The sequence below is a fragment of the Cetorhinus maximus genome, chromosome 4, assembly GCF_964194155.1.
Source record: "Cetorhinus maximus chromosome 4, sCetMax3.hap1.1, whole genome shotgun sequence".
Taxonomy (NCBI): domain Eukaryota; kingdom Metazoa; phylum Chordata; class Chondrichthyes; order Lamniformes; family Cetorhinidae; genus Cetorhinus; species Cetorhinus maximus.
This window is the reverse complement of record NC_135882.1, coordinates 134656991-134729079: the sequence shown is the minus strand read 5'-3', so window position 1 is coordinate 134729079 and position 72089 is coordinate 134656991. Positions and strand designations below refer to the sequence as shown.

Sequence of the window (72089 nt, the reverse complement as noted above, 5' to 3'; positions counted from 1 at the left end):
TTGCAATCATTATGCCCTTGTAAAGATCTGCCCTGCAATACAGACCAGTCAGTTTAACTTCATTGGTGGGGAAACTTTAAAAAGAGCGGGATCTAAGAGTCAGAGCGGAGATTTAAAAAGAGCGGGAGCTGGACTCGAGGCTGAAAGCAGCGCGAGGACAGAGCGAGAGTTCCAGGGAATTTCAGCTGAAAGCGGCGCGAGGACAGAGCGAGAGTTCCAGGGAATTTCAGCTGAAAGCGGTGCGAGGACAGAGCGAGAGTTCCAGGGAATTTCAGCTGAAAGCAGCGCGAGGACAGAGCGAGAGTTCCAGGGAATTTCAGCTGAAAGCAGCACGAGGACGTTGCGATTCAAAAAGTGACGCGACGCAGGGGAGGCAGCTGATTGGTAAGTAGAGTCAAGTGAATACTTCTACTTCTACTTTTTCTTCTAAACTGCTGCAGTCCATTAGCTTAAATAAAATAAGGTGAGGACTTTGGACTATAGTGGGAGTGTTTGGAGTGGAATAAGGCCGCTAGCATAATTAGTATTCTTTAAAGGGAGTAACTAATGAGCTTATTCTAAAGGGAAGCCATGGCAGCAGAGCTCACACCCGTGATATGCTCCTCTTGCTCTATGTGGGAAGTCGTGGACACTTCCAGTGTCCCTGGCGACCATGCGTGCAAGAAATGTGTCCAGCTGCAGATACTGGCTAACCACATTTTGGAGCTGGAGCTGTGGGTGAATTCACTGTGGAGCATCCGCAATGCTGAGATTATCATGGACAGCACGTTCAGTAAGGTGGTCACACTGCAGGTAAACAGGCAGAAAGGAGATGGGTGTCCACCAGACAGAGCAGAAGAAGGCAGGTCATACAGGTTCCCCAATCCATCATTGCCAACTTGCACCTCATACACTCGTATTTCCCTTTATTTCGATTCAGGTCCTTAGTTTCGGATTCAAATCATTCTCTCTCCATCCTAATGAACAGACAGCCAAAATATGCGTTCAATTCTTATGCATTTCGTTGTTCCCCATTATAATTTCCCCCGTTTCTGACTGTAAGGGACCTACATTTGTCATCGCTAATCTTTTTCTCTTCACATATTTATAGAGGCTTTTACAGTCAGTTTTTATGTTCCTTGAAGTTTACTCTCATACTCCATTTTCCTCTTCTTCACCAATCTTTTCAGATTCCTGGGACATTGGGACCAGTACTGGGGAAGGCGGGACCAGAACAAACTGGTTGCATCTGGTCAGGTCCGGGAGCAATGCCCTCTGGGTTGTGGGGGGAGGGGTGTTTGCTAGTGCAATCGGGGAGGGTTTAAACTAGAATGACAGGGGTATGGGAATCTGAGCAGGGAGACAGAGGAGGGGGAAACAAGGATAAAAACAAAAGACAGAAAAAGAAAGCAAAAGTGGAAGGCAAAAAAAACAAGGGTGGAAAGCAAATGGGGTCATAGTGCAAAATAAAGCTAAGGTGACTAACAAGGTTAAAAAGACAAGTCTAAAGGCATTGTATCTTAATGCGAGGAGCATTCTCAACAAGGTAAATATATTAGCAGCGCAAATAGATATAAATGGTTATGATATTGTTGCAATTACGGAGACATGGCTGCAGGGTGACCAAAATGAGAACTGGACATCCAGGGGTATTCAATATTTAGGAAGGACAGACAAATAGGGAAAGGAGGTGGGGTAGCATTGTTAGTAAAGGAGGAAATCAATGCAATAGTGAGGAAGGATATTGGCTTGGAAAATCATGATGTGGAATCTGTTTGGGTGGAGATAAGAAACACCAAGGGGCAGAAGACGTTGGTGGGGGTTATCTATAGGCCCACAATAACAGTAATGGAGATGTAAGGGAATGCATTAAGCAGGACATTAGAGATGCAAACAATAAGGGTACACCTGTAACCATGGGTGACTTTAATCTACATATAGATTGAACAAACCAAACTAGCAATAATACTGTGGAGGAGGATTTCCTGGAGTGTACGTGATGGTTTTTTAGACCAATACGTTGAGGAACCAACTAGAGAGCAGGCTATCCTAGACTGGGTATTGTGCAATGAGAAAGGATTCATTAACAATCATGTTGTGCGGTGCCCCTTGGGAAGAGCGACCATAAAATGAAGGAATGAATAGAGAGTGAAGAAGTTGAATCCAAAACTAGGGTCCTGAATCTAAATAAAGGGAAATACGAGGGTATGAGGTGCAAGTTAGCAATGATGGATTGGGGAACCTTACTAAAAGTGTTGATAGCGGATAGGTAATGGCTAATATTTAAGGAACATATGCATGAATTACAACAATTATTCATTCCTGTCTGGTGCAGAAATAAAACAGGAAAGGTGGCTCAACCATGGCTTACAAAAGAAATTAGGGATAGTATTAGATCCAAAGGGAAGACATATAAAATTGCCAAAAAAAAAGCAGCAAGCCTGAGGACACAAATAATTTCCCAGAAATGTTAGGAAACCAAGGGTCTAGTGGGAGGGAGGAATTGAAGAAAATCAGTATTACTAAAAAAATGGTGCTAAAGAAATTAATGGGGTTAAAGGCTGAAAAATCCCCAGGGCTTGATAATCTACATCCCAGAGTCCTAAAGGAAGTGGCCCTGGAAATATTGGATGCATTGGTGGTCATCTTCCAAAATTCTACAGACTCTGGAGCAGTTCCTATAGATTGGAGGGTGGCAAATGTAACTCCACTATTTAAAAAAGGAGGGAAAGAAAAAACAGAGAATGACAGACCAGTTAGCCTAACATCAGTGGTGGGGAAAATGCTAGAGTCTATTACAAAAGACGTGGTAACAGAACACTTGGAAAGCATTAACGAGATTAGGCAAAGTCAGCATGGGTTTATGAAAGGGAAAGCATGCTTAACTAATCTACTGGAGTTTTTTGAGGATGTAACTAGTAGAGTAGATAAGGGAGAACCAGTGGATGTGGTGTATTTGGATTTCAAGAAGGCTTTTGATAAAGTCCCACATAAGAGGCTAGTGGGCAAAATTAAAGCACATGGGACTGGGGGTAATATACTGGCATGGACTGAGAATTGGTTGACAAACCGGAAACAGAGAGTGGGAATAAATGGATCTTTTTCCGGGTGGCAGGCGATGACTAGTGGTGTACTATAGGGATCAGTGCTTGGGTCCCAGCTATTCACGATATATATAAATGACTTGGATGAGGGAACCAAATGCAATATTTCCAGTTTGCTGATGACATAAAACTGAGCGGGGTTGTGAAGAGGATGCAAGGAGGCTTCAGGGCAATTTAGACAAGCTGTGTGTTTGGGCAAACACATGGCAGATGCAGTATAACATGGATAAATGTGAAGTTATATGCTTCGGTGTGAAAAACAGAAAGGAAGAGTATATTTAAATGGTGAAATATTGGCAAATGTGGATGTACAAAGGGATCTGGGTGTCCTTGTACACCGGTGAATGAAAGTAAATAGGCAGGCGCAGCAAGCAATTAGGAAGGCAAATGGTATGTTGGCCTTCATTGCAAGAGGATTTGAGTTCAGAGGTAGGGATGTCTTACTGAAGTTATACAGGGCCTTGGTGGTACAGTTTTGGTCTCCCTACCTAAGAAAGGATATACTTGCCATAGAGGGAGTGCAGTGAAGGTTCACTAGGCTGATACCGGGGATGGCAGGATTGTTGTATGAGGAGGGATTTTTTTGACTTGGTCTGTATTCACTAGTGCTTAGAAGAATGAGAGGGCATCTGATTGAAACATATAAAATTCTAACAGGGCTAGACAGACTGGATGCAGGGAGGATGTTTCCCCTGGTTGGGGAGTTTAGAACCGGGGGCTAATGTCTCAGGATATGGGGCAGGTCATTTAGGACTGAGTGGAGGAAAAATTTCTTCACTCAGAGGGTGGTCAACCTGTGGAATTCTCTACCACAGAAGGCTGTGGAGGCTGGGTCACTGAGTATATTCAAGAAAGAAATTGATAATAATTTTTTGGATATTGGGGCATCAAGAGTATGGAGAGAAAGCAGGAATATGACATTGAGATAGAGGATCAGCCATGATCATATTGAATGGCAGAGCAGGCTCAAAGGGCTGAATGGTCTACTCTTGCTCCTAGATTCTATGTTTCTAAAAATAATTATTCGGGATAGAATTAATTGTCACATGGAAAAATGTGGATTGATTCGGAAGAGTCAGCATGGATTTGTTAAAGAAAAATTCTGCCTAACTAACTTGCTGGAGTTTTTTGAAGAGGTAACAGAGACGGTTGATGAAATGGTTAATGTGGTGTATATGGACTTCGAAAAGGCATTCAATACAGTGTCACACAACAGAATTGTGAGGAAAGTTATTTCATGGAATAAAAGTGACAGTGGCAACATGGATACAAAATTGGCTGAGGGATAGGAAACAGAGAGTAATGATTAATGGGTATTTTTCAAGCTGGAAGAAGGTTTATGGTGGAGATCCCCAGGGGTCGGTATTGGGACCCTTGCTTTTCCTGATATACATAAATGATCTAGATCTTGGTGTGCAGGGGACCATTTCAGTTTGCAGATGACACAAAACTTGGGAGAATTGTAAATTGTGAGGAGGACAGTGTGGAACTTCAAAAGGACATTGACACATTGGTGGAGTGGGCAGATAGGTAGCAGATGAAGTTCAATGCAGAGAAGTGTGAGGTGACACACTTTGGCACAAAGAACACGGAGAGACAGTATAAAATAAAGGATACTATTGTAAAGGATGTGCAGGAGTAGGGACACTTGGGTGCATATGTACATAAGTCATTATTGGTGGCAGGACAGGTAGAGAGAGCTGTTTCTGAAGCATACAGTATTTTAGGTTTCATCAAAAGAGGCAGAGAGTACAAGAGCAGGGAGGTTATGATGAACTTATATAGGACAGCGGTTAGACCTCAGCTGGGGTATTGTGCAAGCTCTGGGCACCACACTATAGGAAGGATGTGAATGCATTGGAGACAGTGCAGGAGAGGTTTACAAGAATGGTTCCAGGGATGAGACGCTTCAGTAATGAGGAAAGATTGGAGAAGTTGGGACTGCTTTCCTTGGAGAGGAGAAGGCCAAGAGGAGACTTGATAGAAGTTCTCAAATCATGAGGGGTCTGGACAGAGTACATAGGGAGAAACTGCTCCTGCTTGTAAATGGATCGAGAACCAGAGGGCACAGTTTTAAAGTGTTTTGCAAAAGAAGCAAATGCGAGGTGAGAAAAAACTTTTGCACACAGCGAATAGCTATTGTTTGGAATGCATTGCCTAGAAGTGTGGTGGAGGCAGGTTCAATGGAGGCATTCAAGAGGGCATTGGATGCTTATTTAAATAGAAGCAATGTGCAGGGATATGAAGAAAAAGCAGGAGATTGACAATAAGTTAAAATGCTCAAAGAGCCAACGCAGGCACGATGGGTCGAATTGAAGTGGTCATCAACGGAGCTATCAAGAGGCACTTGCTTAGCAATAGCCTGTTCACTGACACCCAGTTTGGGTTCGCCAGGGCCAGTCAACTCCTGACCTCATTACAACTTTGTTTCAAACATGGACACAAGAGCTGAACTCCCGAGGTGAGGTGAGAGTGACAGCCCATGACATCAAGGGAGAATTTGACTGAGAGTAGCACCTTAGTTAAGATGCTACATAATACATGAATGAATAAGATTAGAGACTACAGAGCCAGGGGACAAGTGGCAGAATGGGGAACAGAGAGCGGTAGTTATGGTATAGCATAGAGTGGCACAGTTATGGTACTAAATGGTAGTTATTAAGAATGCCAGAAGGTGGGAACACAGACCAGTGTTGGGACCACAACATGCACACTTTATATTAACGATTTAGACTTTGGAATCAAAAATAAAATTGCTAAGTTTGCAGATGGCACAAATTTTTTTATTTGGTTGAGGGGGGAGAGAGGTGAAGAGGGGTAGTCAATCCAGCAAGGAATGCAACAAATTGCAAGGCATCAATAAATTTGTCGAGTGGGTACAGTATTTAACTGGGAAATGAATTTCAACATAGCTAAATGTGAGGTATTACATTTTGGCAAGAAAAATAAGTAGGTGCATATGAGGTGAGGTGAGACCAAGTGTGACATTAAGGAGCCTCAGCAAAACTAGAGCCAATGGGAATCAGGGGGAAAACTTTCCACTGGTTGGAATCATACCTAGCATAAAGGAAGATGGTTGTGGTAGTTGGAGGTCAGTCATCTCAGTTCCAGGAAATCATTGCAGGAATTCCTCAGGTTAGTGTTCTCAGCCCAACCATCTTCAGCTGCTTCGCCAATGACCTTTCTTCTATCATAAGGTCAGAAGTGGGGATATTCGCTGATGACTGCACAATGTTCAGCACCATTCGCGACTCCTCAGATACTGAAGCAGTCCATGTTCAAATGCAGCAAGACCTGGATAATAACCAGGCTTGGGCTGACAAGTGGCAAGTAACATTCGCACCGCACAAGTGCCAGACAATGACCATCTCCAACAAGAGAGAATCCAACCATTGCCCTTTGATGTTCAATGGCATTACCATTTACCTCTATCAACATCCTGGGGGTTACCATTGACCAGAAATTGAACTGGACTAGCCATATAAATACTGTGGCTACGAGAGCAGGTCAGAGGCTAAGAATCGTATGATGAGTAACCCACCCCCTGACTCCCCAAAGCCTGTCCACCTTCTACAAGGCGCAAGTCAGGAGTGTGATGGAATACTCCCCACATGCCTGGATGAGTACAGCTCCCACAACACTCAAGAAGCTTAACACTGTCCAGGGAGAAGCAGCCCACTTGATTGGCACCACATCCACAAACGTTCACTCCCTCCACCACCATCACACAGTAGCATCTACAAGATAGTGTGTACCATCTACAAGATGCACTGCAGGAATTCACCTAAGCTCCTTAGACAGCACTTTCCAAACCCAGGACCACTACCATCTGGAAGGATAATGGCAGCAGATAGATGGGAACATCGCCACCTGGAAGTTCTCCTCCAAGCCACTCGCCATCCTGACTTGGAAATATATCACTGTTTCTTCATTGTCACTGGGTCAAAATCCTGGAACTCCCTCTCTAACAGCACTGTGGGCGTACTAACACCACATGGACTGCAGCGGTTCAAGAAGGCAACTCACCACCACTTTCTCAAGGGCAATTAGGGAATGGGCAATAAATGCTGGTCCAGCCAGCGAAGCGCACATCCTGTGAATGAATTAAAAAATGAGTTTCAATGGCTGAGGTGCCCAGACAGATGTCAGTACCAACTAATGTCCCTCAATGTTTCGGTGTTGTCTCTGTAAAAAGATAAAGTGGACTCCTCCCCTAATGTCTGTAATATTCCAACATTATAATGACTGTATTCCAACATTATTTCATTGATTGTAAAGCATTTGGGACTTCCTCAAACAATGAAAGGCACAGGTGTCATCGGATCTGAAACCCTTCTTGTTTTACAATGTGACATTGATGTCGGGATTCCATCTGGAATATAAACCCTCTAAAAAGACAACTAAGCACAACTAATAATCCCAACTTGGCGGTTTGGAATGAAAATTTGGTTTCAGTAAAAGTACTAGGAAGCTGTTGGATTGTTGTAAAAGCCCGACAGGTTCACAAATCTTCCTTTAGGAGTCTAATTGTCCTTAAGTAGCCTCCATGTGACTCTGGTCCCACACAAATGGTTGACTATTATCAGTCCTCTGAAATGAACAACACCATTTTGAATTTTAATAATATAAAAATATCCCACAGCAATTCACAGGAGCATTATCAAACAGAATTTAATGCTAAGTCACATAAAGAGATATTGGCCGGAGTTTTCCATCCCTGTTGGCGTCGGGTGTCATATCGGGCGTAATCGGACAATCTGGCAAGAAGGCCAAAAATCGGCTTTACGTTGTCGTGAAACCAGTTTGCGATCGTCCGCTCTACCCTTCAATGGTGGGCCGCCTTTCTCGCTGTCCAACTTCGGGACCTAATTTCAATGCATTTGGCTCGGCCATCTTGCCTGCCTGTCGGAATCACCCCCGCTAGATCATCTGGGCACGTAGGCATGATTGCACGTCGATGTGTTTCACAACTGAACATAAGCAACGTGCACCTGGCGAGCTGCACTTCACTCACACAGGGCTGACAGGCAGGCCTCTAACTACCAGACCAACCGTAAGGTGTGGGTGGCTTTTCAATGGCTGCAGGGCTAGGGCTTGCTTGGGGAAGGGAGAGAAGTAGCCTCAGGCAAGGGAAGAGGTTGCAGGGTTAGGGCAGTACTGGGGAATGGGGGTATCCCAGGGTGTGTGTGGGGACACATGTTGATTTGTGCAAGTGGCCTCAAAAGGTTGAGGGCTGAGGAGGCAGTCTCCAGAGGAGATGAGGCAAGATGGATATTTGAGGGTGTGCGTGAGGGAGTGAGTGGTGATGTCCCTTGAGCTGGCAGTGAATGAGATGCCAACGAATGTGTGATGGACTTGTCAGTGTGTGAGCTTGGAGTGATGAGATGGTTGCCTTACCCTGGCAGCACAGATGAGATCATTCATCCTCTTTCTGCACTGGATGGCGAACCTCTTCTGTGCAGCATTGGCACTGACCACCACCACTGCCAGCGCCTCCCAAGCCGGAGTGGTAACACTGATAGGCCTCCTGTGGCCAGAGCGAGGGTAGAGGACTTTGTGGCGGCGCTCCACAGCATCCATAAAGTGTTCCAAGGACACGTCAGAAAAATGGGGGGGCTGCAGTATTCTTGCCTTTCGGGGCCATGTCTTCTGTGCGGCAGTTCTGCGCTGCAAGCAATGAGAGCTGTACACATGGTTACAGCTGAAATAAGGCGCCCAGCGTGAGGAAGCGGTGAGGTGATGCCGTGCCAGGTGAATTGGTGGAACCCGCCAGTGATACGGCGTGTTTCCTGTGACTGCATAAATAATGAGATGGGAATGGGACGATAAGGCGTGAAAACCCCCATTGCAGCCAGCAGGTAAAACGTTATTTTACATGCCCGCTGCCACACCGAACACAATTCTGGGACAATTCCACCCATTGCAGCAGATATCCAAAAGATGATTCAAAGGAGTAAGTTTTAAGGAGCATCTTCAAAGAGAAAAGAGAAGTAAAGAGGCAGAGAGGTGTAGGGAGAATATTCCAGAGCTTAAACCCTTGGCAGTAGAAGGCATGGCCACTAATAGTGGAGCAATTAAAATCAGGGATGCTCAGGAGGCCAGAATGGGATAAATCAGAGGGTTGTAGATAACTGAGAGGCTGGAAGAGATTACAGATATAGGGAATGGCCAGGCCATGAGGGATTTGAAAACAAGGATGAGAATTTCAATATTGAGGCATAGCTTAACCAGAAGCTAATGTAGGTCAGCAAGCATAGTGGTGATGGGTAAACAGAGCTTGGTGCAGGTTAGAACACGAGCAGCTGAGTTTTGGATTACCCCCAAGTTAATGGAGGGTGGATGAAGGGAAGCCAGCCAGGAGGCTGTTGGAATAGTCAAATCTAGAGGTAACAAAGGTATGGATGAGAATTTCAACAACAGATGGGCTGAGGCAGCGATGGAGTCTGATATTTTACAGAGCTGCAAATGGGTGGTCTTAGTGATGCCAAGGATATGTGTTCTGAAACTATGTGTTCAAGGCCAAACACGACATCAGGAACAGACCAGTTGAGACTCAATTAGTTTCTAGGGAGAGGGCTGGAGTTGGTGTTAGGGAATGGAGTTTGCGGCAGGACTCAACGACAATGGTTTCAATCTTCCCAATATTTAGTTTGAGGCAATTTCTGCTCATCCAGTAATGTATGTCGGACATGTGGAGTGCTGAGGGAGAAGGTGGTGAGGTAAATCTGGGTTTCATCAGTGTGCAAGTGGAAACTGATGCTGTGTTTTCAGGTGATGTTGCTGAGGGACTGGCTGTAAATGAGAAGTAGGAGGGAGTTAAAAACTCAGTTGTGTTAATTGTCAATACCTTTAAAATTCAGAGAATTATTATACAGTGTTAGCTACTTACCAGAACTGCAATTAAACCAACAGTTGATACTTTTTTTTATTCATTCACCGGATGTGGGCTTCACTGGCTGGGCCAGAATTTATTGCCCATCCCTAGTTGCCCTTGAGAAGGTGGTGGTGATCTGCCTTCTTGAACTGCTGCAGTCCATGTGGTGTGGGTACACCCACAGTGCTGGTATGAAGGGAGTTCCAGGATTTTGACCCAGCGACAGTGAATGAACGGCAATATATTTCCAAGTCAGGATGGTGAGTGACTTGAAGGGGAACTCCTAGAAGGTGGTGTTCCCATCTATCTGCTGCCCTTGTCCTTCTAGATGGTGGTGGTCATGGATTTCGAAGGTGCTGTTGAAGGAGTCTTGGTGAATTTCTGCAGTGCATCTTGTAGATGCATAGAGACCAATGTGAACAAGGCAAAGTGTATCACTAACAGATTTTACTAGAACTTAAGACAGCAGAGATTGCAAAGTAAGAGCTTTTGAGCTTTAATCTCATCTAATTTTCTTTGCCTCAAGATTTGCTTCATTAAAAGCTATAAATCCTTCGCTCCTCCATTACAAAGCAAGTATTGACAAAAGTGCCCGGCAGATGACCAACAACTGACATTGGCAGTGCTGTTAGTGAGTTTAATGTGTAGTAAGGAGAGTGATGAAAATGAGTTACTGTCATGCTTGTTGGGACCCAGTTGCTTAACAAGCTCTTAATCAGCAGCCAATCCATTTTTGTTATTGTGAAAGGCCAAAGTTCAGAATTCAAGATAACACCAAAGCTGCAAATATCATTAGAGATAAAGTAGGAAGTATTGGTTAGACAAAGAAAAGCCCTGGAGATTTAAAAGGAAATCAAGTTTGAGAGGGGTAATGTTTTTGTTGGGTTGTGAAGAAATGAGTTAGCGTAGGTATGGTGTGATGAGTCTTTACACAATGAGGATGAAGTGGGAAGGACGAGTGTGTGCAATGGTACATTTAGAGTTAAAAGAAATAAGAGAAAAGAGTTAAGAGGATACATGGAGAAAGATAACAGCAATCTTAACAGGGTGCTTTTATCTTGAAGAACCTCCCAACTGAAATGAAAAAATCATACCAAGCTTTAATAAGGGAAGTGGAAGAGAAGACAGAAAGCAAGGTTAGAAAGATGAAATAAAATCAGGAAATGCTGGAAATATAGCAAGTCATGCAGCATCTGTGGAGATAGAGAAACAGAGTTAACCTTTCAGGTCAATGACCTTTCTTCACAACTGGAAAAAATTAGAGATATAACAGATTTTAAGCAAGAACAGGGACAGAGGAAGGGTTGGAGAGGGATATAAAGAACTTGATTGGAAGATCCTTTATAGGGTGGAGTCCAGTCAATAAATGACAAAAGGGATGATGGTGCAAGGCAAAAGGAGATGGTAATGGGACAAGTAACAAAACAAAAGATGGGTCTAGAGGAGGTGTAAATGGAAAAGCATAATCATCATTAACAGATGCCATCCAAAAAAATGGGGATAGCATTTATGATCTGAAATTATTGAACACAATATTGAACCTGGGAGGCTGTAAAGTGCCTAAGCTTACATTAAACTTCACTGGAACAGTATAGGAGGCTGGAGACAGAGAGGTAAGAGTGGGAGCTGGTTGGAGAATTTGCTCGTCATTTTAATTCTCCATTCCTGCCTCTTCTGGCACCCACAATGAAAGTAAAAACAGGCCCTGACTTTTCTTTCCACTATCTTTGTTTGATGAGGAAACCACAACAGCTTCTCCACTCAGGCCACTGGTTAAAACAAAGGTTGGGGGCCGATGATGTCATGGAGCCTGATCTGTATATTTAAAGCACTTCCAAATCCTGTTTGCTCTGAAGAGAAAGAAAGAACTTGCATTTATATAGCACCTTTCACTTTAGGACATCCCAAAGCACTTGACAACCAACTAAATATTTATCAAGTAGTCACCGTTATAATGAGGTAAACGTGGCAGCCAATTTTCACTTAGCAAGCTCCCATAAATAACAATGAAATAAATGACCAAATCATCTGTTTAGTGATGTTGGTTGAGGGATGGATATTGGTCAAGATACTGGGGAGAATACCACTGCTCTGTTTGAAAATAGTGCCATGAGATTTTCTTTATCCAGCTAAGAGGGCAAGACAGGGCTTTAACATCTCATTCCTCTGACAGCACAGCATTTCCTCTGCACTGCATTGGTGTCAGTCTGGATTTTGTGCTCAATTCTCTGTTGTGGGGCTTTGAGCTCATGATCTCCTACCTCAAGGTTGAGAGTGCTACCAATGAGCCAGACTACGCTCTATTCTATACCATTCACTGTGCTATATTTGTATTTTCTCATCTCGCTTCTCCTCAAGTGAATTGAGGAACTGGTTAAATTAAAATATCTAACCTTATGACGTTGGAGCTACATGATTAGTGCAGTGATAAACATTACAATTCCCAACAAGCTTAAGTCTTGTTATTATGAATGGAATATTTCCTGTTGGAAAGCATTAATAAGATTTCCTTCTCTGAGCCAACTTATCAGTTTAATTAAAATCTATGTGTCGATAAGAGAAGGGAATGAAAGAAATCATACCATGATCACCAAATTGAAGCACATTTATTCATAGCAGCTGTTATATTAAACATTTACCTCACCGTATTCTGTCCACAAAGAAAAATAAACTCTACAACCTAGAAATTTACCAATGCCATTCCCGCTTTATAGATATAAAATGATGGCGGGTGGTATGAGGTACACATTATGTACGCAAATTGTGCCGGCAGCCATATTGGCAAAGTCTGAAATCAGGGGCGGAATTTTACGCCAGCGGGATTTTACAATCCCACTGAAGTCAATGGACTTTGATTGGCTTGCTGCATTTTATGCCCCCACCACTGCCGCGACGGGGCCGTAAAATTCCGCCCTAGGTGTCCAGGGTCTAAATTTGAAACAAACAAATATGTGCTAATAAGGGGGCTTAAATCTTGTTTCCAGACCCTTTTCAAAAATTGAGCTTCTCTGTTCACAGCCAGGGTGGGGTTGGCTGTGATTGGTATGACCAGTCAATTATCAGTTCTTAATGGGAACGTTGGAGACTGTCATCAAAAATTTATATTTAAAACGCTTATGTGGATGTAAATTTAGCAGGACCAAAGTCAGTTATCAGCTCCTTCCGCCAAGTGCTTCCTGAGGGCCACAGACAGCAGTGCAGCCAGAGAAAATTTAATCTACTTTACCTGAGAACTGCCTGGGATGCACAGGAAGCACCCAAAGCTCACCAAACTAATTAAAGTGAGGTTCATTATCAGGTGTACTTCTGGCCCACTTGTTCTGGCACAGGAATCATTCATTATCCTCCGTTCTTGTCATCCGGTTGTCATCATCGAATTTCAGTGTACCCGGGAGCAATAGCTGGCCAACACTCATATATGTAGAGGGACTGGATGGCCAAGGTATGGGGTGGGAGCTTAGACCACTGTGGGGCTGATGCCCAGCCTGTAAGAACCAGCATCTTCAGAAGGGATGGGGAACATCTGAAAGGAAGGAATGCCTTTAGGCTAGGGTGACAACTAACCTGTAGTACCTTTCAGATTCAATAGGTGACAGGAGTGAAGCATTTTGTAGAACTTACTGGATATTTTTTAATTAGTTTTTTTCTCCAAGGTAATTGAATCATGGCCCAGAACCTTTGATCTCCAGATGGTCATACCCCAGAGCTACCCTGCAAGATGTGCTGGGGGACTCCTCGGAAGACCCCACGCACTGACTACGTGGGAATTGTTGGGAAGTTTGGACTTCCGATGGGGGCAATTATCCTGAGTCTGGAACCCTTCAAAGATCTGAGTTAAAGTCAGTGACTTTGGATGGTTCCGACTTACTTAGCAGAATAGTTACCCAGGAAATGTTAGAAGGATTAAAACCAGTTCTAAGTCCTGGATAACTGTGCTACTAACTGCTCCCTACTTCCTACTGGACCCCCCAGCAAGCCCACCACCCTCCTGAACCCCATTCGGACTAACCCACCCAACCCAACTAGCCCCCCAAGCCCCTCGACTATCCCCAGACCACCAGACAACACTCTGACCCCCCCCAACCCATCTATGATTCTTGACTCCCCAACCAACCCCTGAATGACCCCCTCAAGCCTCCCGACTACCACCCCCTACCCCCGACTACAAACCCCGACCTGACTACCCACCGACCCCCTGAGCCCCCGACCCACCCTACCCTCTCACCCACTTACCTTAAACACTTACATTCTCTCCATAGCTTGTCAAAGTGGCTTTGGGACGTTTAAATTTACTGGAGCAAGGCAGCTGGTGCTGTAAAAAGTGGGCGTGGCTTGGCATCCCCCCAACACTCCTGCACTACGAAGGAAGGGTTTCCAAAACAGGCATGCTCCACATTTCTGAGGAGACCCCGCTTCGGAAGTCTGGGTGGAAACTGTGGAGCTCTGGTGTAAGGTAAGTAAATAGGAGCAGAGTGGAAATCTGATGGTGATAATCCAGAGTGGTGACCTGGCATGTCCTGACTCAGAAAGAAACCTACAAATAACTTTTTAAAAACAAACCTGCCTGGGCTTCTTCTAGCTTTGAATCCAGCTCCTGACATACGCAATCTCGCATTGAAGCTATTATTGCTCCCCTGCCCAGAGTGCCAGTCAAAGCTTCAGAAAGTCTATCCCCTCCTGTGGATTTTCAATGGCATTACCATCATCAAATACCCCATCAACAGCCTGGAGTCACCACTGATGGGCAATAAATGTTGGCCTTATCAGTGATGTCTAAGTCTCATGAAAGAGTCTTTTTTTGAAAATCAGGCGATGATAACAACACTGGAATCCGATCAGCATATTTAAAGAGGGCAGCTTGGGGCAAATATCCTGGCTGCCTGCTGTATGAAATTATAGCCGATCAGGTCAGGGTGGGAAAGGAGTGAATAAGTCACACTGCTCCATTTCGACTGCCCCCTGACCTCCTTCCGGCCAGGTGGAGGTAGTTAAAGTCAGAGACTTGTAGTCAACAAATTTCTAATTCTTGATTTACTTCATCTATTCTCTTAGGTGGGAAGATTCCTTGGAGCTGCTCCTGTCATACTGCCATAGCTTCACTCACGGAGCCTCAGCAGGTCTGAGGAAATTCCTGACCTTAGCCTTTTCTATCTTTGTGTTGTTGCTCATTGTGAGCTTTGGTTTGTCCCGGGCTGAGACTGCAACAACTCACTAGGGCTTCTTTAGAATAGAACTGTTCCCACTCAAAACTCCCACCACGTCAAAGGGCTAGAGCAGCAGGTGCATGGGAACACCAACCATCACTGCCAAGTTTCCCTCCCAGCTGCATTTCAACTTGGTCATGTATCTTCTTTGTCACTGGGTCAAATCCTAGAAATTGCTACCTAACAACATTATGGGTGTACCTGCATCATAGCGACTGCAGCAGTTCAAGAAGAAGGCCACTACCACCTTCTCAAGATCAACCAGGAATGGACAATAAATACTTGCCAGTGACACCCACATTCCAGAGAGAGATAAATAAATAAAAGATAAAATCTCAATATTTGAAACTTTAATAGTGAAATAAATAGAGCAGGAAGGATCTGAATCTAAATGGAAATCAATTATTCGACCTGACTGAAATCACCATAACAATCTTAAGTGCTCTGGTTCAGATTGTCATCAGCAGGGATCAACTAAAAGCATCAGTTAACAATAGTCTGTGTTCAATGATTGGCAGCTCTACCACAACTTCTTTTATTCAGATTTTTGCTTTAGAAATTCAAATATTTAATAGCTATGATTCAACGTTCCAAATATTTAAATATATACCATATTGCATTCAATGTTTGAAGAACTACCAAAAATATCTAGCCCTGTGTTATTCTTCACAACTGTACCTGTACTTTCAAGACAGAGAAGCATACTGATAGCAGAGAAAGCAAGAGGAAAGAGGGAAGGAGATAAAAAGCAAATGGAACCGGAAAGACAAGAAAGAAACAGAAATAGAGAGAGTAGGAAAGAGAGGAAGACAGAAAAAAGAAGTATTAGAGAGAAAAAAGGGAGAATAATGAGCAGAGAGAAAGAATAAGTGAGTCGGTCAAAGGGGAGAAAATAAAGAGAGGTAAAAACAACATAATTGTGCTAATTCAGTGATTTATGAGTGTAAGACCCTTCAACAACACAAAATACATAGCAAGAATTGTGGTTCAGAAGTCAAGATAGAAAGGTCTGTATGAATAAGGTCTGCTTGAATAAGTATTCAAGAGGTGTGGGTATTGTAATTGCTACTTTTATTTCAAGATCTCTGGAACGTTCTCTTTAATAGAACAAACATTATTTTAAAATAGCGATAGAGAATCTGCTGTCCATTTTATATCACTCCTGATTTTTATTTCCATTGAAATTTAGATTCATTATCACCTGTTTGCAAAAAGTCAAGATCCACCCCAAAATACTTGATTCCATTAGGGGCCCCTTTAGTGTAATATTGATATTATGCAAGTACAATACAAATCTCTGTCCTCTATGTCTGTACATGTGTTACAACAGAGAGAAACTCCATTCTGGGCTTTGCAAGGCCCACAGTTGGAGCTTTTCACCATCCCCTCAGCCCAACAAATCCTTTGCAAAATGTAACACCAGTTTGATTGTAGTGCCCAGGCCTCTAAGTCCAATTATTGCTCTCAAAACTTCAGTGAGGTGGGACAGGAAATTACAAAGGGGCATATATCATTTTGATACATTAATGACCTGGACTTGTGTATAAACAGCATCATTTGAAAAATTACAAATGACACAATATTCAGAAATGCAGTATATAATGAAGAAAGCAGTAACAGGCTTCAGAGAACATAGACCAGTGAAATGGGCAGACACATTATCATGTTATTATAATGATATAATAACTTGGCCATATTTACTGTACAAGACACAAGGCACCAATCGCTCATGTGGGTTCAAAGCAAAAGTGAAACTAAGACTGGATCACATGACTCATTTCCCTTCCAGTGATGTCATGCTGACATCCCGTAAAGTCATACTACAACACACATGTCAACAACACAACTTATACAGTGTACTTAATGCAGTGACATGCTCTGAAGCACTTAACAAGCGCAATATCAATGAAAACATCTTTGATACTGAGCCACAGAAGGAGACATCAAGATAGATGACAGGATCTTGGTCAAAGAAGTAGGCTTTAAAGAAAATCTTAAAGAAGATAAAATTTAAAATAAATAAGTGTGAAACGATACATTTTGGTAAGAAGAACGTAGAGAGGCAGCATAAACTAAATGGTACAATTTTAAAGGATGTACAGGAATAGAGAAGCCCGAGGATGTATGTATCCAAATCTTTGAAGATAGCTGGACCAGTTGAGAAGGCTGTTTAAAAAAAGGCATACAAGATCTTTGGCTTTACTAATAGAAAAGTAGGGTGAATCATCCCAGATTTGCACTAAGTGCAGTGGTGGACATAAAACATGGCGTTTTACCCACCGGCTGCAATGGCGGGTTTTGCACTGTATCATCTGCTTCCTGCCTCATTAATAATGCATTCGCAGGAAATATATTGGATCGTTGGTGGGCAGGCTCAGATTTGCCTGCCACACCATGGCATCAGCGCTACCTCGATCCAGGCGCCATATTTAAAGTGCACCAGAACACAACCTACTTCATCTCTACAGACCAGGACTGCTCCAGGTGACATATGGCCCCGAAAGCAAAGGTGACAGCAGACACCAAATTTAGTTACACCTCTCTGGGATGCCTGCTGGACACAGTGGAAGGCTGCCATGATATCCTCTACCCCTTCTCCGCAGGAGGTCCACCAGAATCACCCTGGGAGGTGGTGGCAGTGGTGGTCAGTACCGACGGAGCACAGAGGAGGTCAGCCATCCAGTGCAAGAAGAGCCTGACTGATCTCATCCATTCCACCAGCATAAGTCAACCATCACATCACTCTCAATTCACACACTCTCAAACCCATCACACATCCACAGGGATCTCACACCTCAAGGGAAACACCAATAACTCTCACACACAATCTCACATCTCCATCAGGCTCATATCCTCTGGTGCTCGCGTCCTCATCCTGTCCATGGCTCCGCTCACCACACAAACGTTCCATGCATCCTTATCGTCTGCTGTGCCATGTGTCTTGCTCACAGTCTCTCCATCTGTTTTCATGCAGGAGAAGCTGGCTCACAACAGCGGGGAGAGGACCCAGACTGGGAGGGTGGAGTGGCCAACATTAGGCTCCACACTCACTTTGAGGATCATGCCATTGCACTGACTGGTGAGGACGGTGAGGTCGGCGGTGAACACCCACGTGAGGATCCTATACCAGATCTTCCCTCTCTCAATGCAGCTGTGTGCTCTCTCTCTCCTGGTTTTGACTCTGCTGCCATGCACTAAGTATCACTACTTTGGTTCACAGGGAGCTCTGCCAAGTGACCAACACCCTCAGCTAACCAACCCCTCAGGTACATCCAGGTTCCTTACCTCCAGCTAAAAGGACACCTCCTCCATGGAAGAGCTAGAAATAAGCAGCCTGGAAGACCCGTCACAGCGCTTACCCACACCCTCCACCAGCGCAGAGGCACACACCTTGGTGGGACCTAGATTTAGAGTAGACTCAGGTTCATAATCTGGTGGTCACCACATGGACACGTGTCTGCAGCAGGAGGAGGCAGATTCAGCTGATCACTCCAGCAGTCGAAAGATTGCTGGGGAAGAGGCACCTGTAAGGCTGAGTCATATGACCAGCCTCTGGAGTCGGCCTTCCAACTCATCGTGGAGAGCCAGCAGAAGGTGGAGGAATATCACACAGAGTTGTTGGAAGCCCTCAGCAGACTGGCACGTGAGTTGGAGGAGTGCATACGCCTGCTCTCTGATGAAGTGGTGCCCATATGTGCATATATGGAGGTCTCCATGGGAAGGATGGCAGATGCCATGGAGACCCTGGTCCAGCAGAACGTGGAGATGTGCACAGATCTCTACTCCATCACTGTAGTCATGGCTGAGTTCCTGCAGTAGCAACACAAGAGGTAAGTGGGGCACCTCGACGTCCCCCCCAGATGCTTCTTCCCCTCAAGGAGTCAGGCTGGGGCCCTTGGACATCCGAAGGGACAAGGAACAGCAGCTGGACACCCTTGGGTTATCCAATCAGGAGTCTCAGAGGCTGTCCACTCCCTCCAAGTCCCGTTTGCCTGCGACCCCCTTAACCTCATCCTCTGTCACTACAAAGGGAGCAGCTGGCCCACAGGACAGCCAAAGCAAGCTGGGGTTCTCAAGGACTCAGCTCTTCAGAGGACACACGCCAAAGTCATTAGAGGCAACAGGGCCAACCTTTGCACAGGCTGTCTCCACCCCTGCTGCGGATGTCAGGTCAGCACCTAGAAGAAGTGGTAGGCCTAGAAAAGTTAAGAATTTCTGATCACGTGGTTGCACGGGTGAACACATTTTGTCATTTTATAATCTGAAAATAATAATGTGTAATGTTGTCTTTCAGGTTCATTTACAGGCTTCATGAGTGCTCCCCCCACATCCCCCACACCAACCACCCCCACTAGCAGTTCAGCTGCAGCTAGACCACGAGTGCACGAGTGATTCTGAAGGTGAAAGTGTATGTAGAAGGGTCTTTCGGAGCCTCATGCAAGCACTTTCCTGTGCACACAGAGCCTTTCTCCATCACACTCATTTCACTGTCGCGAGCATGTTCAATGTTACCTGTTGGGGTTCTCTTTCAGTTGGCCACCTGAGCTAACCTGCATCTCCACCCATCCACCAGTTGCACTCCCATGCAGCGCCTGTACCCATCCAACACGAGGCTCCGCTTACTTTTAATTTCAAAAAGACTGTAGTGGTTAAATTCTACATGAGCTCCCCCACCATTCTCCTGTGCCTGTCACCTACGCCCATTCCCCCATAACCATAGACACCCCAGGCCTCCCAACCATAAACTTGCAGCCTAAACCCTTGTCAGCCCAGGAGAATCAGCACATTCCCAACTTCCTGCAAATTCCACCCCAATCCACATTGGCCTCCCCAGCCTCCTTCTTCCACCCCCTGTGTCCGTGTTTACCTCCGTGTCCCCACCAACCACCCTTTTTACTGATATTGTCACCCTCCCACCCTACCAGCTCCCTCTGCCACCTGTTACTCTAACTATCCCTTCCTGTCATGCCCACCATCAGTTTGCTCTCCAGGACGCTGTCATTGATTCCACAGACCCCTCCCTCATATGTTTACCTGTTTCCCCGCCCCCCCCACCTTCGCAAATCATCCGTACCAGCCCATGGCAAAGTCTATGAAGTTCCGAAGCCTCAACGCAGTTGAAGCAGCTGTGTGGAGACATCCCACCTCCCGAGAGCTGCTTTGCGGCAGAGCCATATGCACAAGGATCCACCCACCACGCGATTCACATGTTCCCTCAGAGTCCGGTAGCTGTAGGCATCTTCTTCTCCTCAGATGTCCGCGATCTGAGCAAGGTCCTAAAGGTAATCCTGACTTCTGCACGTCACGCTTTTCCAGACGTGTTCTGGGCCGGTGTGTTTTCCTACCGGCGTAACGGTAAAATAGGCTTGGGGGGACAATTCTGGCTGGGCCTTACTTTGCAACCCATTAGCAGGATGCAAATCAGGTTCACGCCAGCCTCGAGTGGGATTTGCAATTCTCCATGGTGGACACCATCGGATGATCCCGCTGTGATTTCATGCCAGCATGAAACCGATCTCTGCCCCTCCTGCCAAATTCCGTCCCCCTCCACCCGCCATGATGGCCATTGCAAACGGAAGATGATTCCACCCATAGGGTACAAAAGCTGGAAGGTTATGTTAAATATTTATAAAACACTGGTTAGGCCCCAAGAGATTTACTGTATTCACTTCTGATCACTGCACTTTAGCAAAGCTGTCAAGGCCTTTGAGAGGGAGCAGAAGAGATTTACTGGAATGGTGTCATGGATGAAAAACTTCAGTTATGTGGAGGGACTAGAGAAGCTTGGTTCTCCTCAGAGCCCAGAAAGTTAAGTAAGAGGAGATTTGATAGAAGTGAAGGGAAAATCCTGAAAGGTGTTAATAGAATGAATATGGAGAAACTGTTTCTATTGTCAGAAAGGTTGATAACCAGAGGATGCAGTTTTAAGGTGTTTGGCAAAAAATCCAGCAGTGCATGAGGAAACATTTTTTATACAGTGAGGGGTTGTGATCTGGAATGCGAAGGATGGTGGAAGCAGAGCCTGTAGTAACTTTCAAGAGAATTGGTAAAAAATTGAAGGGGAAATAATTACAGGGCTAAGAAGAAAGAGCAGGGGAGTAGAACTAGTTGGATAGCTCTACCAAAGAGCTGGCACAGGAACAATGAGTCAAATAGCTTTACTTCTCTGCTGTATCATTCTCTGACTCTACAAACAGATGAAATGAGTGGGAAAAATTATGGCGCATAGAATTCAATGTGGGGAAGCATGAGGTCATTCACTTTGGATCTGAAAAAGACCAATCTAAGTGTTTTTTATCCGGGAGAGACTATAGGAACCGTAGATGATCAAAGGATTTGTGTGTCCATGTACACAAATCTAGTGCATAGAACAAAAAGTAATCAAAAAGATAATGGAATATTGGCCTTTATCACTATGGGGCTGGCATACAAAGGGGAGGAAGTTATTCTTCAGTTTCACAGCCCCTGTAAAGTGCAGACCTGAAGTACTGTGCTCCGTTTTGGACATGGAACCATAGGAAAAATCTGTTGGCTGTGGAGCAGGGACACTGCAGATTTAATTAAGGGTTAAATTGTGAGGACAGGTTGCATAAACTTGACTTGTATTCATCAGCTTAGATGGTTGAGAGATCATCAGGTGTTTAAAATGATAAAGGAATTAACTATGCAGATATAGGAAAACTATTTTATTTGGTGGGGGAAACCAGAACAAGGGGCATATTCATTAAAGCTAAGCTATTCAGGAATGAAATCAGGAGGCACTTTTCACAAAAATTGTGATAGAAATCTGGAGCTCGATCCACAAAAGACTGTGGATGCTGTGACAGCTGAAATTATCGAGACTGAAATTGATAATGTTTTATGAGGAAAGAATATCTAGAAACAAAGTGGGTAAATGGAATTGGGATACAGTTCAGCTATTATCTAATTGTATAGCAGACTAGGCTCATAGGGCTGAATAGTCCACTCCTGCTCCTATATTTCCAGTAAATTTACACCATTTCATATTAAGTGAATGCAGTTATAGCATGTTTTACAACCAGCAAAAAGGTTAGTGACATTCTTTTATTTTGCAGTCCACTACAATTCCTCCAAAAAAATCGGACCCTGTGACATCAGAAACTGTGGTTTTCTGGGGACTGCGACTATGGCAGGTGATCGGGGTCTTCTCCATATTCGTCTTGGCCGTGAGTAAGTCATTGTAACCAATTAGTTCTTGTTCTTATGGGCAATAAGAAATATGGCCAGGGCTAGCTGTGGCCTGTTGGGATATTGACTGAGATGGGAGTCAATGCCTTTCCATTCCTTGCTCTCGAGTAAAGAAAATGTAGACTGCTTTTGGGAGATAGTCTTCGTACTGAGTGAGAGGATCTATTAAAGATGGACTATTGAATAGACATATTAGCCCTATATATTTCCCTCTTTTTGTGGGGAAGTGTTGGCTTCTGTGACAACTGCTCTATAGATACGAGATGCTTGGTTGAACTCACTAAAGGTGGAATCACAGCTGTGGGTTTGAGCCCCATCACTGAATATTATGCTGTATTTCTTGAAATTGGTTCTAAAGTAAGACAGTAATTATGATTCACATAACATCCTTCTGAAGATTGAATTCCTGCTCCTGAACATTCCAGTACTTTGATAGTTAATTGTTGCTTCATTTGTAATTTTTAAAATTCAATGCATTACTACAAGATATACATGGGCAGGTACTCCACCTTTGAAATTATGGCTAAATTGGTGAAGAGCCATTCAGTAGTTTTGATTTACAGGGCTTTCAGAAGGCAAATGATAAGTGTCCTTAAGTGACATTTTGAAGACAATGAAGGATCAATTGAACTTATGATGCACTGGCTAATTTACTTGGGAATTGGTTTTGCAATAGAAAATAAAAGACAATAAATGTTGAAATTCTTATCTACGAGGAAAAGCTTGTATTCGCATATCACCTTTCACAACCTCAGGACATCCCAACGCACTTTACAGCCAACTAAATAATTCTTGTTGTGCAAATATCAGCTGTCCCATTTCCTACTTTACAACAAGCTTCATAAGTATTTCATTGGTTACAAAGCGCTTTCAAATGTCCTGAGAATATGAAACAAAAACAAAAATAGTTGGAAAAACTCAGCAGGTCTGACAGCATCTGCGGAGAGGAATACAGTTAACGTTTCGAGTCCATATGACTCTTCATCAGAACTCTTCATGAGAATATGAAATGTGTTATATAAATAAAAACATTTCATAATTAATATATTGGATCTCTATGGTGTTGTTCATGGTGAGTTGCAGGATATGACTCCTCTTTATCCTCTCTGCAGTTTTTGGCATGGTTGACAACACTGTTTTCCTCCAAAGCTTCTCCTCTATCATGCAATTTAGTGGGATTACCCTCACTTAGTTCCACTTTTACCTTTCCAATAATAATCAGCCAATCTCCAGGAATGCCTTTCCTGCAGTGTTACCTCTGGAGTCCCCCAAGGATCTGTCCTTGGTCCCTCCTTTTTCCTATTTGCATGTTGCCCCTTTTGCTGAAACATAAAATAGACTGGCTGTGCTGAGCAAAGGTTTTTAAAATAATTTGAAAGAGATCTTATTTATTTTCCCACTATATTCAATCACCGTGATCACCTGTTGTAGGAAATAGGCATTTTAAAATTCCCCAGAATTTCCGGGCTTATACATGGGCATCAGGGGCAGAATTTTGTGTCCTGCGGGTGGGCGTGCGCCTGACCCAATCGGGAGTAAAATAATGCGTGATGACGTCGAACGAGCGTCTCGACGTCATCGCATACTCGCGTAATATTTTGGTCGGCGGGCATGCCTGAGACTAGGCAGCGCGCCCGTTGACAATTAAGAGGCCTATTAAGGGCATTAATCAATTAATTTAAATCTATTTTTTGCTGTCTGTCCAACCTTACAGTTGGCGGGCGGGCGACTAGGCCAGGCGGCCTTTGCACTTTTCAGGAAACCTCATCACAGAATCACACAGTGCAGAAGAGGCCCTTTGGCCCATCGAGCCTGCACCGACATGTGAGAAACACCTGATCTACCTACCTAATCCCATTTGCCAGCACTTGACCCATAGCCTTGAATGTTATGACGTGTCAAGTGCTCATCCAGGTACTTTTTAAAGGATGTGAGGCAACCCGCCTTCACCACCCTCCCAGGCAGTGCATTCCAGACCGTCACCACCCTCTGGGTAAAAAGGTTTTTCCTCACATCCCCCCTAAACCTCCTACCCCTCACCTTGAATTTATGTCCCCTTGTGACTGACCCTTCAATTAAGGGGAACAGCTGTTCCCTATCCACCCTGTCCATGCCCCTCATAATCTTGTACACCTCGATCAGGTCGCCCCTCAGTCTTCTCTGCTCCAATGAAAACAACCCAAGTCTATCCAACCCCTCTTCATAACTTAAATGTTTCACCCCAGGCAACATCCTGGTGAATCTCCTCTGCACCCCCTCCAGTGCAATCACATCCTTCCTATAATATGGCGACCAGAACTGCACACAGTACTCCAGCTGTGGCCTCAGCAAGGTTCTATACAACTCCAACATGACCTCCCTACTTTTGTAATCTATGCCTCAATTGATAAGGGCAGGTGTCCCATATGCCTTTTTCACCACGCCACTAACATGCCCCTCCGCCTTCAGAGATCTATGGACACACACTCCAGGGTCCCTTTGTTCCTCAGAACTTCCTAGTGTCATGCCGTTCATTGAATACTTCCTTGTCAAATTACTCCTTCCAAAGTGTATCGCCTCACACTTTTCAGGGTTAAATTCCATCTGCCACTTATCTGCCCATTTGACCATCCCGTCTATATCTTCTTGTGGCCCAAGACACTCAACCTCACTGTTAACCACCGGCCAATCTTTGTGTCATCCGTAAATTTACTAACCCTACCCCCCACACAGTCATCTATGTCGTTTATATAAATGACGAAGAATAGGGGACCCAGCACAGATCCCTGTGGTACACCACTGGACACTGGCTTCCAGTCACTAAAGCATCCTTCTGTCATCACCCTCTGTCTCCTACAACTAAGCCAATTTTAAATCCACCTTATCAAATTATCCTGTATCCCATGTGCATTTGCCTTCTTTATAAGTCTCCCATGTGGGACCTTGTCAAAGGCTTTGCTGAAATCCATATTATCTACATCAACTGCACTACCCTCATCTACACATCTGGTCACCTCCTCAAAAACTTCAATCAAACTTGTTAGGCATGACCTCCCTCTGACAAAGCCATGCTGACTATCCCTGATCAAACCTTGCCTCTCCAAGTGGAGATAGATACTGTCCTTCAGAATTTTCTCCAATAGTTTCCCTACGACTGACGTGAGACTCACTGGCCTGTAGTTTCCTGGCTTATCTCTCCAACTCTTTTTAAATAGCGGAACCACATTAGCTGTCTTCCAGTCCTCTGGCAACTCCCCCGTGGCCAGAGAGGAATTAAAAATTTGGTCGGAGCCCCTGCGATCTCCTCCCTTGCCTCCCTCAGCAGTCTGGGACACAAATCATCCGGACCTGGAGATTTGTCCACTTTTAAGCCTGCCAACACCTCCAATAGCTTGTCACTCCCTATATCGATTTGCTTAAGAACCTCGCAGTCTCTCTCCCCGAGTTCGATACCTTCATCCTCATTCTCTTGTGTGAAGTATTGGTTCAACACTCTAGTGATGTCCTCTGGCTCCACCCATAGATTGCCCTCTTGGTCCCTTATGGGCCCTACTCTTTCCCATTGATATACTTATAGAATATCTTGGGATTTTCCCTACTTTTACCAGCCAGAGCTTTCTCATATCCCCTCTTTACTCTCCTAATTGCTTTCTTAAGCTCCACCCTGCACTTTCTGTACTCCACTAATGCCTCTGCTGATTTGCTTCCCTTGTACCTGGTAAAAGCCTCTCTTTTCCTTCTCATCGTATCCTGAATATCTCTGGTCATCCATGGTTTTCTGGGCTTGTTACTCCTTCCCAACACCCGAGAGGGAACATGTTGAGCCTGTACCCTCCCCATTTCCTTTTTGAATGCCCTCCTCTGCTCCTCTGTAGATACCCCACAAGTAACTGTTCCCAGTCTACCTTGGCCAGATCCTGCCTTATTTTACTAAAATCCACTCTCCTGCAATCCAAAACATTTTTTGAAACTTGTCTATTTCTTTGTCCATAACAAGCTTAAATTGTACCATGTTGTGGTTGCTATCATTAAAATGCTCCCCCACTACCACCTCAGCCACCCCAGAATTAGGTCCAGCAATGCGTCATCCCTTGTTGGACCCTCTACATTTTGACCTAAAAGATTCTCCTGTACACATTTCAAGAAATCGACTCCATCCAAGCCCTTAACACCATGTCTATCCCAATTAATGTTGGGAAAGTTGAAATCACCTAATATAATTACCCTATTGTTATTGTTTTTACACACCTCTGCAAATTGTGCACATATTTGCTCCTCAATTTCCCGCTGACTATCTGAGGGGTCTATAATAAACACCTAACAATGTGGCTGCCCCTTTATTATTCCTAAATTCTACCCACAAAGCTTCATTTGATGCCCCCTCCAAGATATCATCTCTCCTTACTGCAGTAACTGACTCCTTAACTAATAATCCAATGCCTCCTCCTCTTTTACCCCCTCCCCTGTCTTGCCTGAAGATTCTATATCCTGGAATGTTGAGCTGCCAATCCTGCCCCTCCCTCAACCACATCTCAGTGATGGCTACTATATCACAATTCCACATGTCAATCCTCACCCTTAACTCATCCGTTTTACCTGTAATACTCCTGGCATTAAAGTAGAGGCCATCCAGCCTTGCCTTAGTCACTTGAAACTTAATGCAGCTGTGCTCCCTCTGACTTGATTGTTTTCCTGTATTATGATGTGTCCCTATTCTGCTAACATTGTGTCCCCTCATCCTGCTGAATTAGTTTAAACTCCTCCCAACAGAACTAGCAAACCCGCCCACAAGGATGTTGGTCCCGCTCTGGTTCAGATGTAGACCATCCCACTTGTACAGGTCCCACCTTCCCCAGAAACGGTCCCATTGATCCAGGAATCTAAAACCCTCCCTCCTGCACCAACTCTTAAGCCATGTATTCATCTCCGCTGTTCTCCTATTTCTGAGCTCGCTGGCACGTGGCACTGGGAGTAATCCAGATATTACAGCCCGAGGGGTCTTGCTTTTTAGTCTACTGCCTAACTCCCTGAATTCTTCATGCAAGACCTCATCCCTCTTTCTACCTATGTCATTGGTACCAACCTGTACCATGATCTCTGCTTTATCACCCTCCCCATTCAGGATGCCCTGCAGCCGTTCAGTGACATCCCGGACCCTGGCACCAGGAAGGCAACAGACCATCCTGGAGTCACGTTGATGGCCACAGTAGTGCCTATCTATTCCCCTGACTATAGAATCCCCTATTACTATTGCTCTTCCTCTCTTCCCCCACTCCTGTACAGACAGGCTGCTTGTGGTGCCAGAAGCTTGGCTCTGTCTGCACTCCCTGGAGGAACCAGCGCCACATCAGCCTCCAAAATGGAATACCGATTTGCGAGCGGGACCCCAGAGGACCCCTGAACTACCTGCCTGTTTCTCTTGGACTGCCTGGTGGTCACCCATTCTCTTCCTTCCTCAAGTCCCTTCAGCTGCGGTGTGACCACCTCTCTAAACATGCTATGCACAATGCTCTCAGACTCGCGGATGCTCCACAGTGTCCCCAGCCGCCGTTCCAGCTCTGAAACCCGAGCTTCCAGGAGCTGCAGCTGGACATACTTCCTGCACACATGCTGGTCCCGGGCACTGGAAATGTCCCTGTTTCCCACATGGAGCATGAGGAGCATACCACAGCATTGAGCTCTCCTGCCATGACTTATCCCTTTAAATTAAACTCTAGGGCCCTTCTTTCCTGATCCTCATTACTATCGAATATACAAACTATAAACCACAAAAAGACCTTAAACTATAAGCGATTAAAGTAGTAAATACTTAGCAGACCTTACCCACTACTTACCAGTCATTCCTTTCCCTTGTAGCCTCTACTGATGCAGCAGGGCAAGACCACGCTCTGAAGATTTAAGAAGCTGGATAGCAAAGAAAAAATGCAAAGAGCACCTCTTCCCCTCTGCACCGAATTCCTACTGTGCACCAAATTGCCAATACCCACACTCACTCTGGCCGTGTCTCACTCACGATGAGCTCTCTCCCCTGTTTGTGTGCAAGCACACTGTAGTGTGCTTCTAAATAGTCCCTTTCTTAAATAAAGCTGAGGTAACTCACACTAGTTAAGCTTCAAATAGTAATTAGTACCTATTCAGGTCTTAATCAGGCTTCAGGTGATTGACAGTTAACTGTCACACAGTCAGCTGAGTCAGCTACCTTACCAACCTTTTAACTAGACCACTGAACTTACAAAAATTAAAGAGAAATTAAAAAGACTTACCAGTTCAATTCCCACTGTGCACCAAATTGCCTATACCCACACTCACTCTGGCTGTGTCTCACTCAGGATGAGCTCTCTCCCCTGTCCGTGTACAAGCTCACACGGGCGAGATGATATTTCCAACAGTAATTTTAAAAAATAAAAGTTTTGAAACATCATTTTTATTATATTTTATTATGTCACATGTGGGGGACATGTTTCCCTTATTTTTAAAATCTTTATTTTTAATTTTAAAATTCTTCAGCTCCCTGAGGCAGCTCTGTGCCTTCAGGGAGCTTTCAGTGCGCACTCCCCTACACATGCGCAGACTTCAGCTCTTGTGTTCCTCCCGCCCTCGCCCCGGCAGCGCTGAGGCTCTCAGCACGCATTTCACTCTGGCTGACCGTTAATTGGCCAGCCAGCGTGAAATCGCGGACGGGGCCCGATCGTAGGCGACGGTCCATTTCGCGGCCATTCCTAGGCCCGCCCGCCACACACGCCCAACGAAGGGAAAATCACTGCAAAGCCACACATTTTTTTTAAATTAGTGGCCTGGATGAAACCCTGAATGTCAGCAAGTTTGTAGATATAACAAAGACAAATGAAAATGTGAGGATTATGGCTTGAATTTTCCACAACGAAAGGGAGCCTCTCCGCCAATGAGAAAATGGCGGACGCGCCCGGAAATTGCAAGTCCCGCCCCGGAACACAGCACCTACCATTTTCGCGTGGGTGGGAGTGGGGTTGGCTTGCATTTCGAGTATGTGTGTTTCATGGAGGCAGCTGCCCATATAAATCAGTGACTGCCTCAACTCAAATTGGATTTTGATCTCACAGCCTAGTGAAATGCAATGTGCGCAGAGTAGAGCTGGTAGGAGCAGGTCTGAGCTTTGTGCACCCTTTGGAGACGTGCAGATGCCCCTGTGGAATTAACTTTAAACTTATCTTAACTGACCCAGAATTGGCAAAAACTCAATTCAAACTGTCTTGCTTTAACCCAAGGGCATAGGAGGGTGAGTCTGCTGGACTCACAGGGCAGTGTTTTTTTGCCCCTACTGATTCATGCAACCAGGTGCCTGGAATAACTTTGTGCTTGGGAAGGGTGCATAGTGCTTCATGCGAAGGAAAATACAAGGTGAGCATGACACCCTTGCACATAGACACCTTAGAAGTTAGTCAGCATGAGCAGCTGGAAGCTAGAGGGAGGGCAGAGGTCAGGAGGAAGAGACTGTGCCTTGCGCACCAGGATGAGGAGGAGGAGAGGCAGGACAATGAGGTACTCCCCAACGGGACAGGTGTATAGGCCTATAGCATCATACCTTAATATGATGGAGAACCAGTACCGAAGGCGACTGATATTAAGCTGTGAGGTGATGACAGACATATGTCACATGGTCCAGCAACAGCTCGAGCCATTCTCTATTGACCCCCAGGCCTTGCCAGTGGCTGTAAAGGTAACTGTCGCTCTTAACCTTTATGCCTCAGGCACTTTCCAGGGCTCAGCAGGAGACCTGACTAGCACATCCCAATCAACTGCATTAAGGCTCTAATTAATGCCCAGTTTGCTTGTGTGAGGGATCACATTAATTTTCCTATTGATTTGATATCTCAGACACAAAGAGCCACAACCCTGACCAATTAATAGGCTTTTCTCACGTGCAGGGTGTTATTGATTGCACCCATGTTACCATAAAGGCTCTAACTCATAATTCGGACACCTTCGTCACCAAAAGTCCATCCACTCACTCAACGTACAGGTGGTTCGTGACCACAACAAGGTTTTCCTTCAAGTGTGTGCAAGGTTCCCAGGTAGCTGCCACAGCCCCTTCGTACGAAGGAGTTCCCAACTCCCTCACATATTTCACCCACCATTGCAGATCTGTGGTTTGCTTCTAGGGAGCAAAGGCTACCCCTTAAGAACCTGGCTAATGATTACTTTTAAGGGCCCTTAAACTGAGGCAGAGTGCAACTACAACAGCAACCATGTCATCACAAGGAGTACAATCGAGCATGGCATTTGCATTTTAAAAATGCACTTCAGGTGCCTCGATTGCTCAGATGGAGCCCTGCAATATGCCCCAGCAAGAACAGTAGTGGTGTGCTGCATGCTACATTGGAGGGGCTTAGAAATCAATGATGATGATGCCAGAGGCAGTGCTCCAACCTCTGAGGAGGGGAGGAAGATGAGGAGGAGGAGGAAGCCCCTGTCCTTTCTGAGGATTCCAAGACAGATGAAGATGAGAAGTCCTTCAATGCAGAGCTGCTGGGAGACATGGCCACTGTGCAGGAGGGGATCATCACCTGATGTGTGCCTGTGCAAAATCGATTCTCAGGTTCTCCTGTCTCAAACTTGCCATCAGCAAGTCCCTGGTGAGCAATTTCCAAGTAAGGAACTTTTTACATTGATGCCACAATTACTCAGGGAATGTCCATCCCGCACAAGGGGTAGAATCAACATCAATGTGTTTGACTCAGTTACACTAAAATGGCTAAAACCCTCACCATCATATTCATGGGCCTCAACATGTTACAAACACACATGGTAAGAAGTCCTTCACAAGCTGGCCCTGCCTCTTAAACACCAGCTGCCACCTTGTCCACAATCAAACTATGCCCACAATGCTGAGCGTGACATGACTTAAGACTTTACACCTTCTACATGCTGATAGGATTGTATGTACCAGCAAACATGAAGCTAAGGCTTATTGCACAGGATGAGTCCACAAGTGTGGCAACAACAGCCCTTTGAAAAGGGTACCATCCATTTCAGCCAATGGTACAGTGTCTGAGGTGGGTGCTCTATGCAATTTTCCAGGCTTCCATAAACTTCTGATTCCCTCGCAAAGCACATCCTCTGCCACCTGGAATGCAAATGTTGCCAAAGTCAGGGGGACAGCAGGCCAACGATATTCCCTGAAGGGTATATGGCCTGTCGAACTGTAATGCTTACACCTAGGCCAATGTGTAATGGTGCCATGCGTATGAATGCCTTGCATCAGCACTCATGCTTGAGATGCACCTGCTCCTCAGCATCTGTTCATGGAGTCTGACCAATGAGCCCCCCTTAAAGTCAAATTTGGATGGACAATGAAAGATGTAAGGAACATTTCAGTGTTTGAGCCTTTGAACACTGGAATCTTACATGATAGACCAGAAAAGGAAGAAGTCCTCCAATGCTTCACAAATATAGTCATACTTTTGCTCCTCGAGATGGACCTCAGCATGTTGCCTTCATTATCATTGGTAAGAATGTCCTTCATAATGCTCTTTTGGAGTTCTGTAGTATACAAGCACACACTGAGTCATCTATGAGTGTATGTAAATATATTCAAAAGTGCTCAAATGTGATATATATATGCAATGTGATAAGTGTAACCACAATGAACCCATTAGTGCTGTAGGAGACAGTGCCCTGTACTCACACACACTCTTAAGTGACCCCCAGCACCCAGCACCCCCCACCAGCTCCCCCTCCCCCGGTTTCCTTGAAGGAGGTTGAGGCAGGCTGCTTACTTCTTGGTCTATGCGGCAGTGAGGGGTGTGGTGGCTGGTCCAGTCGTGCAGACACGCATTGGGGATCTACTTCAGAATGCAGATTCTGTACCTCTGCATGGGCTGCCGTGGTCACTGGCACATGTGCAGCAGATGAGGGCTCTGTCGGAGAGGTTGGAAGAAGATGAGAATGCTAAGAAGTTCCCAGTACCTTCACCCTCCTCAGTTACTTCCATAGTTCCACAGTCCTGGGTTGGCCTTTAGGTGGGGTTAGTGGGGCTGACTGCTGCTGCGCAGTCCAGCACCAGCAATAGATGGGCCAACAGTGCGACCATTTATGAAGGGTACACAGCTTCTCATGTATTCCATGGATGTCAGCACTCATCCTCTGAGTAGACTGATCCAGGTTACTGAGGGAGGCTTGAACCCTCTCCTGGCCGATAGCTGCTCTTTCATCCAACCTGACTGCTGTTTCATGTGTCTCTCCATGAGAGTGGCCAATCTCTCATGGTAAGAGCTCATGCGATTGAGGCCTCGGGGCAATGGGGAACTCATGACGATGAAGGACTCTCCCATTTGCAATCCCAGAGCTTCCACTGGCTCAGGGAACTCCACCAGATGTCCACATACCTGCTGCCCCAAAAGGTGACTCGGAGGTTCCATGTTCCTGCCCACAAACGCTTCTGACTCTGACACCTCCCCCTGCACTGGTACTGTGCCCTTCACCCTGTGCCATTGACTCTAAATGTTTCTGAAGTGCAGAGTGTGGGCTAGTTTGATGTGACACGACACTTCGGACATCTCTTCCTCCTCTTGATGCCAAAGGGATGGACTGGTCCAGTGGGGATTAGGGAGTAGAGCTGGAATCTGTGTGAGACACAAAAGGAGTTATTTAGGTATAGCCCTTTTCATTGTGAAAGCATGCTCAATTGCACGACACTGTCTTTAACCATGTCCATGCTGCCCATATGACACAGCCCTCCCTTGATTTCCCTTTCATGCCACTGTCCCATTGTGCTCAGTGAACTAACATCATGACCTCCACCATTAGAACCATGTTCCAAGGCGATTTTAACACTGCTTTTATCACCTACTACTGGTGATTCACCATCACCAACAGAACGCTGCTCAGGCACCCGGGCAATCTCCATGGCCATTTGTTCAACTGAGCAAATTGTTCTCAGCCAGGCTGTCCCAGCCTGAGCCTGGGCCATCTCCATAGAGTCCTTCGCCCACTTCAACTGCAGTGACAATATGATTTCATGTTAGCCTGATATTTAGTGCATGCAGCGATATTTCCCTTCACCATGGGCAGAATTTCACCCAAATCGGGTGGGCTTGGCAGGGGCGGGCGGGAGTGGTCGGGAAGCCAACCACCGCCCACAATCGGGGCTGGAAGGCGATTTCACGCTGGCGGGCCTTAATTGGCCCACCCAGCATGAAACGTGAGTGGCACCTGCGCGGGCTGGCGGGAGGGGGTGGTGAAGTGCAAGCGGAGCGAGTGTGAACTTCACACATCTGCGTGATTGCCATTGCAAATCTCCCTGAGGCACAGAGCTGCTTCAGGGAGATGACCCGATTTCAAAAAAAACAAAAAAGATTTTATAAATGTTATAAAACATGTCACCTCAGGTGACTCTGTCACATGAGCAGGGACATGTTATTAATGAAAAAATAAAGTTTTTATCTTTTTTTATTTGCTTTTGTAAACCTCATCCCGCCTGTGCATGAAGTTTCCAAAAAAATGCAAAGGTCGCTTGTCCTTTTTGCTTGCCCGCCAACAGTAAGGTTGGACGGGCAGCGAAAAATTTCTTTCAATTAGCTTTTTAATGGCCTTAATAAGCCTTTCATAATTGTTGGCAGACATGCTGCCAACTCCGCCACGCCCCATCGACCGAAATATTACACGAGTGCGCGATGATGTCGGGATGTTCGCCCGACATCATCACGCATCACTTTATGCTCAGTTGGGTCAGGCACGCGCCCGCTGAGCTAAAAATTTTACCCTATGTCTGTGCATCACAGTGCTCATTCACATCTGTTCTGTGTGCATGTAAATGAGCAGCTTACATATACAAGCCTCAATGCTGAAGCAGAGGTATGTGCCAAGTCTCACACCTTAGCTGCCGCATGCAGATATGACCCTTCCTTTAGACCTCTGTGTGTGGATGAGTCAAGCTCATCCGTAAAGTTCCCTGGGTGGCTTTCCCATCAGCTTTCAGCCTACTTGCAACCTGTCCCGCAATTCTACGTGGGTCAGGCGAAGCCTAGGGCAGCCGGCCCACCCTTGCCCCAGCTGAGGCCCTTAAGGGACACTTCCTGCCATCCGCAATTTTGAGGCTGCAAGTAAGAGTTCAGGGGCAGGGGGTAAGCCTGGCAGGTCACCCAACCTTGGATGGAAAGGTGGGTGTTTGGGTTTGAAATGCAATCAGTTCTACACGTCCCATGTGGGTTTCCGTAGACAGGTGATCTCAGCCATGAGGCAATCCCTGTAAGCAGACATCTCAAGTTCAGTTCAATAAAAACCGACAATGATAAAGCACTAAAGAAGAACGCTGTCTTTAAACTTAAAACATGGTGTCTGGAAGTGGAGAGCAAACAGATTATTGAACCCTGGAAATGTGGCAGAGAAGACATAGCCCAGAAAGGCACACAGAAATGTTTAAACTGCAAAAAAGCTGCTGAAAAAGGACAAAGAAAAGTGAACGCACACCGAAGGCTGCAAGTAAATACTGGGTGAGTGAACATAGTAAACTTTGTAAATTTTCCAATTCCAGGTCTAGTAGAAATGACATGGCAGAATTGGCAGTTTTTCCACTTGCAATGGCAAAACTACGAGCTGGCAATAGAGTTTCGTTATAAGCCAGAACCGATAAGAGTAGCCACACTTCTAACAGCTGGGGAGAGTCTGCTACAAAGTGTATACCACTCTAAATCTAAATCTAACTGACAAACAAAGAAAACAGATGGCAAAGATTTTCGAGGCCTTGAACTAATGCTTTGAACCCCGAGTGAACATTACTTATGAACATTATGTATTCAACGCTAGAGCTCAAGGTGAAAACAAGATTATAGAACAGTATGTGACTGCAGTAACACAGCTTTCAGAATCATTTGAATTCAGACAGTCAAAAGATGATCTGATTAAAGATCAAATAGCCTAAGACGTATGAGAACCCTGCAGTGAGAGAAAGTCAACTGAAAGACTTACGCTCAGGAAAACGATAGATGTGTGTAGAAATGCAGAGCCTGTGAAACATCAGTTAGAGCACATGTGTGGCAGAACAGACCAGGAGATACATTATGCTGAGAGACATAACAGGCCGAAAGAGCAGAGCAATCAGGGACAAAGAGCAGTTTGCAAATACTGCAGATGGGGGAGGCAATGGCATAGTGGTATTGTCCCTGGACTAGTAATCCAAAGACCCAAGGGAATCCTCTGGGGACCCAGGTTCAAATCCTGCCAAGGCAGATGGTAGAATTTGAATTTGTTAAAAATCTGGAATTAAAAAGTCTAATAATGACTACTACAAAACAATTGTCAATTGTTGTAAAAACCCATCTGGTCCTTTATGGAAGGAAATCTGCTGGCCTACATGTGACTCCAAACCCCACAACAATGTGGTTGACTCTTAAATGCCCCTCTGAACTAGGGCAACTAGGCATGCTGGCCTGGGCAGCAACACCCACATCCCATGAATGAATTTAAAAAAAAAGTCATACCAAAAATAAGTAGGATTACCCAGCATGGGGAAAGCAGTGTTTTAACTGCAAGAAGCTGAATTATTTTGCAGACAAGTGTTTGGTGAGAAAAAGCAAAACAAGCAAGATTGCCACTGGAGAGATATCAGCAGAAGAGCCTGCTGAAGAAGTATACATGATACAACAGATCTGTTCCGTCAAGTCTATAGGTGATAAATGGTTTGTGATGACTGCAGAAGGACAGTATCAAGTGAACAAGAAGTGTCAGATAGACACTGGTGCGTCATGCATCAAAATGACCTTCACAGACCTGTGCGATGTGGCTCTGCATGACAATCCAAAAATGAAGCCCTCGAAAGTAAGGTCAAGGCTATATGATGGCATGATACTCATACCGAGAGGTCAAATTAGTCTGAAAGCCCAATGCAAAGGCAAGAAGGAAGATCTAGAGTTCCAGATCATAGATGGGACCCCACGGCTACTCATCTCAGCTGGAGCAAGTCTAAAGCTTGGACTGGTAACCCTGAATGTGCCAACAGAGATTTACAATGTGTCGCAGCACACTAAACCATTGACACCCGAGCAGGTCCTAGAGGAGTACAAAGATGTGTTTACAAGTTTGGGATATCTACCAGGAGAATCATCTGGAAGTAGTTGAGCGTGTAAGACCAATTCAGCTTCTGCCGAGAAGTCAAACCTAAAAGACAAGATAGAAGAGCTGGAAAAGAAGGGAGTAATCAAGAAAATGACAACTCTTACAGACTGGATTAGCAGCTTAGAAAAATAAGGCGGAATTTTCCATGCCAGTTGGCAGCAGATATGTTTGGCAGCATGAACGGACAATATGGCGAGAAGGCCAAAAATCGGTTTCACAACATCATGAAACTAGTTTGTAATCGTCCGCACTGCCTGTCAAGGGCGGGCTGCATTTCCAACCGTCAGACTTCATTGTAGTATATCTGCAAATTATTATAAGCCCAGCTTGCCAGAATCATCCCCCCCACGCTGGACCATCACGCCGATGTGTTTCACAACTGTACATAAGCGATGTGCACCTGGCGAGCTGCACTTCACTCGGGACTTCGTGGTTTGTTTGCCTACCTTGCTTTGGGCAGCACTCACGGTCATCAGCACCAGGCTTCACAGGCAGCACCACATAAATTTTAAGAGGGCTCACAGGCAGGTCTCTACCTACCAGACTAGCCATAACGCGGGGGTGGCTTTTCAACAGCTGCAGGTCTAGGGCTTGCTTGGGGAAGGGAGAGAAGTGGCCTCAGGCAAGGGAAGAGGATGCAGGGCGAGGGCTGTCCTGGGGAAGAGGGTGTACCAGAGTGTGTGTGGGGCACATGTTGAGTTGTGCAAGTGGCTTCAAGGTGGTGAGGGCTGAGGAAGCTGTCTCCAGAGGAGATGAGGCCAGATGGAGATGTGAGGGTGTGTGTGAGAGAGTGAGTGGTGATGTCCCTTGAGCTGGCAGTGAGTGAGATCCAGTGAATGTGTGATTGGCTTGAGTATGTGAGTTTAGTGTGATGACATAGTTGCCTTACCCCAGCGGCACAGATGAGACTATTTATCCTCTTTCTGCACTGGATGGCCAACCTCTTCTGTGCAGCATTGGCACTGATCACCACTGCCAATGCCTACCAAGCTGGAGTTGTGATGTTGCTGCCCCTCCTGCGGCCAGAGCGGGGTAAAGGATATCACAGCGAGCCTCCACAGCGTCCAAAAGGCATTCCAGTGATGTATCACTGAATTGTGGGGGCTGCAGTTTTCTCGCCTTTCAGGGTCATGTCCTGGACTGGAAGCACTGAGAGGTGTGCGCGCGGCTGCACTTTAAATATGGCATTCGGCAAGAGGAAGCGTCGAAGTGATGGCATGTCGGGCAACTGAGAGACCACACGCCATCGAAATGGCGTGTTTCCTGGGACTGTATGATTAATGAGGCATAGAAAATAGGAGCAGGAATAGGTCATTCGGCACTTCGAGCCTGCTCCGCCATTCAATATGATCATGGCTGCTCATCTATCTCAACGCCATACTCCCGCTCTCTCCCCATAGCCCTTGACGTCTATAGAGTCTAGAAATCTATCTACTTCCTTCTTAAAAATATTCGGCAACTTGGCCTCCATAGCCTTCTGTGGTAGAGAATTTCACAGGTTCACCACTCTCTGAGTTAAGAAGTTTCTCCTCATCTCAGTCCTAAATGGCCTACCCCATATCCTGAGATTGTGACCCCTTGTTCTATACCCCAACCAGAGGAAACATCGTCCCTGCATCCAGTCTGTCCAGCCCTGTCAGAATTTTATACTTTTCAATGAGATCTCCTCTCATTCTTCTAAACTCCAGTGAATACAGGCCTAGTCGGCCCAAACTCCCCTCATATGACAATCCTGCCATCCCAGGAATCAGTCTGGTGAACCTTCATTGCACTCCCTCTATGGCAAGTATATTCTTTCTTAGGTAAGAAGACCAAAACTGCACACAATACTCCAGGTGTGGTCTCACCAAGGCCGTGTACAGCTGTAGTAAGACATCCTTGCTCCTGTACTCAAATCCTAATACAATGAAAGCCAACATACCATTTGCCTTCTTAACTGCTTGCTGCACCTGCATGCTTGCTTTCGGTGATTGATGTAGAAAAACACCCAAGTCCCTTTGTACATCAACATTTCCCAATCTATCACCATTTAAATAATACTCTGCCATTCTGTTTTTCCTACTGATGTTATATCCACGTTATACTGCATTTGCCATGTATTTGCCCACTCACTTACCTTGTCTAAATCACTTTAAAGCCTCTTAGCATCCTCCTCACCACTCGCATTCCCACCGAATTTTGCATCATTAGCAAACTTGCAAATATTACATTTGGTTCCCTCATCCAAATCGTTGATATATATTGGGAATAGTTGGGGCCCAAGCACTGATTCCTGCAGTACCCCACTAGTCACTACCTTCCACTCCGAAAAAGACCATTTTATTCCTACTCTCTGTTTCATTTCTGCTAACCAATTGTCAGTCCATGCCAATATATTAACTCCAATCCCATGTGCTTTAGTTTTACACACTAACCTCTTATGTGGGACTTTATTAACGTCAACATGCATGCGCAGCATTAAGAGACCGGCACGATTTAAAGACTATGTATGCAATCACGTGCAAAGACTGATTAGTAGAACAAACAGTTGTTAATGCAGGAGAACAGTGGTTGTATAATGGTTAATTTGGGTAACACACAGTTACTCATGATCATGCATGCAAATTTTTGTTCGCTAGGAAAGGAGGGATGTTTGTATCTTTTGTTCGGTATGAAAAGGGAGATGTTTGGGTTTGAAATGTAATCAGTTTTCCATGTCCCACCTGGCTTTCCAAAGTCATGTGACTTCAGCTGTGAGACAATCTCTGTAAGCAGACATCTTGAGTTCAGTTCAATATAGACCTACAACGGTAAAGCACAACTGTCCTTACACTTGAAACAGAGGGGGTGGGGGCCTCCGTCAGTGCTCCCCTTTCCACCTGTGCACCCACCCCACCATCTGCCCACCCACCACCCCTGCACGTGCTCCCTCCCCTCCACCTCTCATTCAAGTCTTCCCCTTCCCGCCATGAGACCCTCTGCACTTACCTGATCTTAGACTCTGGGACTTAGAATCTCGAGACTGCTTGTAGCCCAGTCCTGGCCACTGCTGCTACTGGCAATCCGATTGGTCGATATCTCTCTGAGGTGGGACTTCCATCCGAGTGAGGAACGCAATTCCCACCTCCAGCCAATTAACACTCTTTGGAATGGATGGAAACCCTGAATTTAAAAGATCCAAAAAACACAGGGCAGGATTAGGTCTCTTAGCCCTTTGAGGGCAGAATAACTGTTCCATTATTCAATGAGATCATGGGCTGGATTTTATTTTCGTGGTGAGGGTCCCGCCAGTAGGCCCAAAAGCATGAGGCGAGCCTCCTCGGCAGTCTGCGGGACCCAGGCCTGCACCTTGTAAGCAACAGCCAGCTAATTGGCTGCTGCCCAGGTGGCTGTCACTATTAAGGATGGCCAGAAGTCCCCTGGAGCTGCCTCAGTCAGAGGGCTGGTAGCTCAGCAGCCGAAACAGTGCCACTGGGAGCAATGGCTACTGCTGGGGTTCCACCTGGAGGAACTAGGGCTCATCGATGGACCTGCTCCTTCACAATCAGGTAATTCCCAGTGAGGGGGATGGTGTGGAATTGGTATGGGCAGGTGGTGCCTTTACCAGAGGAGAAGCTATTGCCGCTGGCAGGCCCTGTTTGGGTCAAAGAGTGCCTGAATAGGATAGTCTCCCAAGCTGAGTTTGCTGGAAGGCCGCCAGAATTTACCTGGTACTTTCCCCATGTGACAGAGGGTTCCTGCTGCTGCTGCTGATAAAATGCTATTTGGCGGGGTGGCTCTTAATTGGCCACTTAAGTCGCTCAATTGTACTGGGCAGGAGGGCCGTCCGCCACCTTCCCCACCTCTGACAAGATGGCATGCCAGCAGGAAGGCATGGACACTCCACCCTTGTGCCATCCCTCATCATTTTACTGGCCCCCCACCTCCCAGCCCATTCCCAGATGGCTGGTAAAATTCAACCTTATGGTTCACCTGCAATTTAACTTCATATAACTTCATAGCCTTTGCCACAAAAGCAAAATACTGCAGACACTGGAAATCTGAACTAAAAACAGAAAATGCTGGAAGTGCTCAGCAGGTCAGGCAGCATCTGTGGAGAGAAACAAGGTTAACGTTTCAGGTCGATGGTCTTTCATCTGAACCTTAATACCTTTGGTTAACAAAAATCAATCAATCTCAGATTTAAAGTTAGTAATTGATTGAGCGTCGCTTGCCATTTACAGGAGAGAATTCAAAACTTCTATCACCCTTTGCGTGTAGAAGCGTTTCTTAACTTCACTCCTGAAAGATTGGACTGTAATCTCACTTGATTCTGGACTCCTCTGCCAGCGGTTTTATCTGCCTATCTGTTCCCTTTGATCACTCCTTAACTTTCTAAATTCCAGGGAGTGCAAATCTAGTATGTGTAATATATTTTCCTAACCTTAAAAAGTCCAGGAATTATTCTGATAAACCCATGCTGCACTCCTTCCAAGGCCTTCCATATTCTACCTAAGGTGTGGTTCCCAGAACTCCTCATGGTACTCCAAGTGTGACCTAACCAGGGCTTTGTATAGCTGAAGTATGACTTCTATCCCCTTGTGTACTAGTCCCCCAAATATAAAGGCCAGCATTCCATTAGCCTTTTGATTATTTTCTGCACCTGTTTATGCCATTTTAATGAACAATGTACCTGGACCTCCATGTCCCTTTGGAACTCAAATAAAAGCAAAATACTGCAAATGCTGGAGATCTGAAATAAAACCAGAAAGTGGTGGGAAAAATCAACAGGTCTGACATCACCTGTGGAGAGAGAGTCAGAATTAATGTTTCAAGTCCATCTGACTCTCCTTTTGAACTCCGACTGTCCCAAAGAAGAGTCATATTGGACTTGAAACATTAATTCTGTTCCAGCCCTGCTCAGTTTTACCACCACTTTCTGTTTTCATCTCTTTGGAACTCCACTGTTTCTTGCTTTTCTCCATTTAGAAAGTATCCTGTTGTATCATTTTTAGGTCCAAAGTGTATGGCCGGGAAAATATGGGGTGTGTGGACGACACACTCCCCCAACCCCCACTCCACACCCACAAACAGGAAAGAACATCAGTGTGGAGCCAACATGCTCCATGCCAACCTGCCCCGCAGCAATAAAGCATTGCGGGGCGGATTAACGAGGTCAAAGTGGAAATTCTGCTCCTCACTGGAGCAGAGGCCCCGCCCTCTGGAGATGCCAGCCAATCCAATTGACAGGCAGCTCCATCAGTCCCAGCAGCGCCACGAAGGAGTCAGTGGCCACTGCCGGGACTGCAACAGACGGAGAAGATGGATACCTGGAACAGGTAAGTATGGAGTCTTGGGCCGGGAGGATTTGGGTAGGTTAGGGAGAGGGGTGGGAGTGGGGGAGGGGATGGGTTTAAGAGAGGGAGCGGGTGGGTAGGAAGGAAGGGGAGGGGTGTTCGATATTGAGGGGCCGCCCTGCAATCGGAAAAGGACAGCCCCAGAAGTATGACAACCCTCCTACCTTCCCATCCTTTAAACATCTCAGGGAAAAAAAAATCAGGTTCCCACCTTGGTGCCTACACCAACTCTTTTATGGCATGGGCAGTGTATTATCAGGGTCAATTGGCTTGATAATTTATTTAAATATGGTGGATGGGCTGCCAATTTTGGCACCCGCTGACTCTTCATATTATGGGGGTGAGCTCACGGGTGGGCAGGAAGGTGGTGGGGTGGGGTTTGGGGGAGTGATTAGGGTTAGGGTTAGCTCCTGATGACCCTCTTTTTCCTATGATAATTGTCAAAAAAAGTGTTAATTTTAATATGTCTTGCAAGTTTCTTTTCATACTCCCTTTTTGTAGCTCTTACTATTTATTTTGTCACTCTTTGCACTGATCTGGTGAATGGGAAAGAAACAAGGAAAGAGCTAGATTTAAGTAAGATCCGTGGGAGGTGTTCAAAAACGAATTTAACTGAACCAGTTTATAACCCCAACGGGCAAGGACTCTACTTGCTAAAAAAAAGCAATCATAGACAACAAAAGAGGTAAAAGACAACATAAAAATAAAAGAAATAGTTTACAAAAATGCAAAGATTTGGTGAATGGAAAAGAAACGAGAACAACTTCAAACACTATGTTAAACTTGGTCCCTTCAAACTTCTTCCCTTCAAACACTATGTTAAACTTGGTCATATTATGCTCACCATTAGAAAAATGTATACGCACTGTTATTAACTAAATTTAGCTCATTTGAACCAGAATATGACTTCAAGTTCATTCTTTCACTTTCTTTCACTGCGTACCATTTATTTTCCCTGACCAGCTAAGATTCCAGGTGCAGACATCGATCAAATTTGCAACCTGTGGAATTTATTTTCCCTCTGGCCCTTTTTCTAATGCAAAGCATTTCATTATGCAAGCAGAACAAATTCACAATGACATGACACCATTAAAGACGAGGTCTGGGGTAGCTGATCAGTTTTTTTTGGTGTACTATAAACCCTGTGCATGATTGCTTGCAGCCTTGAGTACAACAGCACCAGAGCAACATCATTCCAGGGAACTATCGAGGGAGCTTATAAACTCTCTGACTAATTCCTGATGGAGGCCATTTCTATTTTAACGCCTGGGCTGCCAAATTGATGTGCACAGTTATGTTCTACATAACTTCACATGTGACATAAGCACAGTGGAGTAAGGTTATAGTGAGGTCCAGACAAGCTCATCAAATCCAAGGGCATCATGTGTTCTTCATTTGAAATGACTGCATCAGTGTTTCCCCACTCCGGAATGTCTAATGGGATAATGTAGAGGGAGCTTTAGTCTATTTAACTCATGCTGTACTGAGTGTTTAATGGGCTAGCGTAGAAGGGTATTATTCTGTTCCTGTCCCGTGCACTGTTTATCCTCCAATATGGGAAGTGCATGGGGTGAATAGCCCATCCTCTACCTGACCTGGAGTATTTGATGGGTCAGCAAATCACAAACTTGAACTAATGGGAGGCTCCTTGTCCTCCAATTCCCATGGCCGGAATTTTATGTTGCGGGTGCAACATGTCCAACCTGAATGAGTGCGAAATCGCGTGAGAATATGTCGGGTGAGCATTCTGATGTCTTCGCACCCTCGCGCCATAATGCGGTCGGCAGGCACGCACAGGAGTCGGAAGCACGCCCGCGGACAATTAAATGAGCAATTAAGCCTATTAAAAGCCAATTGTCTTGAATTTTACATTGCCCCTGTGATTTTGCAGGCAACACAGACAGGCGGCCATTCCGTTTTGATAGATTTCTCATTCCAGGGCAGGATAGAAGGGGACTGGTGCCCTGGCAGTGTGAATAGTTAGGAGTTTAGGTGAGAGTTTGCTGATAGCTCATAGTTTTTTCTGTTTTTTCTACTGGACTCTTTGCATTGTTAGCATTTTTTTTTAAACTCTTTTGTCTGTCCAACTTTCTTGGAGGCTTTCTGCAGAGTGAACCCTTCAGTGCACAAGACACAAGAGGGATTGTCACGGGTGATATTACTTCAGTTGAAACGGGTTTTATGTTCAAATTGCATAAACATGACCACCATTTAAAGATGTCATTATGTTTCATGGCCTTAATGTGCTTTAAGTTTCTCAGTTGGGCATGGGAATGGCTTATGACAGACAGGAAGGGCTGTAAAGTGCTCACGGTCCGCATGGACTCCTCCATGACAGAGATCATGTCACACAGATCCTCAGAGACCACCGCCAGATATTCCCACACATCCTGCCGGACATCCAGCATCTGCTGCCTGGTGGATGACTCCAGAGGCTCATCATCTGCTTCGGATTCAGCATGGTCCTGGTCCCCAGCAGTCCTCTGACTGCCGGTGCCCTGGGCACTCTCTGCCTCCACCAACTCCTCAAGTGAGTGCGATGTGCCCTCACCACTGTGCACTACCAACTGATCCAACAAACTATTGTCCATCGATGTGCCGTTATCTGCACTGATGCTTGGATCGGAGAGATGATGTGACCCGGGCGCATCTGTCCACGTCTCCTCTCGGATGTCAATGGAGGGTCCTCAGGGTCTATCGGGCATCGTGAGGATGAAGGTTCTGTGGGAGGAACAGAATATCTCAATTGATTACATTGTAACAAAGTGACTGTGCCTAAACTACAGTTGCTTGTCAAAATGGACAACTGTCTCACCAAGGCATTGTGATTGGATGAGCAATGGGGACTGTTGATTAGAACTTCTCATTGGAAATGCCATGATTCTAAAGCTCGTACACACTTCCCCAGTCTCTCAGTGGACTCTTATCTTCATATGAGACCCCTGCCTCTCCACGACCTTTGGATCTTGCCCCACGCTTGCATCCCATGTCCAGGGCATCCATCTCGAACTTGGAAAGTATCAGTGTGTTGGGGCCCCACCACTTGTTCGTGTGTGCTCCTGTGCATTATGACTTCTCTTCTCCTGTACAGGTAAAAGTGCATTCATTAGTGCACCCCCTACTTGCCACACCATCCAAGCTTCGTCCCCCACCACTCCAAGTGGATGCAGGTTGAAGTGCATGTCAGATTGGTACACTTCACCATTTTATGCACACAAGACAAGCGGGCACTTCTCCCAGTCTTGGCCAGCACAGAGATTTTGCCATTTGACATTCTTCATCTCACACCCCTGAGCATCATGAAGAATGGCCACCCTCCAAGACATCTGTACACAGTTCCATGCAAAGTCAGTACTCACCTGTGCGGATCGCAGAAGGTCACTGAACCTTTTCTGGCACTGGATCCATGTGTGGCGCACAACATCATGCCCACTCACCTGGCCAACCACCTCCATCTTCATCAGCTGGGGTAGCTTCCTCTTGCCATCCTGCACCATGAACATATCACGCCATGCTCTCACTGCCTTCACGAGAGAATTGTGGGGCAGAGTGCTCACCGGCATTGTCCTCCCACCTGGCGTGCCCAGTTGGTGCTGAGGCAATAACTGCTGCCAGATTTTAGACTCTCTCTTGGACAGCTCTCTGAGGCTCCTCCCCAACTCCTGACAACCTTTAGGAAGCTGCCTGTACAGTTTTTGAAACCTCTCTCTGGGTCCCCATTGGACCCAGTGCCTGCCACGCTCCTGCCCCCGCCAGCGTCGCTGTCCCAATGTCTGGGCGCGTTTCACACCGGCCGGGCCTTAATTGGCCAGCCAGCGTGAAATTGCGTGTCAGTTGTGATTGCAGCCAGGAGTGGACTTCGGGCCCACCAATCACATGCACACAATGTGAGCAAAATTCAGGCCCATTTATTGGATCTTTGTTGGAATAGAACTTTTGTGTTTCTATAAAAGTGAGGCTTTTTAGAATGTCAGTGCAGCTCGATAGATTGTCGTTCTACTTCACAGATCAGCCCTTGAGCCAGCTGACCCCACCAGAGATATAATTGCTGCAGAAAAAAAAATCACAGTTGGCATCTCCCTGATCTCTCAGGGATTGGGTTAGAGGAAGCAGTCAGTGCCCAGGGCCCTGATCATATCTGTCTGACTTAGAATCAGACCAGACTTTGTCCAGTTGGCAGGACATTTGGGTCAAACGCAAACGCTTAATGACAGAATTCTCAGTCCTCATCCCAGAAATAAGATTGATTGGAGCAAGGGTGGGAGAACAGTTCTAGTAATTGCCTCCCCACCTGTGGTTACTCTGGGAGTCAGCAACTAGCACAGCAAGGATTTTAGCATTTCAGGTTGGGAGCTCCCAGTTCTCAATATTTCCCATGATAGAAAAATCATAAAGTTGCTTAAAAAACATGTTTTTGTTTCTTTGATATGACAACTTGTGCCCTGCAGCAAACTTTGGGGATGTGTTAGGCCATATGCCACCCACAACTCGCTGCATTAATGTGATGTAATTTGAACATAGGAACAGGAGCAAACTATTCAGCCACACAAGTCTGTTCCATCTTTCAATGTGATCATACTGATCTGTATCTCAGAATTATTTAGCAACATTTGTTCCATTTCCCTTCACGCCAAGTGTTAGCTGTAGCTCTCTGAGTCATACGGATATGGGTTCATGACCTACTCCAGGGTTTTCAGCTGGAAAATCTAGGCTGATGGTGCACTGTTGGAGATCTTTCAGGTAAGATGTTAACCTGGATTCACGTTTTCCGGATGATTAATCCAGTAATATAGCCACTATACAACTTCACCATGAGTCCCCAATTCCCTCGTACCACTACTGCAGAAACCTTTTACTAAGTTTTTATTATCACAAGGATATTCTGCCCACTGACCATCAGTGTTTCTGTTGAAAAATATCCAAACCCTTACTAGCCATCCCCTTCAATATCCTGCCTCTGATTTGGTCTGTACTCCCTACATTCCACCATCAATGGCTGTTCTTCAGTCACCATCACTCTGGAATTCTCTGCCCAAGTCACTTTGCCTCACTCCCTCTTTCTCTCCTTCTGATGATGTATCTCTCTTTGCAGATACTTCACCTCCTAAATGGCGTCCTCTTTACCTGAAAACATGAGACATGAGCCAATTAAGCGGGGAAGCCTTGTTGGGGCCAATCAGGCAGGCCCCAGCAAGACAAAGCAGCAGTGCTGCTACTGGCTCTAGGAGGTGGCATCCACATTGCCACCAGAAGCAGAGGCCATCATCTTGACTGGGCCAATCAGTTCGGAGGGGTCAATGATACCAGGGCCAATTTTAACCCTACTCGCGCAAATCCCAACCATTTCAAATAGTAACTTGTAAGATTTTGCAGGCAGTTGAGGCAGCCACCTTAAGCAGGTAAATTTATGTCAATGGGATCAACAGGAATTCGATGTATGTTTTAAAAAGAGCCTGAGTTGCGATGTTGCCATGGTATGCGTGCCAGACAGAAGCAGGTCTGTAACTAGTCTGAAGTCAGAGAAAGCCCGGCCCTCTGATGGGTGAGTCCTTCCTTTGCAGGGCCAGGAGGAGTAGAATCTGTCCCAGAGGCCATGTATGAAAGACATGGCCATGTCCTGCTCCAGAATCTCCTCCAATCTTAGACCTTCCCAAAACCCTTTCCCTACAACCTGGAATTCAGCAGGTGACCAAAGGCCTCTGACACTCAGCTGCTAGCAGCCACCATGGCCCTCTAGCTGGACAGGAAGTAGACAGGCAGTAATTAAAATAACGGCCTCCTGCTCCGTCTGACGGTCTGAAGATTAAGTTGCAGGAGCGGTTTCTCACCGGAAACCAGTTCCAAATTAAAATCCACCCCAGTTTCTCACTGATCTGTCTGAATGTTCCCTAGACAGAAACAAGTTCACGGGCTGTCAGTTTAACACAGCGTCCATGTGTTGTTATTTTCCCACTGCCCCGATGTGACAAACCTGCCACAAGATATAAACGGGATGGCTTCCATGGCGCTATGACTGTCGGAGAGTATCAGTGTGTAAGCGGAGCATCAGTGTAATTCGTTTGTAAATGCCTCTTCAGCGGGAATAGTTGGAGCTTTATCACAAGTGGAGGAAGATTCAGGCAAGGATTGTAAAAATATAAGAAAGCAAAATGCTGCAGATGCTGGAAATCCGAAACAATAACAGAAAATGTTGAAAATACTCAGCAGGTCTGGTAGCATCTGTGGAGAGAGAAACAGAGTTAACAGGCAGAATTTAATGGCCATGGGGGTGGCCCCATCCCCCAGCCGGAGAGCTGGTGGCAACCCCACTGGGGCCATTTTTGGAATCCCCAAAGTGACTAAATCCCAATCAAGCACTTACCTATCTGCCATCAGGGCTCTCAGGATCTTCAAGATCTGCCAGCGATTCAGAGGGCTGGCAACTCTTCAGACCCAACAGCGCCACTGTGGAGCAGTGGCCATTACTGGGACTGCAGGAGGCATGAGACGAGGCGCAATCATGGAGGCCCTGGAACCCAGGTAAGTGGGGCAGCCTTATTGGAGGCAGTCAGGCAGGCCCCAGAGATGCAGTAGAAGGGAAGTTGGTATGGAGACCAGTTGGGAGTCTTCCTACAGGGTGGCCCTTGCTGCCAGTGGGGCCCCCCATTGTGCACAGGGGGCCTGAGCAGGGGCTCCCCCACTCCCCCAGCCCAGAATCAGGCCCGCCAGGATATACCTGAATACCTAATGGCCACAATTAGCATAGAGAAGACCAACCTTGACCTTCCCACTCCAACACAATCAGGGTGATTCGGGAACATGAGAGGATTGGCTCACCCCCATGCCCTCCTATCCAATTAAGCATCTACAGCCCGCCTCCCATCCCACTCCAGAGGGGGGTATTAAATTTCACCCAACATTACAAGTCAATGAGTACTTCCAGCATTCTCTGTTTTTATTTTAACAAATGTACAAACAATCTAGATAAGGGCCTTTCTTTACTTGGCACATTTTTGCATCTCAAAGCACTTCACAGTTTACTTTGCACTATGCTATCTATTTTTAGGCAGGACGCCATTTTTAATGTCCCATGAAGTGAAGTCCAGGTGAGGGAGGTTTTTTGTCCCATCTAGCTCATCGGTCCAGCCAATCTCTGTACTGTCAAACTCAGAACTCTTACTGATATTAACCTTGAGATCATCCAAAACTCTACCGTCCAAATTTTTACTCACTCCGCGTCCCATTCACCTATCATCTGTCTGCTCACTGAGCTACACTGATTCCAGGTCAAGCAATGCCTCAATTCTAAAATTCTCATCCTTGGTTTCAAATCCATGGCCTTGCCCAATTCTGTGGCTGTAATCTCCTCCAGATGCACAATCCTCTGTGATATCTGTGATTAGCAAATACTAGCCTCTTGAGTGTTCCTGATTTTAATTCCTTCACCATTGGTGGCCATGCCTTCAGCTGCCTAGGCCCTAAGTTCTAGAATTCCTTCCCTAACTCTTCCTTCCTCTTTTGCTCCTTTTGTTCCTTTGAGGCATTTTTAAAAATCCACCTCTTTGTCCAAAGCTCTGGCTGTCTTTCTTATTATTGCTGTAAGTGGCTTAGGGCGGAATCGTCCGCTCCAGTTTGTGGCAGACATCATAGCAGGGGGAAGCAGAAAAAAACGGGAGATTGCAAAAATCAGTTTCATATAGTCGTAAAACCAGTTTGTGATCATCCGCTCCGCCCGTCAATGGCCGGCTGCGTTTCCTGCTGCCGCACATCAGGATCCTAATTTCAATACTTTCACATCTCATTATAAGCCCTGTAGGCTGAAATCATCCCTCCACGCTGGATCACCCGGGCACGTCACTGTGATTGTACGCCAATGTGTTTCTCGACTGTACATAAACAACATGCACCTGGCGGGCTGCACTTCACTCAGGACTTTGGTTTTTTTTTGCCTACCTTGCTTTGGGCAGCACTCGCAGTCATCAGCACCAGGCTTCACAGGCAGCACCACATCACTTTTAGGGGGACTCACAGGCAGGTCTGTACCCACCAGACCAGCAGTAAGGCAGGGCGGCTTTTCAACAGCTGCAATGCTAGGGCTTGCTTGGGGAAGGGGGAGAAGTGGCCTCAGGCAAAGGGAGAGGCTGCAGGATGAGGGGTGTAATGGGGAAGGGGGCTATCCCAGGGTGTGTGTGGGTGCACAGGTTGATCTGTGCAAGTGGCCTCAAGATGGTGAGGGCTGAGGAGGCAGTCTCCAGAGGAGATGAGGCTAGGTGGAGATATGAGGGTATGTATGATGTCCCTTGAGCTGGCAGTGAGTGAGATGCCAGCGAATGTGTGATGGGCTTGTGAGTGTGTGAGCTTAGAGTGATGAGATGGTTGACTTACCCTGGCGGCACAGATGAGATCATTCATCCTCTTTCTGCACTGATGACCAACATCTTCGATGCAGCATTGGCACTGACCACCACTGCCACCGCCTCCCAAGCCGAAGTGATGAGATTGCTGGACTTCCTCCAGCCAGAGTGGGGGTGGAGGACATCACGGTGGGCTTCCAAAAGACATTCCAGTGACAGGCCACTGAAGTATTCTTGGCTTTCAGGGCCATGTCTTCAATGGAGCAGTCTTGGGCTGCAAGCATTAAGAACACTGTGCGCGACTGCAGTTTAGATATGGCAGCCGCAGTGAGGAAACAGTGAGGTAACATTGTGGTGGGTGATTCAGAGGCTGCCCAGCAGCAAGACAGCGTGTTTCCTGTGGCTGCACATTAGTGAGGTGGGAAGCGGATGATACGGCGTGAAAACCCGCCATTGTTGCCAGCAGGAAAAACATTGTTTTTCTCACCCACTAGTGCAATTCTGGGACGATTTTGCCCTTGGTGTCAAATTTTACTTCATAATGTTCTTGTGAAGCACCTTGACATGTTTTGTTATGTTGAAGGCACTATATTAATACAAAGTCTTGTTGTTGTAACCTGAAGGTCAGTCCCCAGACGTGAGCTCATATGGCAAGTGCTTACTGTTGGTTTGGCTGGTTAAAAGATTTGAGAAATGATTGTTAATGAGTAAAATGGAAAAAGTCCAAAAGAAAGCAAAACAATTACAAATGAGTGGGAACCATTCTAGTTCTTAACTTCCGTGATTATCTCCCATTTTTTTCTGAAAATTAATGCTCAGCGAGTTACTGGACTTAATTAATGAAAAAAAAATCTTCCAAAGTGTGCAATTGGGTAATTATACTCAAGATGAGAACATGCTGAGTCTTAACTTGACTGGGATATGAATGCTGGAAGGATCAACAAGATCAGGATTAGTGCAGATAAATTACCAACCCAAGGCACAGTGTTGAGGTATAGCTCGTGTCATGATCTACATAGAGACCAATAACTTTTAAAAATAGAGGTGAATTTCCCAGCAACTGATGGAAAGAACCACACATGATTCAATGTTTTAAGGCATGTTTCAAGTCCCTTCATGGCCTCGCCCAGCTCTGTTTCTGTAATCTCTTCCAGCCCTGCAATCCTATGGGATATCTGCACTCATCGAATTCTAGTCTCGAGTGTTCCTGATTTTAACTGCTCCACCATTGGTCGCCATGCTTTCAGCTGCCTAGGCCTGAAGTTCTGGAATTCCCACTGTAACCCTCCCCTCCTCTCTACCTTTGTTTCTTCCTTTAAGATATTTCTTAAAATCTACCTCTTTGACCAAGGTTCTGGCTGTCTTTCCTATAATAATAATATAACTTGGTGTCAAATGTTGCTTCATAACACTCCTGTGGAGCACCTTGACATGTTTTATTATGATAAAATCATACTATAACATGTATCTTTCCTCGCAGCTCTGGTGTCAGTATTGACTGTGGCTGGGCCATTCTTCAAAGTATTTTTTTCCTTTGTTGCATCAGTAGTTTTAAGTTCTGCTGCTGTCTGCTTTATCACACCTTGCTCAGGTTTTGCCTGCACGTCTCCAACTACCTTTTAACTTGTTCTTTTCCGTCTGATGTTCCGATGTCCTTTTAACATAAGCAATTTGAGTTTCTGACTCTTTGAACACATCTTTAGTTGAAACATTAATTTTCACAGCATGGACAGAAAATCATGGATATTTGTACGTCACTTGATTTTTTCTGGTACAACTTCAGTTCCCTGCAGCCTCAATAGGTTGTTCTGGAGATGGCAATACCCCAGTCAAGTCATTTTCTAATAAAAACAAATCTACACCATAAGTGAGAAAATTAGGCACAATTACAGGACCATTAATTAAACAACATTTTAAATGAACTCTGTACAAAAGAATAAGTAAACAGTTCCCATCAATACCCTGTATCAGTACATTTTTATGTAGCAAATTTTCTGGAGGAAATGTCCTGTCACCTGCCAACATCAGCGACTAGGCTGATCCAATATCTCTAAGAATAACTAATTGCTTTCCTGCCTCACCAGACAAGAATGAGAACATTTCACCTTTAAACAGAAAACTTCCATAATTTCCTGCACACTTTCAACTCGACTAGTGAATACAGGAGAACCTACAGGTTTGCTAATGACTTTACCCACTGGGGCAGTAATTTCTGGAGGAGTACAGTGCAATCTTACCATGTTACAGTCTGCTTTTTAATTTTCAGCATTCAGCCTTTAAATGCCAGTACCCATGAATCATCCTTAGCGTCCAGACCATCTTTTGCTGTATTCAGTGAAAAATCAACATGGCTACATTCAAGGCTCATGCGTTTCTAGAAAGAGATTACCTCTCTGTTAATGCCTTAGAACAGCTAATAAAGGTTAATTTGAAGGCTGTGGCAGAGAAATTAGAAGTTGATTTGAAAGTAGGGGCTAAAAAGGCAGAGATTGTTGAAGTATTGGCTCAGCACTTGAAACTTGAGGAGGATAAGGGTGGTCCCAATAGCACTCAAGTTGAGTTAGCTAGAATTCAATCACAAATGAAACAACTGGAATTGAAGTCAGAAAGGCAAAAACTTAATAAGGAAAGAGAAATGTGAAAATTTGAATTAGAATTCCAAAGGGAAGTAAAGGGAGAAGACAGACAGTTGCAAAGAGAGAGAAAGTGAAAAGCTAGAATGAGAAAACTTAGAAAGAAAATTCAAACTGGACAGAGAAAGGCATAGATTATATGAACAGAGGTGGCAGGAAAACTTGAGGGTGATTTAGATTTAACTCCTGGTTTTGATTTGGTGAGGAATATTTGCCTTGTGTACAGTGATGGAGAAGTTGAAATTTATTTTGTGTCATTTGAGGAAATTTCTACAAAACTGCAATGGCCAAAAGAAAGCTGGACTATTTTATTGTGGAATGTGTTCATGGGAAGGCTTTTGAAGTATACTCATCTCTTTCAGACATACAGCCTGATGACTATGCTACAGTGAAAACTGTTGTTCTCAATGCCTATGTGTTAGTGCTGGAGGCTTACAGACAGAAATCTAGAAATTTAAGGAAGAAACAGAGTCAGGCTTTTGTGGGATTTGCTAGAGACAAGGAATTATATTTGATATGTGGTATGAGTTGATGAAGGTTGAAAGACTTTGAAAACCTTAGTGAATTGATGCCAGTGGAAGAATTTAAAAATAGTGTCCCCTTGGGAAAACAGTCCCACCTGGAAGACCATAAAGTTTCTAAGAGAAGAGATGCTGCATTAATGGCAGATGAGTTTGAATGTTGTTTGACCCAGTCTCCTGAGTATCCCTGAACCGACTTTCAGAAGCAAGGTCCAATTCATCGACTCCTTGTTCCTTAAAGCTCCACAAGTCCCGGCTCTTCGAATAGAGAAACCAGTTGCAACCAGCATCCTGCTTGGTGGCTACCACAAAAACACAGCCTTTCCCTCTGCCTTTCACAGCAGCAGCTGTTTCTATCTCTCTCTCTGGGTCTCTCAGTCTGTGTGTCTTTGTCCAGAAAAACCAGCTGCCCCTCTTTTGTGTCAAGGCGTGAAAACTTGTACTTGATTTTTCATAGGTTTTGGTTGCAGGTCACATGGGCCTTTCTTTGAGCAGAATTAGTATGATCACAACATCCTCTATAGAGAACATTCTGTTTCACCTTAAATTAAAGGAGACCGTTTAAAACATAACCATCTTATAAAATCTCGCATTTGTAATACTGGAGGTGCAATGCCTAGAATAGAAAAAGGTGCTGGAGATAGACATCTGGTCAGCTGGTATTAATAAAGAGATAACAAAGGTTAGAAGGTAAAAATTTCAGACAGGAGAAAAACATCAGTCCAGTGTTCTCATGGTCTATTTCTAATCACCTTGAATATTTGTTGACATGATCTTAATTGTCTTAGTAAAAAAAGTTCATCCTGTATTTCCTATCATTCTTCATTTGTAAAAGTGACCCTTATACTTAAATTCTGTGAAATTTGGTAAAGTTTAGCCAAACCATCCACTCCCTCAACCATCGGTGCACAATGGCTGCACTGCAGCAACTCTCCAAATTGCCTTCAGCAGCACATCCTAAATCTGTGACTTCTACTGCCTAGGACAAGGAAAGCAGGCACATTGGAATATCATCACCTCTGAGTCACATAACATCCTGAATTGGAACTATATTGTCATTCCTTCACTGTTGTTAGGTCAAAATCTGGGACCTCCTTCCCTAACAGCGCTCTGGGTGTACCTACGCCACACGGACTGCAGCGATTCATGAAGGCCCTTCAGCACATTCTCAAGGGCAACTAGGGATGCGCAATAAATGACAGCCTTGTCAGCAATGCTTTGAATCTTTGAATGGATAAAAATCCAATTCGTGGAAGAGTTAATTAAGGTTTGAGGTATATTCCCTTCATCGGAACTGATGACTGAGAGGACTTTAGTCAAGTTGGCTTAATAGAGGGAAAGGGGGAGGCAGAATGGAGGGAAAGTTAATGGGTGAAAGAATCTGAATAATAAAAAATAATAATAATAAAAACATAAATAAAAATAGTCAGGTGACATGAAAGATCTTTACTGAAAACCAGCAGATATTGACAGGCCCAAAGAACGTGTTTATACTGGAGCGAAGGATGAAAAGAATCTATGTACAAGAAAAGCATGGGAAATAAAGAAACAGTAAAGGAAGAGGAAAGGCATAGCAGCCAAAGTTTTCATTCAATTGCAGCACTGCTGAGACTGGTTCCATAGTTTTAATAGAGGATATCCCAAGATCCATAGCTGCACCCAAAGAAAAAATGTACTTGTAAATCTTAGGGCCAGCATGCTGGCAGTTGGAAAAAAAAGGGAATGCAAAAACTGGGAGAAAGAGAGAACGGTGGAAAATAAGAGGAAAGGAAAAACAGGAAGAGAATGTATCTCTGTCAGTGACCAGCACCCTGCCCGACAGCAGACAGAATTATTGGTTTAAGATATGCTCATGTTTTGTTTTGATCACTATCTTAGGTTATCCGGTTCCCAATGGAAAACCTCTCAATTCAGATTTTGTCCCATGTTGACAGCTGTAGATTAAGATAGCAGAGCGAAATACCATGCTGGAAATCTGAAATAAAATGAGAAATTGCCGGGAATACTCAGCAGGTCAGGAAGCACATGTGGAGTTAGAAACAGAGTTAAGGGCCTAGATATTAACCATGAAGTGGTGACGACTTCAGAGGAGGAGGCAGTTTAGTAGTCGAGAAACTTGGAAGAATGGTCCTGCGAGTTTAATGCAGGATTTACGAAGAACCTGTTTCCAGGCCAGATTGAAAGGCTGGCAGGCTGTAGCGGGTGAGGGGATTTGGGGGTCAGCATTCAGCACCAGACAGCAGCCAGAAAGCAGAGAAGCGAGGGAGAGATCAAGCATCAGAAGAGATCAAAGGTCAGAGGGGGAACACAGGGCAGGGGAAGTGTGGAGAAATCAGGATTGGGGGGGTGACAACAATGGATGGGGGCTAGAAGAGATTGGGATCAGGAGAATATTGGTTTGGACACTGGGAGAGATCGAGTTTGAGTTGGAACTTCAGTGGATACTCGGAGAGAGGGGCTTGGTGGCGGGCTATGGGGAGCCTGGAGAGGTCAGGGGTCAGTGGGAAATCAGTGGCATCACTTGGGAAAGGTCAGAGTTTGGGGGACATCAGATCCTTAGGAGAGATCAGAAGTTAGAGGGGAACATCAGTGGGGGAGAAGCAGGAGAGATCAGGGTTCAAGGGGAAACATCGATGTGGGGTGGGTGGGGGTCTCAAGAGAGAACGAGACTGTGGTAATCTGAGGTGCAATACACCTTTAAGAGAATGTGAGCTGACTGACCAAATGATTGTATTACCCAATTGCTGTGTAGCGCGGGCTACAATATTAATCAGTAGTTTAGAATAGGGTCTGGTTTGAGAAGCACACATGTGTTAGTGCTCTGTTACTTGTGTTAATAACCAGCATGTGCTTCATCTTACATTGGTCTCTGCGTCTGCAGTATCTTGTTTACCAACTCACTCACCAGTAGATAGGCATGAAGCTGTGCTCACTAAGCAAAGCGACCCGACAGAAGGAACATAACAGGGGCTCAAAGGGATGTTGATGGATGGGACTGGGAGATATGGGGAGCTGATGGGGGGTCATCATGGAAGGATGACGGACATCCAGGGAGAGATCATGGAAAGGGTTGAGGAGATCGGGGGAAGAGGGCGGAAGATCACCAAGGCCCATGGAGGACATGCAGGAGTGGCATGTGGGAGCGAGGTGGCGAAAAGACCACAGACTGTGGTCTGTGGAAGACATGGGCCAGGGTAGGAAGAAATCAAACGGCAGTGTAAAATGGTCATGACAAGGTGGGGGAGTGTGGTCACTGGGGAGGTTAGCAGGTTTGCCTGGGAAGTCCTAGGGGAGGGGGGGAGGGTGGGAGGTGCATAGTGGGATAGCGCATTCAATCCTGAGCTGGAAATACTCTTTTTACATGTTGCATGTAGCAGTCCTCACCTCCTTTTAGCTGCCAGATTTCCACAGGCCTGGGAAATCCAGTCAGCCAGTTTGAGTAGCTAAAAGATTTCAGAAGTGATAGGTGACAAGAAAATATTGAAAAATCTGAAAGAAAGCAAAGAAATTGCATCCTCGCACTCGACCTCTATGATTATCTGCTTTTTATCTGAAAATTGATGTCCAATATATATTACTGGGCATGTTGTAAAGAAGAAAAAGCCCTGTCTCCCACAGTGCATAATTAGGTAATTACACTCAAGAGAGAAAGCTGAAGTCTTAATCTGACTGGAGTCATGAGTGCTGGGAGGATCAACAAGATCAGTCTTAGTGCAGATAATTGCTAGCCTATGGCACGTGCTGAGGTACAAAGAGCTGAGATGCCTAGAATAAAAAGGAAAACAAATACTGGAGATGTACAGCAGGTATCAGGAAAGAGAATACACAGGTTACATGGTTTCAGATAGGAGAAAACCTGAAACTGCTCAATGAGATTAGTGAGGTAATATGAAGGATCTTTCTTTTGACCCTGCAGACATTGACAGGACAAAAGAAGGTGCATATCCTGGGGTGAAGAGTTAAAATGGTCCCTGAACAAGAAAAGCATGAGAAACAAGTCAGGAAGATGAAAAGCCCAAGCTCCCAAAGTGTTAGTTCAATAGCAGTATTGCTCTAGTTGGTCCCATAGTTTTAATAGAAGATATCCTGAGATCCTCTGCACTCTGAGAAAGAAAATACTAGTAAATCCCAGGACCAGGTTTGCTAGCGGTGGAGAAAAAGGGAATGCAAAAAAATGGGAGGAAGAGAGACAGCGAGAATGGTGGAGAATAAGAGGAGGGGAGAAAGGAGAAGAGAATATATCATTGTCAATGAGCAGTCCCTTTCCACCCTGAAGACAGAATTGTCAGTTTCAGACACGCTGCTGTTTCATTGTGGATCACCACCTCAGGTTATCTGGCTTCCAGCAGAAAATCTCTCAGCTTGGATTTTGCCACTGTTGACAACTGTAGCAATAGATGAAAATGGAAGGTTTAGCTGCAATGTACGGAGGCAATGTAAGCTGTTAGCACAGGCCTGTTCGAATCAGTGAGGCAGTGACTGTATATGACAGATGTGGAAACACTATAAAAAGCATATGAACTGAAAGGTAAGCATGGAGGATATGATGGATGAAATTCCAAAAAGTAAGAGTGGAATGGGAGATTCTGAAAGTCATCACGCTTGCCTCAGAGTCATTTGTGGGTTCAAATCCCACTTCAGAGACTTTAGCATTAATGGAAAATCTAAAATCACACTCCATTGCAGTACCGAGATACAGGTGCACTGTTGGATACGTTGTGTTATTATATGATAAAATACCTTGGACTTATTTACCCTACAAGACACAAGGCATTGGGTAAACATGTTGTGGGTTCATTTATTAAGACTAGGCACGAGATCAGTTATACATAGGTATAAAGCTTGAAGGCATCAGAGCTACTTGTGTGCACTGCTCAAAGCAAAAGTGAACCTAAAGCTGGAATTTGCTGGCCCTGTTGACGTCGGGTGTGATGGCAGGGAAGGTGGACAATATGATGCGAGGTCAAAAGTTGACTTTACGCCATTGTGAAACCAGTTTGTGATTGTCTGCTCCACCCAGTGTTTCCCGCTGCTGGACACCGGCGATGTCATGTTAATACATTTGCAGGTAACTATAAGCCCTGCTTGCTGGAATTATCCCCCATGTCAAATTTACCGCCACGTCAGCGTGACTTCAAAGTGGCGTGCTTCACTACTGCCTTTAAAAGGCATGCACCTGGTGAGCTGAATGTCGAGGGGAACTCAGAGGTGAGTGCACACAACCTTGCGCAGCCCTGGTGAGCATCACCCATAGGAGATCAAGAAACAGGGACCGCGCATTCGTGGCGAGCACAGGCAAGTTGCTTTTTCCCCGGATGGCTTTCAGTGCGATGCCTGGGCAAGGGCTCTGGTGTGGGTCTTGGTGGGGGGGGTGGTGGTGAGGGGGTGCAGTGGGGTTGGGGGTCAAGGCAGAGCAGACTGAAGGAAATACTCAAGCACATGCCAGAGGGTGGGGGGAAGGGGTTGAGGGAAGCACTTGGAAAAGCTTATCAAAAGTGAGCATTCTTCCACAGCTGAGACCATTCAGCTGCAGCTCCATTGACTTGCTTGCAACTGGGCCTCCGAAACTTTTCTACCCACTCAAGCAATGCAAAAGCACGAAAGTGCCACCAAATGCTCCAGAACGTTTCACCCCTTGGACGCAGACTGCAAATTAATGTGCTTTTTAGGGGACAGCAGAGCAATTGGCCAACTGGGCAAGCTGTGGCCATGGTGCAGTCACTGGCGGAGAGGCTCACAGCCCCCTGCAATGTCTTTATTAAGGTTTGGACCAGTATCCATTATGCTTCAAGCTGACAGCTCAGCTTTGCAGTGTGGGTTAGGAGAATGTCTGTGCCTGAGCTGAGAGCACAGCGTGCAGTCCAATGGGCAAAGCTGCTGTCAACCTGTCAGGTGGAGTGGGGGGAGGTGGCTGGGGTTTCTGACAGCACTACACACTGGCCATCCAAGTAGCCAGCACTCTCCTGCATGCGTGAAGGGCAAATTTAGCCAAGAGAGAGATTCTTAGTACACCCATGCTAACCCACGCGCCTCTGTCTTGCATCCTGCAAGAGGAGAACATCAGGATCATGGAGCCTGGTGATTTAGCGGTATGCCTCATGGCTGACAGAGACTAGAGAAGAAGAAGAAGAGAGCAGCGGAGGTGTCTGGATCAGCAAAGGGCAGAGCACCTCCCTCAAAATGAAGAGGTGGCAGGGGCAGCTGCGCACGCAGCTGAAGATCCAAAGCTCGTAAGCATCTTCCTAGACCCAGGGCCTATAGACGGCGCCTGTCATTCCTGCAGATGACCGAAAACCAGTGTTGTCAAAGACTTCACATGCCTAGGGAACTGGTCAGTCACATATGCCACCTGCTGCAGGATTTGGCGCCACAGGGTCATAGGTTTCCACTGCCATTTGCCATGAAAGTGACTGCGGCGCTCCATTTTTACACCAGTGGCTTCTTCCAGGAATCCACAAGTGTATCCAGGATGCCATGGACACCATCTTCACAAAGGCACAGAACTTTGTGCATTTTGCCCAGGATCAGGGAAGCCATGAAGCAAGAGCGCTGGGATTTGCCCAGATCTCTGGTTTTCCACAAGTGCAGGGTGCCATCAACTACAGTCATGTGGTGCTTAGATCTCCTTGGCAACAAGCTGTAAACTACGTCAACCGCAAGGAATTTCACTCACTAAATGTTCAGCTGACGTCCAACCACCACAAACTCACCAATGCCCTGTATAATTGAAGCATAACATCCTTACTTTTATGTTCAATTCCTCTTTTAATAAAGGATAGCATTCCATTAGCCTTCTTAATTAATTAATCTGTGAACAGTTGACTCCTGTGTGGCTGATGGTAGCGCACATACCTTCAGTGCTCAGGCTCATGTCATGGAGACGCAGTGGAGGCTCTAATAGTTGCTAGATTCCAGGAGGATGATGACAACATGCAGTGAGGACACTCCATAGATCTTCACATAGCTTCTGTGAATGTCTGACTCCTGTCTGGTTGAGGGCAGCTCACTTGCACTCAGTGATCAGGGTCGTATCATGGTGATGTAGCCATGAAACTTTAAATGCATCTGGCTGCCTTTGTCAGCCTTCAGCACCTGACTCCTTTAGGAGCACAGCATCATTGGTCACAGATGCTGAAGAGATGGGGCCAGCCACACCTTAAAGGTGCTGAGAGCACAGAGAGAATGACGGAACTCAGTGGCATCTCCCCACGACATTCTGGCAGCAATGACAAGCACGTCAGGGTGCAGGTATCAGTAACATGTCCAGTTAGTGTAAAGCCAGCCCATCACTTTGGTCTGAAGGTTACACACTGCACAGGAAATAGGCCCTGGACTGAGACCCCTGCCTTTATCTTGTGCAGGAATAAAGGTTTCACACCTGAGTGACACGAACACTGCTCATCAGAACAAGGAGCTATGGGCAAGGAGACATTCTTGGGAGTTTATTTACAATAGTGAACATTAAGTACATGTGATTAACACCCATGCCTAGGCTGTGCAACATCTTCTTAACCTTCGGAACCTTGTCGCTATGTCTTGGTGCTCCCCCGTCATTCACAGCAGAGGTGGAAGCTGCCTGCTGACTGCTATGTCCTGTCTGTGATGCCCTTGGTGGGCGTGCTCTGGATCATCGAGACCTGGGGGGCCCCAGCCTGCTTTCGGGGTCATGCTGTGTGACAGTGGCACCCTCCTTGGCTTGCGAAGCTGGAGCTGCTGCAGCCACAAGGACAGGGGATTCAGATAGGCCGCACACTCCCGGAGTCACCTGGGTGAATGGCCCGGGGATGTGGAACTCCTGTTCCTCCACCCTATGGATGCCCAAAGGCCCCTGGCTGACTCCTTGACAGAATGGGTAGCTGGAGTGAGATCGTGCTACCCTGCACCTCTCTCATGTTGACACTGTTGGAAGCCAAATACGGCGTAAGTGATGGAGTTCTGCCCGCACAGCAACGCAGGACCGACATCCTGGACCAAGGTGTCCATGGCGGCCGCCATCCTTCCAGTGTTGACCTTGGTGCGTTGGCATGTTGGCGCTATCACCTCAGACGGAAGGCGGCTGGACTCCTCCATCATGCCTTGCAATCTGAGGAGTGCAGCGGACACCCCTTCATGATGTTCCTGAGCTTGCATTTGCAGCTTCAGCAACTGAGGTATGACCAAGTCCAGAGACCCGTCATCTAACTCGGACTCAGCTGATTTCTGGCCTCCGGCAGCTCTCCAAGTGCTGGATACCTGGGAAGCCCCCTTCCACCGCCTGCTGTGGACCAGACAATGCAATATGCTCACCAGATTGTGACTCCAAGTCTACCCTAGAAGTAAGTCTCACCAAGGTGTGTGTCTCTGCCCTGATGAAGGCTGTGGTGAGTGTTATGATGGGTCTTCAATTAGGGTGTCATCGGATTCTTCTTCCAAGCTGTCTTCAGTGCTTGAGTCAAGGACCTGGCTTGTGGACTCCCTCAGCTGTTTCCCAGATGTGCCTGTGAAAGTAAAGAGAGGTAATTAGTGCTTGGCAGGGGACTGCAGAACAGGGGAACTGACTCACAGCATTGTTGACTGATGAATGTTGCACTGCTGGATTCTCACTTGGCAGAACACCGCTGACCTCACTGTCAGCACAGGAATGGTCCAGTCATCAATGGCCAGCTGGTTGTCTCTATTTTCAAAGTCTGTGGGGACCTTTATTTCAGGCATTCTTCCACCAGTCTGCAATCTCTCCCCTTTGTTGTGTGTAAGCTTGTCCTGCATGATAACAGATGGAGAGAGTGTAAGCAGGATGCCTGCCTGCCAGAAGATAAGTATGCCTGGCATGTGTGGCTGGTGAGTGGTGCCATGGATGAGGATAATGAAGGTGTGTGAGAGAGTGAATGGTGATGTTGTTTGAATTGGCAGTGAGTGAGACCCCTGTGCATGTGTGTTGGGTTTGTGTGTGCGTGAGTTCAGAGTGATGAGAAGAGTGACTTACCCTGGCAGAACGGAGGAGATCACTCATCCTCTTTTGGCACTGGGTGGCTGTCCTCTTTTGCAGGGCGTTTGCACTGACCACCACTGGCACCGTCTCCCATGCTGGATTGGTGACCTTGCTTGCTGGTCTACACCTAGAGTGGGGGAAGAGGAATTCACAGCGGGCCTCCACTGCATCCGGTAGGAACCCGACGGAGGCGTCACTAAATTTGGGAGCAGCATGTTTCCTCCCTTTGACAGCCATGTCTTTGCAGCAACTTCTGACCCCTTAGAGAGTGCCAGCTCTGTGCAAGGCACCCTTTAAATATGGTGCCCGGATTACTGAAGGCCTGAGGCGAAGGCACGGCGGGCAAATCAGAGGCTGCCCTGCCAGCGATTTGGCGTGTTTCCCTGGAATGCATTATTGATGAGGCAGGATGCGCCCGGAATGGGACGATAATGCACGATAACCTGCCATTGCGGCCCGCAGGTAAAACGTCCTTTTTCCAGCCCACTACCGTATTTTGTGCAAATCTGGGACATTCCACCCTAAGACTAGTGATGTCATGCTGATATCCCTTAAAGGCATATTACAACAGGAGGTGTCATCTTTTAGATGAGGCTCTCAGGTGGATTAAAATATCCCATGGCACTATTCAAAGAAGAATAGGGGTGTTTTCCTGGTGTCCTGGTCAACATTTATCCCTCAACCAACGTGACTAAAATTAAATTGATCTGATTATCAACACATTGTTGTTTGTGAAACATTGCTGCACGCAAAATAACTGCTGCATTTCCTACATTATAGCAGTGACTACATTTCAAAAGTACTTAATTGGCTGTCAAAGTAGAGGTTGTAAATGGGTCAATATAATTGTATCCTTTCTTAATGTAAGATTATCCTCCTTCCTCTTTTCCCATTTACACGTGGTTGATCACACCTTCATATCAGGTATAGGTTTTTGGATGTGGCGGGTGGTTTTATATCCCTTGCTGCCGCTAACGCTAAGCATTTATCCAGGCTGGGGACCAGCACTGTTACACACTGGGTTGCCTGCGCCAGCTGCTGGGTACTTTCATAGCCAACAAGTCCTGGAGTGGGACTTGAATCCACAGCCTCTAGCTTAGAAGCAGGAGAGCTACTCGCTGAGCCACTCCAGCTCCTAATCTAACATTATTTTACAAATGTCTTTTTTAGGACAAAGGTAAAAAGGGAAAGTGGGAGCTGGTGGGGGGAGGGGGGGTGTCAAAAATCTTCAACAGATGGTGAGAGATCACTAGATTTGAAACAGATGGAGGAACAATGAAGGGGAGAGGCAGACTATGGATGAGATAAAGGGATAAATGGTGAGAGAAGGGTAATGAGCAATGTTCTCTGTAAAATGTTGTTGCATGGAGCCAGGTTTTTCAATGCTTGGGACATTTAATTATTTTTGGGCAGCTGTGTAGGTAGGGCATTTAACCTGGAAACACAGCCTGTGCACTGACTTCCATGGCAGTGCATGCAGACAGATTAGTGGGAAAATTGGTAGTGAGAAAACACAGAGAGAAAGAAGTAAGGAGATAGATATATTGAGGGTGAGAAATAAAGGTAAGAAATGTGAGAAACAATGAGAGAAATGTGGGGAAATAGAGTGCCAGGGCTTAGCTCATTGCAACAACTCTTGATTTTGAGGGTAAAAATGGTTGATAATGAATCGGCAGCCTGCTTTTCCAATGGAAAAGAAATTGGAGCTTTATTTCAACTCTTCAAGGACAGCAGAACCAGGGGACACAGCCTATGTTTGAAGCAGGGTAAATTTAAAACCAATCTGTGAAAACAATGGGCTGAATTTTCCCCCCGTCGGGGTGGGGGGTGGTGGTGGTTGTGCTGGGGCAGGCAGGAGCCAGCGTGAACCCAATCGGCGCCCCTGATCTGGTGCGCGCTGCCATTTTACATGGCCGGGCCCAATTAAGGCCTGCCCAGCGTGACGCTCGGCCGGAAGCGGTAAGCATTCCCTTTGCGGGTCGGGGGGGGGGACGGATTCCCTGAGTCGGGGCCAGTGCCCTTTCGCGCATGCGCATGAAAGAGAGCAGAAATCTCCCTGAGACACGGAGGTGCCTCAGGGAGATTAGTTTAAGTCTTGAAAAATGTAATAAAGGTCAAAAAAAATTTTGAGGACATGTCTCCTCATGTGAAACTGTCACATGAGCTGGGACATGTCCATTCATTTTTTCAAAAAAATTTATTTAATTAATGAACCCTTCATGCAACCTCATCCCGCCAGTGGATGAGGCTTCATAAAAAATGTGAAGGCCGCCTGGGCTCTTCGCCTGCCCGCCAACCTTAAGGTTAGACAGGTAGCATTCTTAACAACTTTAATTACTTTCTTAATGGCCTTAATAGGCCTTCGACATTTGGCGGGCGCGCAGTTGACAGGGCTGCAAGCCCGCCGAACTGACAATCTAAATGACGCACGGTGACGTCAGGACACCCGCCTGACATCACCACACGTCATTTTACGCGTCGGCGAGTGGGCCCCACCCCCACTTGCCGACGGGAAAATTCTTCCCAATGATAAAAGGAAAACACTGCGGATGCTGGAAATCTGTGTTTGTGTGAAAACAATAGGCCTGATTTTAACTATGCAAGCGGGTGGGTTTTGAACGGAATAATATCGGGACAATATTTGAGTAAGTGGTCAAGCTTTGGAACAAGCTCCATTGCAAGACAGTGGAAATGGTTAGTATTAACTTATTTGAATACAAATTAAATTTCTTCCAGAAAACAGACAGATTGGTGGAATGGGTGAACGAGTGGCAGATGAAATTTAATGCTGAGAAATGTGAAGTGATTTATTTTGATAGGAAGAATACCAGGAGACAATATAAAATGAAGGGTACAATTCTAAAGAGGGTGCAGGAGCAGAGGGACCTGAGTGTATATGTGCATAAATCATTGAAGGTGGCAGTTTGAGAGAGCAGTAAAGTCTCAAGTATGCAGTATCCTAAGCTTTATTAATAGGGGCATAGTGTACAAGAGCAAGGAAGTTATGTTAAATTTGTATAAAATAATAATTTTGCCTCAAATGGAATATTGCATCCAGTTCTGGGCACCACACTTTAGGAAGGATGTGAAGGCATTAAAGAAGCTTTTAAACTCTTTTATGGGACATGGGCTTTGCTGGCTATTTGTTTTTATATTCATTCATGGGATGTGGGCATCACTGGCTAAGCCAGCATTTATTTCCCATCCCTTATTGCCCTTGAGAAGGAGGTGGTGAGCTGCCTTCTTGAACTGTTGCAGTCCATGTGGTGCAGGTACGCTGCAGTGCTGCTGGAAAGGGAATTCCAGGATTTTGATCTAGCGACAGTGAAGGAATGGTGATATAGTTCCAAGTCAGGATGGTGCATGGCTTGCAAGTGGTGGTGTTTCCATGCATCTGCTGCCCCTGTCCTTCTAGATGGTAGAGGTCGTGGGTTTGGAAGGTGCTGTCGAAGGAGCCTTGGTGAATTCCTGCAGTGCATCTTGTAGATGGTACACACTGCTGCTACTGTGCATCGATGGTGAAAGGTGTGAATATTTAAGGTGGTGGAAGGGGTGTCAATCAAGACAGCTGCTTTGACCTGGATGGTGTCTAGCTTCTTGAGTGTTGTTGGAGCTGCACTCATCCAGGCAAGTGGGGAGTATTCCATCACACTCCTGTCTTGTGCCTTGTAGATGGCAGTCAGGCTTTGGGGATTCTGGAGGTGAGCTATTCACCACAGAACTCCCAGTCTCGGAGCTTCTCTTCTGGCCACGACATTTATATGGCTGGTCCAGTTCAGTTTCTGTTCAACGGTAACCCCCAGGATGTTGATGAAGGTGATGCCATTTAATGTCAAGGAGAGTTGGTTGGATTCTCTCTTGTTGAAGATGGTCATTGCCTGGCACTTGTGTGGCGAAAATGTTACTTGCCATTCATCAGCCCAAACCTAAATGTTGTCCATGTCTTGCTACATGTGGATATGGACTGCATTAGTATCTGAGGATCCATGAATGGTACTGAACATTATGCAATCATCAAAGAACAGTATAGGAAGAAGATGAATGATCTCATCCAATCTGCCAGGGTAAGTCATTCTTCAGTTCCCTCCAATATCAAGCTCTCATCGTTGCATCATGTAATCAACGGATTACTCTCTTCAGGGATCTCACACAGCCAGTAAAGTAATGGAAGGGGTCATCAATAGTGCTATCAAGCGCTACATGCTTAGCAATAACCTGCTCACTGACACCCAGTTTGAGTTCCGCCAGGGCCACTCTGCTCCTGATCTCATTACAGCCTTGATTCAAACATGGACATAAGAGCTGAACTCCCGAGGTGAGGTGAGAGAGACTGCCCATGACATCAAGGCAGCGTTTGACCGAGTGTAGCATCAAGGAGCTCTAGCAAAACTGAAGTCAATGGGAATCATGGGGAAAACTCTCCACTGGTTGGAGTCATTTCTAGCACAACGAAAGATGGTTGTGGTAGTTGGAGGTCAGTCATCTCAGCTCCAGGACATCACTGCAGGAGTTCCTCAGGGTAGTGTCCTCGACCCAACCATCTTCAGCTGCTTCATCAATGACCTTCCGTCCATCATAAGGTCAGAAGTGGGGATGTTCTCTGATGATTGCACAATGTTCAGCACTGTTCACGACTCCTCAGACACTAAAGCAGTCCCTATCCAAATGCAGCAAGACCTGGACAATATCCAGGCTTAGGCTGACAAGTGGCAAGTGACATTCATGCCACACAAGTGTCAGGCATGACCATCTCCAGCAAGAGAGAATCTAACTCTTAATGTTCAATGGCATTACCATCACTGAATCCCCCCCTATCAACATCCTGGGGATTCCCATTGACCAGAAACTGTACTAGATTAGCCATATAAATACTGTGGCTATGAGAGCAGGCTAGAGGCTAGGAATAGTGCAATGAGTAACTCACCTCCTGACTCCCCAAAGCCTGTCCACAATCTACAAGGCACAAGTCAGGAGTGTGATGGAATACTCCCCACTTGCCTGAATGAGCGCAGCTGCCACAACACTCAAGAAGCTTGACACCAACCAGGACAAAGCAGTCTGCTTGATTGGCACCATATTCACAAACATTCACTCCCTCCACCACTGATGCGCAGTAGCATAATTTGTACCGTCTGCAAGGTGCACTGCAGGAATTCACCAAGGCTCTTTGACAGCACCTTCCAAATCCATAACCACTACCACCTAGAAGGACAAGGGCAGCAGATAGATGGGAACACCACCACCTGGAAGTTCCCCTCCAGCCGACTCAGCTGCGCGCCCGCCGAACTGAAAATCTAAATGACGCGCGGTGACGTCAGGACGCACGCCTGACATCACTGCACATCATTTTACATGTCGGTGTGCGGGCCCCGCCCCCACTTGCAGACCTGAAAATTCTTCCCATCCTTTCGATGTCCACCTTGTCAAGGCCGTTCAGGATTTTGTATGTGTCTGTAAAGATATTGCTAGGGTAAAAGAATAGTGTGATTTGAATCATTTTATTGTCTTTGTATTGAGATCTTTCCAACTTTTATGTCTGGTGTAGCATAGTTTGTTTCTTCTTGCTTAATAAATGTTTTATTCTTTTCGTTAAAAATTCACCAGTAAACTCCTGTGAATTGTCCAGTATCTTACCTCCACCGTTTCTAAAAGAAAACGTTAGGATTTATCAAGCCAGGTTTTACTTTGGTATCTGACTTGTCCAGTAGTAACAACAGCTGGGATCGTAACACTCACCTGAGTCCAATTTGAATCAGGCCATTTTTAAAATTGTAATCTTTAAAATACAGTTTTCACAATTTACAATACTGTCATGACAGTAGTCTTGAGTATTAAATCCCATTCCTCCTGGCTGTAACAGGATCCCATCTTCCAGCATTTTTTTAAACAAAATCCATTTTACTGAACCCCTTAAGCATAATCAAATGGACTTCCCATTGCCAAGTACCCTCTAGTGATTCCCTGGTCCTTCACTCTTCACAATCCTTGTTTCCTTGAACAGAGGTTCCATCCTCACCAGCCCTCCATTTGGTGTTACCCCAAAAGCAGTCCTTTTCTTCTGCCTGGCATAGCAGCACCTGTTGTGGGTGTTCTTCCCCAACTCAAGGTATGATTGATTCTGCAAGTCTGTAAGTCTGCACAAAGCAAGGTTAACTGCTTCTTCTGTTGTGTCCAGACGTTAAAGCATGCACCTGACTTTCAATAGGTTTTGACCTGGGCTCCCATCCCCCTTACAACCTGATCACATGGGCCTATCACCAGGCAAAGTTTAGTACAACTTCACACCATCCCCCGTTTGAAGTCATTCTGTTTTACATTAAATTAATAGAGACAGTTTTAAACACAACCATTTTATAAAGCCTAATGGTCATAACAAAATGTATTTTGATCTTGGAAGTGGTACAGAAAAATTCTAGAGATTAAAGAGTTAAATTGAGAGGTTGCATCAATTTGGCTTCCATTCCTGTGAATTTAGAAACGTTATCTGCTTAATGTAGTTAAAGTGATAAAAGAATTAAAAGGAGTACATATGGAGAAACTATTTCCTCTGGTGGAGGAATGCTGAACAAGAGGGCATAATGTCAGAATTAGAGATGAACCATTTAGGAGTGAAATCAGCAAGCACTTTGGCACAAATAGTGGAAATCTGGAGAAATGCTCCCCAAAGTGTTTGTGGGTGCTGGGTCAATTGAAGTTTTCTTGCCTGTCTTCAAGGTGACCCCAGCAACACTCCTGCAACTAGAAACTCGGACGCTGGTAGCAATTTTTGGCTCCCAATGTTACACAATAGAGCTATGAAAACAAGAAACCAGATGAAAGCTAGTATGATCTGGAAGCCGGGGGCTTGGACAACTGATTAAGTACAGAAGTCATGTAATGCCCACAGGAGATAAAGCCCACTCGAATGGTATTGTTAAAATTGGTTGCAGTCCAATTCCTTGTTTGACATATATTCTTGATTTACTTGTTTTTATTCAGTCCTTTGCTCATACCCAGGGGAACAATGCCAACATGAATTCACATGAGAGGAAGGAAAACATGTTTTTTTGGAAAGTTGTGACTTTTCAATTAAGGGAATTAGTGAAAAGTAGTCCCCACCTGAAAATGCTAAAATCCTCCCTGTGCCAGATGTCAGACTCCCAGACTAACCGCAGGTAGAGAGGCAATAATTAGCATCACTCTGTTCCCATGCTGCCGTCAGTCTTGTTGCTGTGCCAGGGGATGAAGAGTCGGAGTTCTGTCATTGAGTGTTTGTGTTTGACCCAAATGTCCTGTCACCTGGACAAGGCCTGGCCTGATTCTAAGGCAGGTGCATGTGATGAGGACCTCAGGCACTGACCACTTCCTTGCACTCAATCTCTGAGACAGCAGCGAAATGCCAACTGTGATTTTTTTCCTGCAGTAATTACGTCTGGGCTGATCAGTGAGACGGAATGACAATCTATTATGCTGTGCTGGCATTCTTCAAAGCTTCATTTAAAAAGAAACAAAAAAAAAACCTCTCTTTCTGCAAAGATTACAGTCACTGCCTGTTCCCTCTTACCTAATCTGTTTGAATGAGCAGAGGCCAACTGCTATTATTTTCTGTAGCAATCATATCCTCCCTTGACAGAAAGGAGAGGATGAGGTGCGGCTAAAAAGAATTCAACCCCAACCTCTAGAGCAATAGATTTTGGGGTGTGCGAGTGACCTGGAGAAGCAGGGGGCTCATTAACATATTTAAATTGGGCTCCTCCAGAGTAACCTGAAGCCCAATTTTAAAGTTAACTGGTGCTTCCCAGGAGTCAGGAAACTTAATTGCGAAATGAAGGCAGGAGTTGACAGCTTTGCAAGTTAATTGGCTGCTTCAGCATTCCTTGTGGATCAGGAGGAGCTGAGTGGTTTCCCCAGGCTTCTCAAGGAGGCTTTGGCCTCTCCCATCTTGTTCCATAGCTGATCATCCTAGCCAACTCTAATCGCCAGCCTTCTCCCCCCATCTTGTTTACCAACCTATTCCCCTCCTCCCAACTGCTGACTTTCCTCCCATATCTCCTGATTGCCAGGATCTTCCCCAAGAGTCCCTCTAGCCCATTTCCCAGGCTTCCCACTTGGCTAGCTGCTAAAGGCAGGAAACAGAACTACAATATGTTAATGAAGCCCTGCCAATAAGGTCGGCAGGGCCTCCATTTACCGGACCGTGCCAGGTTCTTTGACCCTTTGTAGCCTCACCCCTTCCCATCTTCCCACAAATAATGGACCAATAGCCTGGATATTTCTAGGGGTGGTTCACTTAGGTAGGAAGGCAGATTTTCAGATGGGAAATGCATAAGTCTGTGTATCCCTACATGCTTTTGAGTTTTAATTCCATTGCGCACATCTTTTGGTCATGACAGGTTCCTGTTGTAATTGCTTCATCATTGGTGGCTAGTGCCTTCAGTCGCCTAGGCCCTAAGCTCTGGAATTCCTTCCCTACACCTCCCCACCTCTTTAACTCACTTTCATTCCTTTAGACACTCCTTAAAACCTACCCCATGGGACCTTTTATGTCCATCTGAGAAGGCAGACAGGACCTCGGTTTAAGGTCTCATCAGAAAGACATAGCAACCCTGATAGTGCAGCACTCCCTCAGTACTGCACTGGAGTGGCCGCCTAGATTTTGTGCTTGTCTCTGGAATGGGACTTGAACCCATAACATCCTGATTCAGAGGTGAGACTACTACAGCTCAAGGATCACCAATTTCCTTTGCCCAGATAGTCATGAGATCCTTCTGCTTCTTTTCAGTAATTGTACTGTGTTGCATCTTCAAGTGCCGAATACCCAGGACAAAGAAGGAGATCGAAGCACGTTACGCCCAGCGTCAGGCTGCAAAGAAATATGCCAACACCTTGGATAATGTTCCACCACTGAATGAGCTGACAGAGATGCCAGGAGGTGAGCGATGAGTTTCCTAACTATCCAAAGATTCTCTCAAAAATAAGTTTTTGTGAAGAAACCCTCTTATATCCCGTAATGCTGATTTTTCATAAGGATAAGTATAGACAGAGGCAATCAAATGAAATCAAACAATGAAATCTTTGAATGCTGGAACTTTGGAACTGCTGTACTGAAGGATATTAGCTGGTGATGGGTGTCCAATTGTAATATAAATTTAGGTGTGGAATTCTGGAAATCTTTTAAATTAATTTTTCTGGCTTGAGAAACTTTCCTCAGTATATGAAATGGGGAGTCCATGATGGAATGGATTTAAAGGGATTATAGTTTGAAAAGGAATGGGCTTGATGAGCCAAATGGAGTTGTCCCATTCTTTCCATTTACACCTCCTCCTTGTGTTAGCAGACAGCAACGAGAACATTGCGAGCCTAAATTTGTAAGAAAGCTTGAATGTGGAAAGGACATTCAACTCAAACTATTAGGAGCCTTAGTGTGTTTATTCTATCATAGATTTCCTTCCCTTCCTTTCCTACTCCCTAATTTAGGGAACACTAAATTCCTTCCCAAAACTCCCTTGAAATAAAGTCTGTTAATATCTACATAACAGATTCCAATCCAGCTGCTTTTAAAGGCAACCCTTGGCCCTAAATCACTGGTATAAAAAACATAAACCACAGGAAACACCCACAAGTCCATCAGCTTCAGTGCAATAATGTTATGTTGTTCACTGATGATTGCACAATGTTCGGCTCCATTTGGAATTCTTCAGATAAAGAAACAGTCCATGCCCGCATGCAGCAAGGCCTGGACAATATCCAGGCTTGGGCTGGTAAGTAGCAAGTAACAGCCATGTCACTCCAAAGCCAGGCAATGATTATCTCCACTGGAGATTTTCCAACATTATTAGGGACAAAATAAACTTGCATTTGGAAAGGCATATGTTAGTTAAGGAGAACCAGCAAGGATTT

The 72089-nt window shown here is 45.6% G+C and overlaps 1 protein-coding gene across 1 annotated transcript; it reads left to right on the top strand.

Moving 5' to 3' along the window:
- Positions 1–14342: 14342 nt before the first annotated feature.
- Positions 14343–71132, top strand: tmie (transmembrane inner ear). Its single transcript, XM_078541241.1, has 4 exons — positions 14343–14410; positions 15010–15127; positions 22238–22352; positions 70972–71132. The coding sequence occupies exons 1-4, from the start codon at positions 14343–14345 to the stop codon at positions 71130–71132; spliced, it is 462 nt and encodes a 153-aa protein (XP_078397367.1).
- The last annotated feature ends 957 nt before the right edge of the window (positions 71133–72089 follow it).

What these genes read in the sequence shown, in the direction of transcription:
- tmie (XM_078541241.1), top strand. Translation starts at nt 14,343, where the DNA reads ATGCTCCACATTTCTGAGGAGACCCCGCTTCGGAAGTCTGGGTGGAAA. An exon ending in CTGTGGAGCTCTGGTGTAAG is followed by an intron (nt 14,411 to 15,009) that starts GTAAGTAAATAG and finishes CTATTCTCTTAG; the next exon opens with GTGGGAAGATTCCTTGGAGC. An exon ending in CATATTCGTCTTGGCCGTGA is followed by an intron (nt 22,353 to 70,971) that starts GTAAGTCATTGT and finishes GCTTCTTTTCAG; the next exon opens with TAATTGTACTGTGTTGCATC.